Source organism: Arachis hypogaea, chromosome 20, assembly GCF_003086295.3.
Source record: "Arachis hypogaea cultivar Tifrunner chromosome 20, arahy.Tifrunner.gnm2.J5K5, whole genome shotgun sequence".
Taxonomy (NCBI): Eukaryota; Viridiplantae; Streptophyta; class Magnoliopsida; order Fabales; family Fabaceae; genus Arachis; species Arachis hypogaea.
Window position 1 is genome coordinate 9,966,619 of NC_092055.1, and position 71,331 is coordinate 10,037,949.

Here is a 71,331-nt window from a genome sequence, read left to right on the forward strand (position 1 = left end):
CAATTGCCTCATTTTCCGGCATGACCTTCCGAATCCAAAATTCCAAAAGAGTACCTTCAAATGAATCAATAAGCAAAGGATCCAACATTTGCCAAATGCATCTTGATTTCACACAGTCCCTAAGACAATGCTCCATTGTTTCCAGATCTGCATTGCATCTCGAACATCTGCCTAAATTAGTTAAATGACGCTTGAACCAAAAGGCATTTGTTGGAAGCGCATTTTGTAAACCCAGCCACATCATCATCTTTATCTTCTCTGGCAAATTAGAGCGCCAAATCCATCCACAGTTGCTATTTTCAATCGAATTCACTTTCCTCATCAGGAGCCAATGATAACCTTCTCGAGAACTATAGGCTTTTAGCGATGCGGGCCACCAGATCCATCCGGGCTCCGATTCTGACATTAGAGGAGGCCCAAGGCTATGAAGAAACTGTTTGACCTCATGAGAAATTGGCATTGCAATCTTATCCCCCTCCCAAGTACTATTGCTCCACAAATCAGCAAGAGAAAAATTTGCTTCAGATATGTGAATATAAGACGTAAGCTCACAAAGTTTGCCAAGAGGACTCCACTCATCATACCAAATCGATTGTTGCATATTTTCCACATTCCATCGAAATTCTTCTTTTAAGATATCATAAGCCTTTAGAATATTCCTCTAAGTAGTTGAGGCATTGTGACAACGAATGCTACCCATGTCCTTGGAGTTTCAGAGGTATTTGTGAGTGAGAACCTGCACCCACAATTTGTTCCTATTATTCAGACAATCCCAAACCAGCTTGCCAAGCAAAGCCATGTTCGCATAGAGAGTATCTCTATCACCCAAGCCACCTGCCTTTTTAGGAGTTATAGCAATGTCCCACTTGACCAAAGGCAACCCTCTCCCATTCGCTTGACCCTTCCATAAGAACTGACGCATCAAAGAATCAATCTTGTCGCACGCATACTTCAGAAGAAGGGAAACTTGCATATTGTAAACCGGAATAGAAGCCATCACCGCATTCACAAGACAAAGTCTGCCCGCCCTATTAAGCAAGCATCCCTTCCAACTAGCAAGCTTTCTCTGAATCTTGTCAATGACCTCCTGCACCATCTTCCTAGAAGCCCTATCATGACCAATATTAACTCCTAAATATCTTTCCAAATCATGGCAAAATCGGATACTAGAGACCCCTGAAAGCACCTCTTTTCTTCTCGCTGAAACATTCTTGGAACATTGAGCCTTCGATTTATGGATATTTACCTTCAGCCCCGATGCTTGAGTAAACATATCCAGAGTCTTCATAACCTCTGTCACCTGAGTTTTTGTGGCTTTACAGAAAAGTAATAGATCATCAGCAAACATCAAGTGAGAGATTTTTAAGCCATGTCTAGAAATAGATACTGGGATCCATGATCCTTGAGAGACTTTATACGATATAAGATAAGAAAGATTCTCCATACAAAGCACAAAAAGATAAGGGGACATGTGATCCCCCTGTCTCATCCCCCTTATGGGTTTAAAGCTTTGAAGCATATTACCATTCCAAAGAATAGACAAAGAGGCAAAGTCACACAAGCCATGATAAGATTAATAGTAGCCACAGGAAAACCAAATTTGATCAAGAAAGTTTCAAGGAATCGCCAGTCTACCCTGTCATAAGCTTTTTCAAGATCAATCTTAAATGCCATAGAACCCTTCTTCGACTTGGTGTTCCTCATGAAATGCATTATTTCTTGCACAATTATTATATTTTATGTTGTTCCTCTCCCTGGAATAAAACCATCCTGAAACGGTCCAATGATCTCAGAAAGGAAAGGACGAAACCTATTAACAAGCACTTTTGTAATAATTTTGTAAAGAACATTGCATAAACTAATAGGACGAAAATCTTTCAGGTAAGACGGAGCTTCAACTTTGGGGGTCAGAACAATGAATGTGTCAAAAACCGCCGCACTGATGTTCTCACTTGCAAAGACTCTCTTCACTAAGCCCCACACATAACTGCAAAGAGAGTCCCAAAATTTTTTATAAAAGAGAGCTTGAAATTTGTCTGGACCCGGAGCTTTGAAAGAATTCATGCCGAACACAGCTCTTTTCACCTCTTCGAGAGCTACTGGTTCAACAAGCTTTTGGCAGGCCTCTCTACTAAAAGAAGGACAAGGAAATTCTCCCATGGCATCCAGATTAACTGCCTCCCTTGTAGAGAAAAGTTTTTGAAAGAAAGAGTTTGTTTCTGATTCCAAAATCGTCTCTTCAGAAGACCAAGTACCACCTTCAAGAAACAATCCATGAATCTTGTTCCTTTTTTGCCTGATTATCGTTTGAAGATGAAAAAATTTAGTATTTCGGTCTCTGCATCTAACCCACTGCTCTCTAGATTTTTGGTACCGCATTAGCTCTTCTTGGAGGAGGATAGAGTTCAGCTCCTCATGCAAACCTTGCTATTTAATCCGCTGCTCTGGGTCTTCCCACTTTTTCAGAGACACTTGAATATCATTTAGTTGTCTTTCAAGCTCCCTCTTTTTAACAAACACATTTCCGAAAATCTCTTTATTGAAATTAAGCGCATTCTTTTGGACTTCAAGCAAACTCTTAATAACATCTGGGGCTCTTTTACTCCAAGCTGTATGAACAACATCCCGAAAAAGGGGGTGGGTTAACCAAGCAGCCTGGAATCGAAAAGGACGCTTACCCTTCTTAGTAGTCCCCTCCTTCTTGCATCGAATGAGCAAAGGGCAATGATCATAATGAAGACGCGCTAACACCTCATTATATGCCTCCGGGAATAAGAGGCGCCACTCTTGATTGATCACCGCTCTATCCAATTTTTTTGCCACCTGCAGCCCACCTTTCACCTTTCGAAACCAAGTAAAATTTCTCCCAATAGCCCCCATATCAAACAAATTACATTCAGCCAAGGTTTTAGCAAACTTCTTCGATCTTGCATTATAAAAGGAACCTCCTTTCACCTCGTTTTGCATCAGAATATCATTAAAATCACCTAACACAATCCAAGGGCCTTGAATCATATTAGAGACCTTGATCAAATCACTCCACAACCTCATACGTCGATGAACATGAGGATTAGCGTACACAACACTACAAAAACTAGAAACAGCACCCATCTGAATCTCAAGGCTAATACACTGATCAACTGCATCTAAAACTCTCACCGATATTGAAGAATTAGAACATAAAATCCAAATTCCTCCACTGTGACCACTTGCCTCTACAACACCAATATCCCGATAACCAAGCTTGCTCCAGAAATATTTCAAAAGCTCAAAGGGAACATGAGTTTCCAAAATAATAAAAAAAAGTTGGATGATATTTGTTAACTAACTCTTTGCAGTGAACTCGGGCCAATTTGTTAGAAGTCCCTCTAATATTTCAAGAAAGAAAATTGATATCTATATTATCCATAAAACTAAAATTATCAAAAAAGGCACCAACCTCAGGCGAGGAGCTTTATGAAGAGGTAGACGGGCCACCAGGATTTTTTTGAGAGTCCTGCTTCTCCATTCCCAACACTTGTTCTGGAGCACTCCTCATCGAACTAGGTGACATAGAGGGTGGAATCCGCTGCTGCTGACTTGCTCTGCCATCATTGCTCAGTAGCACCGGCGAGCTTTGGAGAGATGCCGGTCTCAGCCTCTTATGGCCGTTCTTGATTATAGGAGTGAAGGTCAATACAACGGGTATTAGATTGGCATCCTAATTTTTTTCTTAGCCAAGCATTGGAGTGTGATGCTTCCTGAACTTAGAAGACCTATTACCCGCCCCGTGGCCCGTCAAAGCCTTCTCTCCTTTCTTTATGACTGGGCCTTTACCTGGACTTAACCCAATCTTCTTTGTAGAAATCAAGTGCTTCTTTTCCAATGAATCATTTTGGGCTATTTTTGAAAAGACCAATTTTCCTTTTCACTTAGCTATCACTTTAGTCCACCTTTCCTCCTCCATCATGTGCCCATTTTTAGTCTCCTTACCATGCAATGTAACCTCTTCTTTCTCCACATAATCCATAACTGATGCGGACAAATTGGGATTATTTCCAAATTCAAAATCTTTCTCCATTTGGTTTCCTAGGTGTTGGCCACTCGGTTTCGCTGCCTTCCTCACCGCCCCATCACTGAGAGTCTCATCCCCGGACTTAACATCCACTGCCTCTCCTTTGCATGTGACTGTGGTATGACCGAAAGTCCGAAACAGTTGCACTTCTCACATAGCAACTACAGGCATTCGTACTCCACATCATATTCATAGCCATCAACAATAATCTTCCGAACAATCGGTAGTCCAAGATTCACTTGAACACAGGCACGAGCAAATTTGCCTCTTTCTGCCGATTTGGTCGCTAAATCAATCTTTATGGGTTACCAATAGCAAAAGCAATTCTCATTATAGCTCTCTCATGATAGTACCATATGCTTAATCCAGCAATTCTTATCCAGACCATCATATCCCCAAAAGAGTCTTCGCATGGTCTAAAATCTGATGACCACAGCTTAACTGCAATGTAGTGGTCTAATATCAACCATGGACCTCCTAACAGGACCTTCTCCCTATCTTCGTTGTGCTCAAACTTGACTAGGAAATAATCAAAGTCCACATCAAGAACCTCATAGCCACCCTTGAGTCTCCATATCCCCTTCAGTTTATGAACTAGGGCCATATAACTGAAGTGTTTTCCCAGAACTTTAATCACAATAGCTTCGTTGTAAGGCTCTGAAAGAAAAATCCTAGCTTCGTTAATGAAAGTTACCGTTTGTAGCTTGGGGTCACCTTGCTTCCCCGTTACCATTGCTAAGGCATCCCCTTCTAACCCATCTACTCTGCGTTGTCCTGCTGCTTGTGAAGAACCAATAACTTTATCGCGAAAAGATATCCTCTAAATCCCACTATGACTACCCTCACATAAATCCTCCATAACACTTGGCACAATCCTCCCCACACTTTCCCCCTTATTCTCCTTGAAATGCTCATTCTTATTGTGTGCTGCCCTCAAACCTTTCTCCTGCTCTCATCGGATCCTCCTCCCTTACCCATTCTTCGAATCCTTTTTCTCATAAGAATTGACTTTTAATTATATGAGAATTGAAAAGTAAATTTTTAAATAATTATTTATTGATATATAAAAAAAATATTTATAATAATAATAATAATAATAATAATAATAATAATAATAATAATAATAATGTCATATGTACATAAAAAATAATCACATATATAAAATATACATTAAAATTAAATTAAACAATATTTATATACAAATATATAATAATTAATAAATAATTTAATAACTAATTTTTATATATACATAATATTTTTATTATAAAAAATCTCGGGATTAATTTGGGTAATTATATAAAATTTTATTATTTATAGTTAAAAAAAGTTTAAATGGGGGTTATAAAAGGAGCTGAGGTGAAGTAGTAGGCTGAGAGTAGAGAGCGGTGAAAGAGAATAGCTTTAGTTGCAGGCTACGTCGAGAATCAGTGAATCAGAATCAGTCGCAGAAATGGGAGTGGAGAAGCAATTGGTGAGGCCCGGCACCGGTCCCAAGCCTGTTCCCGGTCAGAACGTCACCGTTCACTGCACTGGCTATGGTCACTTTCTTGCCCCCTTTCTCAAACCCTAACTACATATTTTTTCCTCATTTCTTATTTTCGATGTCGGTTTTCTGTAATGATTTACATTTCACTTTCAATTCCGCTCTCCGATGATTATTTCTACTAAATTTAAATTACTTATACATATTTTGCGGTGAGCAGGGAAAAATGGTGACCTCTCCCAGAAATTTTGGAGGTTAGCTTATCTTACCTGACATAGCACTATTGAGATGTAATTAAGTATAATAAAGTGATTAATTATGGTTGGTTTTGTTATAGCACAAAGGATCCAGAGCAGCAACCTTTTAGTTTCAAGATAGGGCAGGGATCTGTTATTAAGGGATGGGATGAAGGTGTTCTTGGCATGCAAGTCGGTGAAGTGGCTCGTCTCCGGGTACGCCATGCTTTCAAATTACTTGTATGTTTGTTGAGTTTGGATGATTGAATTTGAAGATAGTGTTTTGGTTTTGCAGTGCTCCCCTGATTATGCTTACGGTTCTGGTGGCTTCCCTGCCTGGGGGATACAGCCCAACTCTGTTTTGGAGTTCGAAATTGAAGTCCTCAGTGCCCAGTGAAGTGAACACAATACACATACTGTTGCTCTTTTCATTTTAATAAATAAGGACTGGTATTGGTATTAGTTTTAGTGTTAGTGTCATATCATGTATTGTGTATGCTTTTGAGTACTTCGGCTGAATCATGAATAACTTCCGAATGATCTTTGATGATATAACATACTACTTTAGTTGCTAGTTATGCATTTTTTTTGTTCCTTGGTTTTTTCTGTGTGCGTAACCAAAAAGAAGAAGAAGAACAAATTAAACTTAGAAGGCCCACTTCATGTCCAAAAAAACCCCACTTCTAAGAACTCAAAAAGTCTAAAGAAAAGAAAAAGCAAACTCAATTTATATTCATGTACCAAGAAAAGCTAGTAAGTCCTCAATTGTTTTTTTGGGTCTTCGGCTGTGACCAAAGTAAGGCCAACCCAGAAACCGAATCCTAACCCACATCCGACCCGGTTTCCAAACAACAGCGCCACATTTTGAACGTGTTGTTTTTTGCCTCTCCTTTGCTGATTGCTGCTGCGTTCTTCAGGGTGGAGGCAAGAGTTCAGCGTTAAAGCCATCGACTCGTCACTATCATCTTCTCCACGATCAATGGTGCTGCTCCAATTATCGTGGCAGAGGATTCTGAACAAAAACAAAAAAAAGGAAACGCAAACTCACGCGAGCATTGACAAAGCTATATTAGTTACGCATGCCTAAAGTGTAAGCCTGTAAGGTCCAAACCCCGAATTAATAGTTGACTCCAAAAACACACCACACCTCGAATCTAAATGTTAGGAGGCATAAATTTATCAAATTTGAGAATTGTTAAATGATTTGATAAATTTGATTAAATTATTATTTAACAGTTATCAACTATTAACTTTATACGAAAATAATGTTAAGAATTAATTTAAACTTCAAAGTTTAAATAATTATTTAAGTAGATGAATGAGTTAATACTCGATAAATTCTAGTTGGTTATAAATATATATCCCAAGTTATAATGTTATATGTAACTTACATCTTATGTACAGTGTGTGCGGTTAGGGTAAATGTTGCTTTTTTTAAAACAAAATAGAAGTAAACCAATTTAGGTTGGTCGAGTTTCAGTTCACTCGTCTAACCCTTAAAAGGAATTTAGATCTGTCACGAATTAGTCTTTGATTTATTGGGCTGGAAGATGCCGTAGACAACAAAAAGAAAAAAATAGAAGTAAAACATTATTTTATATTTAGATGTAATTATAAAAGTTCTTTTAATAAAATTATAATAAAGGTTACACAAAGGTTAATTATATATTTACTTTTAAATTACTAATTATTTCATATTCTTTGTATTCTAATATTATATAATAAAATAATTTAGTTATCCAAATGATATTAATAATTTTATATTCCAAATATTTTAATTAAAAATTATTAATTATATTTTTAAAGGAAAAAATTTGTACTGAAGTAGCTAATTTCGTAACGCAAAGCTTTACTTCTTCCTAGCTTCTCAGTTATCTATTACCATTTAATCTTCCCACTACAAGTAGTACTGCTGAGTTCTGATAAAGCTCACTGAAAAAACATTTGTAGAGGGAAAAAAAAATGCCGTGGAGCCCAAAAAAGGAATGTATTTCAGCATTTGCAATGAATTCAATTGAAGTGAATGTTGATAAAGGTTAAAGGGAATCCCTGAATTCAAGCATTTTAGTCTCTGAAATCCAACAACACTTTGGTATATATGTAACTTAAAGTGTGGACCTCATCATAGACATTAGGCATCTGGTGCTTGTACCCTCCACTCTAAGCAAAATGGTGTACCACCACCAAGCACATAATTCACACTATTATACATAAATTATTGGGTGCTATTGCCATCTTTTAAACATTTGGTTCTTCTTCTTCTTCTTCTTTTTGGCTTTTCATCAAATGCACGGGTGTAATATATTACATTGGATGATTGCACTTAGTGGACGAATAAAATGTGCATTGCACTTGATGGTTGGTTCTTGTATTTGCATAATTCCCATTTTTCTTTATTTCACTATTATTTATTTATTTGTTTTATTCTTTTGTTTGGGTATCATGCTCTTGCATGATTAGTACAATGCACCTTGCAAAATGTACAAACTTTTGGTGGGGGCAATTGGGCCCTTGAGATTAGTTGCATTTAAATGGCTAATTAAGAAACAAATTAGGTTGCTAAATGAGTATATTAGATTTTTGATGAGTGAATTGCACATGTTTATGTCTCTGCAAAGTGCAAGACTTTAACATCAACTAGACTAAGACCTGCGCACCGTGTGACAAACTAAATTAATTATACTATATAGTATAAATTTAAAAGTATTATATTATTTAAGAATTAATTAAATAATATATAAATTAATATTAAACTTAAATATCTGTTTGTAAAAAATATTTGTAATTTGTATATAATTTAATATAATTATTCAAAAAAGATAAATAAAAAAATACAACAACAAAAGTACAAAATCATATGAAGTTGACCTCTTTCTTTAATATTATTTGTGTGTATTTTCTAATATCTTTATATAATAGAAATTTTTTTTATATATTTTATCATGTAATATAATCAATTCTAAGAAGATAAACTCTTCTTTATTTATTGGTGTGAATGTTTTTTATAAACAAATGATACCGACTTTAAAAAACAAATTGTTTTTTAATATTTTTCAATGGATGGCGTTCCATAGTTTAATTTTGAGATTTTTTTTAGTGTATTTGGAGATAATTAAAAAAAATAATTGAGAATGAAAATATAAAAAATGTAGTATAAAATTATAAATAAACTTTACTAATTATGATACATTAGAATCTATACATAATACATACTAAGTCGATGTTGTTGTGTCAAAGCCAATGTATTTGGAAATGATTTGGATAATTGATTTGAGAAATTATGAAATAGGATAATAATAGTAGCAAGAGCCAGAGTTATAGAAAATATTTAAGTAGACTAAATACTTTACACTTTAAATATATGTAACAGAAAATTATTGTTATCATCGTTTTAATGTAGATATTAATTATATTTAATCGTTATTTTTTAATTTAATTGAATAATAATAGATATTAAATTTAGTTGATTAAGAGGATTAAAGTTTTGTATCAATACTATATAAAAATATATTATCTCTTAATTTATAATATAAAGTTGTAAAATTTAACCTATGAAAAATTATTGATGTGATACACTTATAAAATCTAATATGGTATAAGTTTATTTTATATAATAAATCAGTAATATTAAGAAGAAGTCTAAACTTGTCTTATTTATTGATTCTAACAATAATTAATATATTAAATAATATAAGTTTTAATTATTTTTTATTATCAAATATTTTTAATAATAAATTAATATTTATTTTTATATAACAAAAAAAGTAGATAATAGATAGAACTGTTATTGTCATCATAATTAATTATTACTATTATTATTACGACTATTCAATCGTATGATAGGAAGGTTCATGCTCTTGATAATCATCAATCACGGCCAAGCATCTATCATTCATTATTTAAGCAAACTTCCCAAATAATTAGTGCTTGCACATCTATAATCTATTGAGACGGAATTATAGACTTTATCGAAGTTTGGATAATAAGATCACAAGTTTATTCTTCCCCTTTTTTTTCCCTCCATCTTCATTATAAATAAATCCAAATACAACTTATTCTTTATATAATCATTTATTAAATAATTTTAGGGTGCATTTATTTATGATTATTTTAGCAAAAATTTTATTTTCTCTCAAAATTATTCATTTCAGCTTTAACAAACAAGTTAATAATAATCATTATAAGTTAATAGAAAAGCATATAGTTGGTTGGAATATATAGTAGATACTAGATATGTTAGTGTTGCAAGTGTGAGGAGTGTTGAAGTTAGTCCCACATCAAAGAAAGCATGGAAGAGTGAGGAATTTATAAGATGAGAGACCCATTAACTTGACACCTTAAGGTTTTGAGTTGGATGTGGTGTCTTCTCATCTTATGTTCTCTCGCTTGATTTCTCTGTATTGGTGTAAGAATGAGTTATATAATTAGAGATATAAAGTACTTTTATAATATAGTATTAGAAGTTTAGAATTTTATGTTCAAAAGATTTAGAGTTCAATTTCTAGTGAATCTCAAAAGTAAAAAACAGTATAAAAAAAATTATACTAAAATCAAACAAACAAACAAAAAAAACTCTTAATTAAAAAAAAAAATATTAGAGATAGTGTATTAGTAGGCTGCACACAGATCGGATCGGATCGGATACGATATCCGCATTTTTTAGGTCAGATCGGATATCAGGTATATCCGCATAATTAAAAAAAATTATTTTAGGATTCTGTTTGACTGTACTACAAAAAAATATCCAAAAAATTCATTTTTTATCTGTTTAAGCCTATTTACTCCTAAAATATTATCAACAATAGTTCTCTTGAATAACAAAAACAAAATAATAACACAAGATTTAAGTTTAATTATTTTAAGTTGAAGTACAACATAAAAAATTAAAAACAAAATATTATAAAATTCATAAAATAACACACTAAAATTCATATCACATTAAGATTTACTTTCTTAAACTATGCTATTTATATATGATGTGCGGATATGTGGATTTGCGGATCGGATCCGCGGATATCACGGCCGAATCCGCAATCTGATCCTATCATTGTGTGGATCGGATAATATCCACAAAATTCAGATCAGATGCAGATAATTACCACAGATATGCAGATATTATTCGATCTATGTGCAACCCTATGTATTAGTATGATTTATATGCTTTTTGAGACTTTCAAGGAGAAAAAAAATTAACAATGCGAAATAGTGTATTAGTATGTAATAAAAGAATAGTAAAAATGTAAAATATTCCAACAAAAAAGAATAGTAAAATAAGAAATAGTGGGAAAAGGTTAAATTTGAATTATAATGTGGAAATGAAGGGCAAAAGTGAGATTAAGTTGTGTATATAGGTGTGAGCATGCATAAAGCATAATAAACACATCCACCTCTTTCTACATTTTCTCCTTCTACCTGCTTCTCTGCCACCGCTCTAAGAACTTTCTTTCCTTCCTTTCTTTTTTCTCTGAACTCTTCACATTTGGAAGCCAATCTTATCAATCTCAATCTATTTGTAAGTATCTAAAATTCTGATACTCTCTGACCCTCTGTTCTTTTTGCTTCCTAAGTTTCTGTTAAGGGGAAAAAAAGGTAGCTGGCCCATGATAGATAAAATATTAAAGTTGAAGCCTTTGTGAAATGGGGATATGATCTTCATGAAATTCAGTCTTATGGGGCTATTTTGTTTTTTGGGATCATTTTGCTACTGAATTAACGGAGAGTTAGGTGGTGGGAACTTTGAGGATTGTAGAGTAGTTTAATGGTTTACTTGTGTTTTACTTGTTCTTATTGAGATGGGGAAAAATGGTAAATTCATGCCCTTTTTTTTTTCTGTTTCACCTAGAGAACAGCATGGTGGTTTTTACCTCTATTTTCTCTTTGTATCTCTGCCTGGTTTCTAAAACAAGCTTTTTTATTTTTTATTTTTAATTATCTATGGAAAAGGAAATTGTGATTTTTATTCTGATATATCTCTTTTCAGGGGCATTGGTTCTTGAGGGCCTAACATCTGTATGAAACTCTAAGGAGTTCTGGGTGTTAAGAAGAAACCAGAATGCGGTGGTTTGGTCTTTCTGTTGATGTGTTTCGCAAAGTTGTACGCCTGAACTTGTATTGTAAAGTTATTCTGTAGATCATCATTCCCTTAAGTTCTCCATATTGTTACTTTTGTTGCATTATAGTTAGTTGCACCCATGGAAGTCAACCATTGTTTGATAATTTCTTCAGATAAGTATAGAATCAGCTGAAATCTCAGTAGTGAAGTGCAAGCCTGGTATTTTTTTGCAGTAGTGTTGTTCTTGTCTCCAATAGTTCTCTAGTTGTAGCTGATTTTTACTTTGTAGTTAGTTTAGTGTCTTCATTGCCATACTCTATTGTGGCATATTTTTTGGGGTGCATTAGGATCAGATTGATTGAGTAGCGTGGTAACGATTAAAAGTAGTTATGGTGTGCCAAGCGGCAAGCCAAACAAGATTTCGGGCATTAAAACATGAGAATGGAATTGAAGGCGAATCGACAATTGTTGTTAGAGTGATAGCATGCTTTCAACCCTTGCATGATTGTCAGGTTGGTACCATATGACTTACAGACATGATTTTGAAGCTTGATTTGTGATGAAAAAACTTATATCCATTTTGTGTTATCTTTATTAATTATTGGATTGTTTTATGAGCTCATGGGTGATGAATGCTATCTTCTAACTCTTTGCAGGCTGAGTACTTTCGTCATTTGCTTAAGCCTGTCACGTAGATAGATCAACTTTTTTTCTCATTTAGCTGAAGCTTGAGGTTTGTAGTTTTCTTTTACTATTATTTGTGCACAAGAGAAATCAAGCTATTGAAGCAGCTTCCATATCAAAGCACCATAGCATCTACTGGTAAATATTTTTATTTTGTACTTTTTCATTGGAAAGGGTTTGTTTTGTCATCTTTATCATTGATTGATCGACTATTGTTCTTTAGGTTATTTTTGTCGTTGGATGGTTAAGGATCATATGCCTTGGCCTTGCTCACAGCATATGGCTGGGTCATCACCTTGTTTGAATGTGCCGGAGCCAAACTTGTATGGTTCTTCAGCATATCTGAATCCTAGTACATTCATCTTGCCTGCGGTGAGTGTATTTCCTGGATTTGCGGCTCCTGCTGCCCCATATCTGAAGGCTGAGCCCACCAATGAAGTAGTGCAGGGGTTCCATCAGTATCTTCAGTCATTGCCAACTTTGAAAGAAATGCATACTGAAGAGGCTATGCAACTGCAAAATGCAAATTCTGTATCTTTGCAGAAGAAGTTACTTATTTTCGACCAATCTGGTAATAAGACAAGGTTGTTTTATAGTTCTGTCTTGCCTCAGTTCCAGAGTCAAGTTGTTAATGCTACGCCATATGTATACAAGGACGAAAAGGCAGCTAATTTGGGTCAAAAGCATCTACCGAACAGTTCAACAGAAGAGTCTGATAATGATCATATAGTTAATGAAGAAAGTGAAATGCATGAAGACACAGAAGAAATCAATGCCTTGCTTTATTCTGATGATTCTGATTTCAGTGGCGATGATGATGATGAGGTAACAAGTACAGGCCACTCTCCATTGGTTACTAAAAGGACTTATGTGATGCAAGAGCAGTATGAGGATTCAAAGGAGGAGGTTGCGAGCTCTGGTTTGCCAAACAAAAGGCGGAAGTCAATTAATGGCGAGTACTATAGATCACCAATGCCTGCAGGTACTGCGGGTTTAGCAAGACTAAATGATACCTATGAGCATGCCAGCGACGCTGAATCAAAATATTCCAGTGGCCGTGTGTATTCTGGAGGTGCTGAGCAAACTAAAGACAATAGTTCAATGGTGGATGATATTCAACTGAAAAGGGATAAAATCCGGGAATCATTGAGAGTACTTGAGAACTTAGTTCCTGGTGCAAAGGGAAAGAATCCACTGTTAGTCATTGATGAAACAATTGAGTACTTGAATTCTTTGATGACTGGTACTTCCGGAGAAGATAATATCACCAAAGGCTCATCGCCGCCATAGCATACTTTGATATAAGGACACATCAATAGCGAAAAAGGTCATAGTCGACGAATTCTTAGCTCTGTTTCATGAGAAGTTTGAACTTAGCAATTAGCATGCTTGGTTCTTTTCTTACTTTCTTCCATTCTGCTTTCTCAAGGTTTATATTTAGTTGTGTGCAATAAGGGAGTAAAAGCAGCAATTGGAGGGAAAAAAAAATGGGGCTTGGGATATCAATTTGTTGACCAGAATTTGTATCTTTTGGCTTTCTTGGAGTGTAGATGGTAGTGGAGGATGACTGTGCTGCAAAAGTGGATATTTATTTTCCACCCTCAAAATGTTGAAGTCTGTAGGTGAATGGTGATTGAATGCATGCGCGTTAGGTAACTTGGGTCCCACTCTGCACCTTCCTCTTGATTCCTGGTTTGATGCTTTTGGCCTCTCTTTCAAACTTGTACGCATATCATATCACATTGGCATGGGACTCTCTAAAAAAGTGTCAAGAAAAGTTTAAGTTTTGGATGTTGGGTTATGCTTCAAATTGAATGAGGAGAGTGGTTGTTACATCATGAGTTGCTTGCTGGGACCCTTTTTGTTGGATGTGTCATTTGTGGTAAAGGTTACTTTGTTTTACATCCTAGAGGGTGGAATCAACATCAAAGACATTTTTTTTCTTTCTTTTTTCTATTTTCTACGTTGTAATTGAGAGGTTGGTTGAGCATTCGAGGTTTCCTTTTCATGATGCTACTAGCCTACTACTATTTATGTGTCGGTTGAGTGATTGTGTTAATAATTTGTTTGGGGGGGTGAATCTATCATCTATATATTCTGGTTTTTGTAGCTGTTCTTCACTGATTTGTCTATGTTGGTTGTCTTTTCTTGTGTTTTATTGTTTATACCTATTGAGCCATTCAATATTCAGTGATTCAGTATGATTATTTTCTCTTCCCGGATTTTTTTAATCCTATACTAGTTCATGAAAATGGAAAGAATTTTACAAAAAGTTTGTAAAGTGATACAGTGAATCATAATCATTATTGAATTTGTAATTTTTATCATATATGAATTTTATTATCTTGTTTTAAGAATAATTAGATGTTTCTTTTTTTACTTTTATTAACTTTTTCACTTTAAAAGAACTTGATCCGAATGAAGTTGATGGTGTATTGATTAAATCCTGGCCCCCAAAGAAAAATATGTAACAACAATTCAATCTTTTTGAATTAAGTTGCAAAATTGAGTTGTTTGGTTTAAATGTTTTTTGAACTACAATACCTTTGCCACCTGGATAATTGATTATCTTGCCATTATCAAGGATTTGACACTGAAGTTGACTAAAATGCCACCTGGACTGTACATAAAAAACAACACTATAATCAAATCAATTAGAGAAGATGACTATTACCATAATAAAGATAATCATTAGCAGATTAACTTTTGCTCCCTAGTTTTTCCCCCGGATGGTACCTTCAAAATCTGATGGTGATGAATGATGATATTTGGTGTTTCACCTGAAGCATCTGCAATGCCATGATTATTGATATTGTCCCTTGTCATGTGTTGTGGTATACACTATTTTGGTGATTTGATTTGATCCCATGCCATCAACATATTTACTTATTGCCCACCTTGGAAGGCTTTTGCATCACATGACAAGCCCATCACTATTTTCATGCAGGGTGGCATAATTTATGTTGGAATATCTAATTATGTTTCTTCCTTTTATAGTTTGTGATTAAATTAATTTTGCCTTAGCTTAGGTCTGTCTCCCTTAATATTTTGATATCATTATTTATTCCCCTTTTTCACTGGTTCAATTTCTTCTATAGTCAAGGGTAAAAAAAAGAAGAAAACAAGAGGATTCAAATATGCTTTTACACTGGAAATATATTATTGAATTTGGTAACAAATTATAATTTAGCTAGAATCTTGCTATAAGATACAATAGGAACTGAAAGAAGAGAAGCCTCATTTACTGTTCAAATGAAGAAAAGTAATGAAATATGACCAAAAAGAAAAAAGGTGGGGACTCAGAAGAAATGGTTCCAAGTAAAACTAGGCCTTTAGGAAATCGAATTCCTCCACCTTCTAGTAGTCTTTCTGTTATGTTCTTCAGAAGCTGTTGGAAGCTGATGTGGTGGAACATCATGGTTTTCAACATTTGTTGTCTTTGTAAATTTGGTCAGCTTCTTCCATCCACTGCTCCATGCTGATGTATGCTTCTGCTTCAACATCATCTTATCAAATTGTTTCTGTAAAGTCTCCATGTCATTTTGGAGCTCTAAGTACTTGGCTTTCACACTCTCAAGCTCAAACTTGAGTGTGTTGATGTCTTTCTTTGCAGTTGACCAACCTTCTTGGAATGATTGTGGTGTTCCTTCAAGGAGTGTTTTTCGGTTCACAACCATTGGATGGTTAAGAGATTCATCATCACCTTTCAGAGAACTGCTGGCTAATGCATTGCTGATCTTCACCTGTTCAGAGAATAGAACTTGCACCACTACCCTTAATGGAAGCCTTTCATTTTGTGCAGCATGCAGGCATGCATCAATGGAGAGTTTCTGACAATCCATTACACGGCAGAGTCGCTTCCTTTCATGTTCAGACAGCGTTGGATGCGCCTGTTTATTTGTTTCGCAGAGAAGATAATTCAGAAGTAGAAATCATTTAGACTATGAAAGAACTAACTAAACACATTTTTACTGTTAATTCTTTGGTAATTCTGAATTGAATCAATTCAATCTTTTATTTTAACTCTAACCAATGAAACTGTAGTTAGTTAATTACCTTAAGGTATGAATCAATTGCTCTGTAAAGTCCATCATCACAGGTCCTAGCTGACTCCGGCAAAGCTTCGGCAAGCACCTGAAACTTTGTCAAGGACAGGTTTCTATCTCTGGACACTTCTGTAAGATAACTATCGACAAGCCTTGCAACTCTTGCCTTGGCATTCAAGTTACTACTTCCCATATGTTTGTCCGAAAAAGATTGTCTACCTGGACTTGAAGTTTCAGTCTGTTCTTGCACAAGAAAATGCTCTAATAGCCTCTGAACAAGGTCCACATCATACATAGTCTCACTCTTATTATAACATGGAATCAGAAGATCAGCAAGTGTAGCCTGCTCAAACTGCATTCCCACCCTTTTCTCCAATTCAGTAACAAGTGCAGGAGCAACTTTTAACATGTTAGCCATTCTCAAAAGTCTAAGAAGGAAGCTGCATGTGACACTATCCTTCTGTGGTGGAATGATGCTGATGAGGCTCTCAATGATGAGTCTATGATCCTTAGCTTGAAGACTTGAAGAGGCATCATCTCTAGGTGCAGCCACAACCATGTGGAGCCCACCTTTCCAGCTATTGCCACTAGTATTACTACTACTGTTACTGATGCTGCAGCTACTTGCTTCATCATTTTGGAGTGCTGTGTCATTGATCAATCCTGGTAGCCACTTAGTTGCATAATGCATTATTGAAGCACCAATCAATTCAAATCTCATACCCTTAACCTTGATTGCAGTTACCACTCTAACAAAGTGATCGATCCTGAGGATCGAAACATCCTCAAACCACCAATCAGGAGGAACCTGCTGATTCCTACTTGGGCTTGAATCTTTCATGCTCATGCTATTCCATCTTGGGCTGGAAATTTTAGCTGTTCTTCCGGTGTAAGACCACCTTATTCCTTTAGGATTAGCACAAGCTTTCCAAGCTATGGACTCGCTGCACCGGCGAACAATTTGGAGGTTCTCGGCCCAAGGCGAGAGCTTTTCGCAGCTTTTCAACACCACTATGGAGTCTCTCCAAGAAGACAGAACAACATAGCTGAGGAATGCTTCTGTCTTGAATATGAGATTCCCTTCCTCTAAGTCTTCTGTCATTTCAAGATACTCAGCAGCACATCTTAGGCCAGAGATGTTGCCTGCTGTTAAATCAACAGCAATTCCATAGCAGAATTTGGCTGCAAGCTCAAAAGCTTCAGGCCCACCAGGGATATCATCCATAACTATCTTATTTATATCCGGGTCTCTGGATTCATATATGATCCTATTCAGCTTTCCACTTCTAGATAGCAAGGGGTACTTTTTCACAAAAGAGAAAGGAAACAAAAGGTTTACAAAATTCAACAGTACAAAGATTAGTACCTTATCTCCTTGTATATATGACTATACATACTATAAGGTTACAAAAATTGCATACCTTATGCAAATGGAAGCTAGATTCTCCAATTTGTACTAGAAAGTCACTTGGAATATCAGTTGCAACATACCTGCAATGGAAGGGACTAAACTTATTAAGATTGTTCAAAGATTATGAAATGGACAAATTAACAGTATAAAAAAACAAACTTTTCAGTCCCATCTTCTGCCATGTGTCTTAAGACTTTCAAAGTTACTAGAATTAGTAAAGGAGATTAGTAACTGTTAACACCCTTAAAAAGGGTACTAATTAATCATACGCATTAAGTATAATTAAACATACCAAGAGTGGCCTCTTTGAACAAATCCTTCTGTCTTGACACCATGCTTGGTTGATGTGAGTACTCCACCCCCATATTGTTGTCCTACTGCTGCTGATTCACTTTCTGATTCCCACATGCTGCAAAAGCCAGATTCACAATGCAGAGCTCTTGAATTTTTCTCAGAAAAGTAGCTTTTACACACACAAGGCCAAGAGATAAAAAAAAAAAAAAAGCTATGTGAATGAGTAGAGAGACTAGAGTAGTAGACAAGAGACTTCAGTGAAAGGAGGAAACCACATGGGATGGTTGGAGTAATGAGTTATCACAAAAATTGTCGGCTTCTTGAAATAAAAAAGTTGAAGGACTGGTTTACAGGCTGTGCTGAAATGGGCATAGTCAATAGACAGTGGTGGTGTTAGTGTTGTTGTTTTTGAAATCTTAATGATGAATCTCAGCTTGTGTTTTTATTCAAGCCTTTGGATTTTAGGTAACCCTTTCTTATGAGTCAATGTATTAAGACAGAAAGCTTCAGTTTTGTTTTGTAAACTGAACTGTGAGGTTGTGAGTTGTGACCACACAATCATACATGTCTCTTCCTTTTCAGCTTATTTTCTTTATTCTTTAGATGTTACTGAATTTATTACATTCCAAAACATTCCTTTGACATTGGGAAAAATAAACAAATATAAAAAATAAACGCACTCCCATGCAGAATTTTTGGCATGTAAAAACTAAAAAACTTCAATCAATTATTACAATAATGCCAATTGATTACTACTAGGATTAATCATATCATAGCCAAAGGTAAAAGAGAAATAACTCTTGGCAGAGCAAAATTACAAAAGAGTAAACATGTCTCCTTTTATCCTATGAACAAGAACAGGTTTTGAAAATTGATGAGAGGTAAAAATGAACAAGTGGTAGTGGATTTTTGAGGGCAAAAATGACTATGACTTGTGGTTATATGTTTTGTCCTAGTGGTACCAACTACCAACATATCTGCATTTGACTGTTTCATAGTCCCTGTGTGAATCCAAACTATACATGTTTTTACAATTTGCTTAAGGAAAAAAAGTTACAGTTTTGTTTTTATAAGTTTAGTGTATTTGGAGTCATCAACAAGAGTGTTGGTGTAGTAATAAAAGACAAATTAAAATATAATAATATACTTCAAAGTTCAGAGGAGCTTAAAGCAAAACAGAAAGGAATAAAAAAGGTATATTCTGCATCATCAGCAGAATTTTGTACTTCTTGTACATATCTGATAAAAAGGAAAAACGTTTTATGGAAGAACTTACTAAAAAAAAATTGTACTTTACAAAGAATTATGCAATCTCTTTTTTTTTTTCCCAAAAGAATCATACAAATTCTCAATCAGTGCCATACTAGGCTAACTAAAATATGGTTAAATGTCAACAAGAAAACAACATTTAAATCTTGTCCTTTTGATAATTGAAACCATTAGACACACACTGAAGTCTGAATTGAATAAGGTAAGGGTAAACTTTTTGGGTCTAGTACTATAATCTTAGGAGATTATTCAACACTGGCAGAGTAGTTTCAGTTTGTCTCATTAGGTTGTACTTTTACCCTTAGACTTAGAGTGTGTCCCCTCAAAATAAATGTGTGGTTTTGGTTTCATCATATGAGATTAAATCCAAATAATCTGAACTACCAATCAATGAAACCTATCTGAATTTATTTCCTACATCATTTAAATTAATTATATAAAACTCAAGGATAGGATTATGATTCTGCTACATCATGATTTTGGTTCTTAATCTTCAAATCCGGGACATATCATATTCATGTCTTCCTACTTATCTGTCTGACCTTATCAATTATTAGAAGTCATTTTTTTTTGTCAAATTTTCTTTTTCAAAAAAAAAAATTAATTCTTGCATGAGATTACCTTTTGGCATGCCCAGTTGAGTGATATGCAACATGCAAATCTTTATTAAATTACTTGATTTTAAAAAAATAACTTATTTAACTCCTGAAATTAGACAAGAGTGTATATACAATTTTTTTTTACATCTCTATATCAGATAAATTACTTTAAAAAATAATTTAATTTTGATGTACTACCAGTGTAAAATAGTTTTATACGAGTATCCAATTATGTAACGATACGTCTACAAAAATAACTATATTTTATATTGATAGCGTAAATAACCATCCAAAAGAACAGATGTAATTAAATGACTCTGTAAAATGTTTAGATGTATCAAAATTAAACTCTTAAAAAATTGACAAAAATAAACAGACACAGTTGTGGCTAGCTCAGTAGTGATTAGTGAACAGTATAAATTGGTAATAATATTTTGTAACATGAATTGATGGTCATGCATGATGCATAGTGTGTGAAAATACGGGAAAGGGATATTGTTTCCAAAGTGCATGGTGGGAGTTGTGCCGCGTAAGCTCACAACTATTTGCCTCACATGCTTCTGCCATTGGCTGTTGGCTCTTGACCAAGCATACTACCTGTATTCAACCCCCTTCACTTCAACCTTCTCTTTCCATTGATTCATTCAAGGACCATACCATACCATACCATACCAATAATGCATTTTCATATGGTACTATCATGCATCTTGTTTAATGCGGATGTTAATGAATTGTTCTGTGAGATTTGTACCATGTTAGTTGCTAGCAGAAGCAGTCAGTCCCATCATCCATTATTGTTTGGCTTTTAGGTCTATTTCAATTCAATGTTTGTTGTTTGTTCTTTCATTAGGATTTGGAAGTTAGATAGATCTATGCTTGGAGGCTACAGCATTGCTTAGTTACTTGTCAAATGGTTGTTGCCATTTATGGGAAAACCTCCCTGTTTCTGCAAGAAACCAAAAAAGGTGCTTACTTAAACACTTGCATGTAGTATTAGCTTCTATTCTTCATTAAAGGAGAAGAAGAAAACTTAGCATTTCCATATTAAGTTATTAACTAACCATTGTCAAGACATGTTGCCAAAAAGAAGGAAAAGATAGCATACATAAAAATTTGTAGGAATAAATCTAGCCACCACAGCAGCATTACAACTAATCTAATGAGGAAATGAGGAAAATACAAGGCTCTCACATAGAACCACTGGAGTGTTACAAATCCACAAAAACAGTTCAAAACTGTCATCCTGCAGGTTATTTATTGAGTCATCCATCAGCGAAATGCGAATAAGATACATAATTCCTTTCAAAACCCTGTAAAGTACACTACATGATAGATTCACCGCCAAAGAACTGCTGATTAATTGTTTCCGGGATTGAGATTCTTGTCAATGAGAACCATGTTCAAATTGTTGGCAATTTCACCTAACCCAATATCTGTAAATGCAGCCATAATCCTTTCACATGCAAGCATATCAAAATCTGAGGCAGTTGATTGCTTCCATTGATCAATAACTTCACCCACTTCTTTTGTATGCCCAAGCATCAAATATGAAGAAACAACACAAATATAATTCCTGCTAATCATTTTCTGGTTAGTCATTCTCAAGGATTTCCATATCTGATCTATTTTATCCTTATTTCCCAACCCGGCATAGAGAATGATTAAGAAGTCATATGTTATCCACTGCCTTTGGGAGATTCTTTTTTCAGCCTCAACAAGGGTGTTTGAAGCAGCATTGTCAAGATGACCTACTTTAACATATATATTTGCCAGGTTCAAATATCTTGTCCAACTTTCATCAGAACCAGCACCATGACTCATTTCACCAAGAATCCTTCTAACTTCATCAACATTAAAAGTAGCAGCACAGGAACTAATCCAGAGGTTGTAGGTGAAGATATCTGGAGCAACCTTTTGTTGTTTCAGTTCTTCAACAACTAAGGGAACCTTTTCAAGCTGTCCGACTGACACGTAAAGTGTCATCAACTCGTTGTAAGTGAGGGCATCAAAGGAGAGATTGGAATCCTTAATCCTTTGATAAAGTTCTTCAGCCTTTTCAATCAGTTTTGCTCCTGCATAGGAATGGAGGAGGGCTGTGTAAGTTTCAGTTGTCTTTGCAGCAAGAGGTAGACCCTCGAAGTAACGCTCTGCAGCATCAATGCCGAAAACTTTAGTCATCAAATCTATGCGGACTGCATAATCAGAGTCTGATAATTGGTATTCATCATGGGCAACCATCCATTCTGATATCTGCAATCATCAATAGTCACAAACTGCAGAGCCGTAGATCCAACAGAAAATAAGAGAACAATATTCATACTAGAGCCTTCCATGCTCAATGTGCTCTTATAAATTTTAAACTTTTTGTTCCATTACAGTCAAAATTCAAATGCCAATGGGACTATTTATCAAAGTCCATACTTAGTGTATTACCAACCACTATAGGATTCTTCATTTCAGCCATTATAAGCATAACACAACTATAATACTTGAAACCTTACAGACCTAATAAAACTCCAAATCTCAAACTGTATTATTCTAAGCTGAAACCGGGTGCAGGATCAAGTTTCTTGGTGAGAAAATAAGAGAAAATGAGAGACAATTTTGAGGGGCTGGGAAAGCTCCCTTTTCTTATTGAATGCAGCAATTAGAGTGACAGAATCTAACTATATTACAACAGTTTTCTATTTATAGACATAGCTAACTAACTAAGTGCCCGCTGTATGCTGAGTCATCATCACAACTAATTAACAAGTAACAACCTAACACTCTAACTTATTAGCTAAGCTAACTGAGCAGGGAATAGCTGAAGCATTTCCAACTTGCTCAGTATCACTCTCATCACTATTTTGCTAAATTTCAAGAGATGCTAAGAGATATGAACTTAATGACCAATGTAGAGAACCTAGCTCTCTAGACAAAAGGATCCCTGACCTTAATTCACAAAATGATTATTTGTCCTCCATTATTTGAGGCTCTAAGCCTTGGTTTTTATACAAAAAACGAACAACTAACTCCATAAAAACTATCTAATAATACTAGCAAGTTAACCATCTAAATCATTAAAATTCCAATCACCATGAGAAAGGAAAAGATCAAATAGAAACCTCAAGAGCATGTTTGAAGCGCTGAGATCTTCTAAGGTCTTTGGATATATCCCGAAGCTCGGAAGCTGTAATTGTATTCCCTTCAAGGACCCATTTTTGAATAATATTTGTGGCGCTTCGCTTTGGGAGCCTTAACCTCATGATTCTGCTCCTTAGGTCATCACCGTCTTCAGCCACAGAGCTATGAGTCTCTTCTTCAATCGCCACGTCACTGTTCACAGCACCCGAGGACGAAAATCTTGATAGGTTTGATGCTCCCTTCAGGAAACAAGGCTGCGGCTGATAGATATAGCTGCTGTTTCTGCATGATATGACCAATTTGCAATAATCGTGGGTGAGTTGAGAACTACCAATACCCTAAACAACTTCAATCTGATTGCTTAGTGAGAAAATGCAAGAAAATCAAAGAAATTTTCGAACTTTCACATGTTCCCAATCTGGGGGTTTTAGAGGGTTCAATCAGTGGGATGTATATACATTGATTGGAAAAGAGGGTCAGCATGACATGAACATCAAATCACAGTTGCAAAGTGTGATTTTGGAACATCGAGTGAGAGAGTAGTTAGGCTTACCGTCTGAGAGCGAAGAACAGCGAACGACACGCCATTGGAGGCGTTTGCTTCCTTCACCTTGAATCTGTTTGCTCTCAACTATTCCAGTTTTACATTATAGCTTTAATATTTTTTGGTTACTTTTTTTTTTGGGTGACTACATTATAGCTTTAATATATCTAATTTTTATAAGAAGGAGTATAGTTCAAATGACATAATTTATTCATATTTATTTAAAAGTCGTAGATTTAAGTTTCATTTCTAATTTTGAAAAAAAAAGTTCAAATTCTAAAATATTTAAAATACAATTTGATAGTTTATTTTTTAAAGATGCTTGAAAAATATATAAAATATATTTGTTAAGATTTTAAGTGTGATAATACATCTTTTGATTTGTAACAAAAAAAAAAATTTATGTAAAATATTAGATTTGACACAATATTCTTTATGTATTTTTTTTTTTAAATTTGATTAGACATTAATATAACAAAAAGATTAATTATTTAATAATATATAAAGTATTAAGTAGATAAATTTTTTAAGAACAGCCCTTTTAAAAAATAAATAAAACATCGGTAACTATGATATTTAAACTATAGTTTATTGGCATATATAAATTTCTTTATGCGATTAAAAAGCTAAAAGATAAAATAGATTTTCAAAATGGCTCATGTAAAACGTGAAAATATACTAATTAAAGTAAAATTGTCGCTAGCTACTCAAATTAAGATTGATTATTATCACTAAAAGTCTAAAAGATTATGATACTACTAAAAAGATACATGTAATGAAGGAAGTCAATTAAAAATCTAATGAGCAAAGATTGCATGGAAATCTAAAGCAAGAGAGTTGTCGTATATGATTACACATGATATGAATACAACCTTCAATTTGTAACACTATCAAATATTCTTGAACAACTTATTCAACACTTGCTAGATGCCTAATAGAACACATCTTTAAGGACTCCACCAAAACATTTATAGAGGCAATCCTCAATAAAATAAAACCATTTTCTCCTCCAATAAGGATTGATCCAAAGAATTGCAATGAACACCAAGACTACCATCACATAGGATGCTGCAAAAGTCCAACAAAATGAAGTGAAATCAATGACAGAATTGTCCTCTCCATTATTGAAGGTAGCAAGTGCTGGTAATGGTGCCATTGCAGTGCCTCTATTACTGATTCTCCAAGAGAGATATGGATTTCCTATGTAGCTGTTCCCACCAAAAGTTGCAAATTGTCCTTCATCAGGTGCTCTGCCAGAAAAATTGTTGTAGGACACATTGAAAACAGCCAGAGAGTTCAAGCCTTGCAGTTGAAGAGGGATTTGCCCACTCAATCTATTAAAAGATAGGTCCAAGCTTTCAATCATCTTTAACTTTTGGAAGCTATCTGGAATTGACCCAACTAAATGGTTGTGTGATAAGTTAAGGGCATGAAGTGCAACCAAATCTCCTATGGTTTGTGAAATCTTTCCCTCTAACTGATTACAAGACAAATCCAAACCTGACATATTATTGAGAATATTGCCTTTGTATGATAGACTTGAACCTTTTGTAGTAATTCTCATTTCTTCTGGGGCAAAATAAGAGGCAACTTTGTCATGCATTTCAACATCAAAGTTATGGTACTGAAAGTTGATGTACAACAGTTGACTGTATATAAATCCAAAGTAAGAAGATCTGAAGTAGTTTGCTAAAAAATCATAATAATTCCCTTGGTTACCAAAGGAGATATTGTTGAAGCATGTGGGTATAGTCCCAGAGAAGTTATTGCGAGAAAGATCCAAGAAATTGAGTTGTTTTAACTCACAAATCTGCTTGGGAAGTTGACCTTGCAATCTATTCCCAGCCAATGAAAGGTACTTCAAATTTGTGAGCCCATTGACACTATTGGGAACACTTCCTGAAATGTTGTTGTCTCCCAAATCAAGAGAAAATAATTCAGAGTTGTTTAGTATTGATTCAGGAATGGTACCGGCAAGACTATTGTTCCTTAAGTGAATGAACTTCAACCATGATGATGAGTTGCCCAAACAAGAAGGCAATGCACCAGAAAATCTGTTATGAGATAGGCTTACAAATGTGATGAATTCAAGTTCACATAATTCTCTTGGTATTGCACCTTCAAAGTTATTCCCTGACACACTCAAGAATACAAGATTCAAATTTCCAACCACCCAACCTGGAAGCTCACCTGATAAATCATTGTTAGAGAGATCAAGCAGACCCAAATGCTGCATATTCCGGAGTCCGTCTTGTAGTTTTCCATGGAAGTTGTTATTGTCCAGCATCAGCACACTTAAGAACGTCATGCTCAAAGGTGCAGCAAGTATTTGTCCTTGGAACTTGTTATGTGATAAGCTCAAAATTTGCAAAGAGATGCATCCCTTAAACATTTCATTTGGTAACTCCCCAGATAAATTATTGTATGCCAAATCCAAAGTTCTCAAGGTTGACATCTCTCCAACTGAAGCCGGAATATCGCCGTCGAGGACATTAAAAGAAGCATTAAGATATTCAAGGTATGGAAAAGAGAATCCCAAGGATGTTGGTAGTTTACCTTGGATCATATTATTCGATACATCCAATGTGTAGAGATGAATATTCATTTTTTGATCTTCAAAATAACCATTGAACAAGTTATTGTTGAGGAATAAAGCTTCCAACTTTGGATTGTTCATCAATAACCAATTGGGAAACCTACCAAGAAGATTATTGTTTGATAGATCAATGAATATCAAGCTACTTTGGTTGGAAAGGAAGGTAGGAATTGTTCCTGTGGCAGAGTTCAGTTGACAACTGGACATGTCTAGATACTGCAATTGAAACGATGGAATCCAAGGAGGATTCTCAGTTTCCACTTGAAACTTCTTGTTCTGCTGTCTTCCAAGTCTTAATACTTTGAGGTCTGAATAATTAGCCAATGTGCTTAATGGGAATGTTCCCTCAAAATTGTTGTCTGCCAGGGATAGGTACTCAAGAGGTGCATTATTGTGAGCAAGAAAGGATAATGATATGTTTCCACTTAAAAAATTCCTTGAGAGATCAAGAGCTCTAAGTGATGTCAAGTTTTTTAGGCAGGAGAATGAAGACAGAGATCCAGTAAGATGATTATCACTCACATCTAGCTCTTGAAGATTCTTCATTTTGCATAAACCTAGAGACAACCAAGTAAGGTTAACACAATCACTAATTAATCCAGCAAGAAAAATAATGATGAAAATGTGTGTTCACCTTGGATTGGTACAGTGGTTCCGGAAACAGACCTTAGGATAAGTACTTCCAAGTTGGGTAAGTCAGTAAAAACTTCACAGAAAAATGGATCTATCAATTTAATAGGTTTGATTAACATCTCCAAATTAATAGTATAAGCTTTATAATATGCTAGCACTTACCTTCATTATCTTGTTCTCCAAACAAGATCCCACTCTCATGCAGGATGAGAGATCTAAGATTTGGTAGGTGCGACAAAAATTTAAATGTTGTGTTGGCATTTACAATATGAGTACCACTTAAATCAAGGGTTTCTAACATTAACCTCGACAAAGTCTTGGAATACTCTGAAATTTTTAGACTCAATAGTCAATACATATATATAAATAATAAATTTATTAATGAAATCAATAGCTAAATTCAGTGAAACATCTGATTTCATGACACAAGTGGAGTCACGTACCTAGAGTTGTCGAGGAGCTTGATGTGATTGTAAGTGAAGTTTTACTCAAATCCAGTGTTTCCAGATTTTGTAAAACTGACAACTCTGTAAGGAAAAAATAAAGTAGTTTTATATGTACATCAAATTACGTCACATTAACAAAAATAACTGTTAACAATATAAATAATTGTCCAAAAAAATAGATATAATGATCAAAATTAAACTCATAATAATAATGCATGTAGACGTATACATATGTATGCATATGTATAAAATACCATCAATAGCTAGGGGTCCAAGAGTGCCCATGCTGTATTCGCTAAGAAGCAGGTTCTTGAGGAATTTGAGGGGACTCAAGCTTCTGAATATGCTAGTAACGTTTATCGTTAAGTAATTCTGACTCAGATCCAATGTTTCTAAGTTCTTCAATTCTGACATCCTCTTGAAATCTTCGACAACAATACATTATTGAAATGAATCACGTGAGGATAGTTACTACTTTAGTAATCAAAATAATTATGCTCGATTTTTACTAGACAGTAACGCATACAAGCACATACCGTCAATTTCTGAGGGGCTTTGAAGTCGATTACCGCTTAAATCCAAATGCTCCAAGTTTCGTAAAGCTAACAACTCTGATACACAAATATTACTTCTTAACTATTCATTTTTTTCAATTGCCAATCTGCCCAATCACTATAGGTTTTTATTTGTTAGATAAATGTTGAGCCACATAAATTAATAATAAGCTTATATCATTATTAGCTATAATAATATAATAACTAGGAAGCATTTCAAATGTTATAGCATTTTAGGTGTTTCAATAGTTTTATAATGGAAAGTTGTGGACACTTTGTTTTTATATGAAATAATGAATAGTTAAAATTATTACATAATTTCTCATATTTGATTGAATTGTTATTTAATTATTTTTAGTTAAATTATTAATCTAATAATTTTTAAATATATATTAATTTTACATAACAATAATTGTATATAAATTTTTATTTAATTTTAATCATTAATAACAATCATAAATTTATATATTATTAGAATGATCATTAAAATCGCTAATGAGATTTTTTTCATTCTCATTTAGAAATTGCGAGTTCAAATAAACAGAGCGCGCTGAGTACCTCGAACAGGAAAGGGTCCATCTAAGAAGTTATTACGAAGCAGCAAAGTCTTGAGAGAAGTGAAAGAAGTCAACGTATCTATGACACTGATGTTAAAGGAACAGTAACTAAGATCTATTGCTTCTAACGTCTTCAACGTTGACATGCCTCCGTGATCTTATCAAAACAGAAAAACAAAAATCATATTTGTGAAATTAACAAACGTAACGGAGAGATAGACGTTAGCGAAGTTGATTATTTAATTACCTTGAGTGAAAATGGAGTTATTGAAACAGTTAAAGGAGAAATCAATGGTGGTTAAGTTCTTGAAGGGTATGAAGAAGGAAAAATCCAGCGTCAAGAAGTTGAGGCACTGGTGGTTGTACGGATCAAAGTCATCCGGGTGAGGATAAACCCCGTTCAAGAACTGAAGGGAGAGATGGGTCACGTGACCGGAATCAGGATCGCACGTGACACGCTCCCACCCACAGCAATCACTGTTTGAGTCGTTGATCCATGAAGACAGAGAAGCCGGCCTCTTCAGAAAAGCCTTGTATTTTAGCAGTGCTTCTCTCTCTACTTCCAAACATGCTTTAGCTTTGCTTCCATGGCCTATAATTACTATTATTGTTGCTGCATACAACACCACCACCCTTGAGTTCAACATAGTATCAAATTTGTTGCAAGATTTTTAGATATGATACATAGTTTTTCCATTAATTAGCAACTATATCTTTGGAGTAGTCAAAGTCATGCTTGCTTGCAGCATTCATGAGAAATTCTTACTTAATACTTAATACTTAATACACCATGAAATAAACTATTTATTTCGGTCATATATAATATTATTTACAGAACCCGCATCCGGTTATTTTTATACTTTAATTTCTTTGAGTTATATTACGTGTACACCAAAATTAACCACCAATATAAAATATATATTAGAATATAAATATATATTAAAAATAAATTAAATCACACATATATTTATACATAAATACATTAATAACTAATTTTAATAGTTAATTTTAGTATATAAATAGCATTTTTCAACTTGTTAATCTCGTCGACATAAACGCGCCAATAATTTAGGATAGCGCCTTTTTTTTGTTGATTGCCTCGTCACAACTGCCAACAATTTATAATAAAAGAGTTGTTGAATGTGAAATTGTGAATGACTGAATGCTTCATGATCAGTATGAAGCGGGACCCACGCGGTTATATACTTATATATATACACCTAAGGGAAATGATAAATAAATAATTAAATATAGTTGCTCACTGATCTCCAATGCTAGTGTTTTTTTTTTTTTTGACCTGAACTCTAATGTTGAACTGTTATAGTCTAATTTGTAGAATCTAAAGCCCAAATTTAAAGAACCAAAAATGGATGAAATCTGAAAACCTTAAAGTGCCATAACCGGTTGAAATACCAATTAGTACGAATAATTCTTCCTCATAATATGATAGATTATTGAAAACTCATGAAAAAGTTAGATAAATTATACAACATATGCAAGTTAATAATAAAGTAATGTTTTCAAATCAGGTTTGTTATTAATTTATATTTTGACATTATGGCAGCATTAATGAGCATTTTTGGCTAACTGGCTGCTTGAGTTCCTCATAATATGCTAGTTGCAAGTTGGATTCATTTGTTGTCACAACTTTATTCTCTGATAGTTTACCAAGTTCATTGAGTCTTTGAGCTTTGAACTTGTCAAAAGTATTGCTATGAGTGTGATTGTGGGTTATCATTTTCCCATCTATGCCATCATCAAACTTGAACGAGGTAAAGGCCTAATTGCAGTTTGGGTATAAACCTTAGAAGAGCAGAATATAACAAATTCAAGTGAAAAATCAATCATAAATGACAGCTTTGGTTTCTCAGCAAAATTAAGCAAATATATTTATTTGCAACTTATTGATTCTCTCTATTACACAATTGAGCATCACATAACTTGTTTGATGCCAACATCAAGAACAAAAGGAAAACATTGAAACTCTCAGCTTGTTGAGAGCAGCATACATACATTTTTAAAAGCTTCTCAGATTATTAGCATTTTGCTTCCTCTGAGTTTGGCTGCGGCTATACAAAGAAGACACAAGGTATTTACCATTGTAGGAACGTGACCTCTTCATTGAACTAGGAACAACACTATGCAGATACCTTATCCTGAAAGAAGAGCTTCTCCCTCTCCCTCCTCCTCTCCCTTTTGAACTACTTGCCCCATTCTCATTCTCATTTCCATTAACATTAACCCTCTTTGAACCAATTCGTTCACTCTCAGTCTCATCCCCAATAACTCTATTCGAATCGGAATCCGAATCCGCAGATAGAACAAATGCAGATGCAGCAAGAGCAATATCTGCAACAGAAGAAGAATCCAGAGAAACAGATCTCCTTGGCCTAATCATGCTTAGTACTCTTTCACCTCCCAATTGGCCTTGTTCTTCTCCTTCTTCATCCTCTTCCCTGTTCCTCAATTCAAAGCCAATATTTTGAGTATTTTCCATTCCTCTAAGGCTTCTTCCATTGTTAATATTTTCCACAGATCTCATCTCCAAGGAACCTGAACCTGAACCTGAACTTGAACTTGAACTTGAAGTTGAATCAAGAACATTAAGATTATGATTATGATGCTGCATAGATGGAACCCTAAGAGTGTTCTTGGAAACAATTGGAGCTCTACACATAGGACAATTGGTGTGTGACCTAAGCCATGTATCAATACAAGGCAAATGAAAAGCGTGGTTACACTTTGGCAATAATCTAACATTCTCATCTTCTTGAAACTCGCTCAAACAAACAGAGCACTCTGTTCCTTCAATCAAACCCTCACCTCTCTTATACCTACAAACAGCGATTGCGTTGATGATCGATTCTTGAAGACCGGGTGTACGGATGTACCAGATCGGGTGGTCCACCACAGGACCGTGCTCCTCATCAACGAAGAAATCATCACGCGTATTATCCTGTGTTCGAAGACTCAACGGTGGCGATAAGGATCTTCTCCTCCTTCTGAAGATCCTCGCGAAGATTGCACAGCAAATAACAACGAAGAAAGCAGCTCCGATAACGGAGAGAGCAAGGACCAAGTAGGGCGACAGCGCGTGGCTTTTTCCATGGTCTGATGTATCGTCTAAGGGGAGAGGAGGAATCGGTGGCGGTGGTTGGGAATAATAGTAGTATTGGGGGTTGGTGATGCAGATTTTGAGGCACTCATCACAGTTTGAAGAACAATTCTGCTCCACGTGGCAGAAGGACTCGCAGAATTCTGGCATGAGTTTTCTGCGATGGTGAAACACCATTTCTGAGAGAAACTGTGGTTAGTTAGGGTTTTAGGGTGTGAAAGAAGAGAGAGAGAAAGAGAGAAGGAAGGAAGAAAAAGAAGAAATATGAACATCAGCATTCAAAGAGAGAACAGAGAAGGTGGTGGTGGATGGTGAAGTTTGGTCTCCTAGTTTGACTTTCTAACTTTACATACACACAAACACTTACTTACTTCATAATTCATATGTAATCACCCCTATCCACATGGATTATAATAAATTACAGATTTGTTTTACTTCTATATCTACGGAATTTATTGCATATCAGATTTCATTTATTTTTTTTTGTATTTTATGTGGGAGTAAGTTACTATTTCGAGAAAATATTATATACAAATTTGTTAACTTCTTCATCAATTCATTCGTTGCTACCTACGTGAGACTAATTTTGTCGTTATAACACCATTTTGGATCTTTATTTATTTATTTATTTATTGTTTTCGTGTGTAGTTCTTTTCCATTTAGGGGGAAGGGGTCGGTTCGTCGGTGGGCTTGGACCCGGTACTTTATCCGATAAGAGCGCAATTTGCTGCAACCACAAAATTAAGGTGACAATGTTCACTAAAATTACTACGAAAATTATATGGCTAGCATAATTTATATATTTTATTTCCTAGCAAAATTTGTATAGGCTATATAGTACTCTTATTGATATTGACATCGTCAAATAATATAACTTTAGTTGTCATTAACAAATTAATTCACCTAACATTGCATAGTGGCTTACATGGGCCACCATATTAACTATTAAGCTTCAGAAATTTGTTAGCAATCAAGGACGGTAGAGAGATATTTTATTTTAGTCGTCCCTTTTCCGGTTTTCCCTTACTTTCTATTTTCAAACGAAAGAGCAGGTAATAACTTATGAATAATATTATTTAGCTAAATTTTTTTATAAATTAAATTCAATTAAGTTAAACAATAAAATTTGAAATAATATTAGTCATAATTAATTTTAATTATATTAGACTAATTTAATTAAATTTAGTTAATAAAAATACTTAGATGTATAACATTATTCATAATTATTAATTTGAAATGCAAACCCAACTAACCTTCAAGAATAATAGCGTACTAACTCTAAAATGGGTGAAATTTTAGTACAAGTATGTCAAAAAAGTGAAAAACACGAGCGTTGAATGAAACCAATAATATTCACTAAGAAAAGGGTTATTCGATTTCTTTCTTTTCGGTCAACAGTATTGCTAGATTTGATGAAACATGTAAGAACCAGCCATATTGCTCAATATGATCTATGGAATCCTATGTCCTATCTTTAGGATCCAAAAAGGGAGAAAAAATCTATAATTCCGTTGCCGGGAATCGAACCCGGGTCTCCTGGGTGAAAGCCAGATATCCTAACCGCTGGACGACAACGGATGTTGATGTCAATGTTTTGCAAACTAGTTTTATATAAAAATAATTACCAAAGTTTTACACATGCATGCTCTCGCCACCTTTTAATATAAATCAACTTGCGAATTATGTTAACCAAAATAAATTTGTAACAAACAACAAGATCAAGATCAGAAGCTTTTTTTGGGGGGGGGGAGGGAAGGGGGATTAAGTAAAAGAAAATGATGAGATTTGCCTTCAAAGGTTGAAGCGGAAATGAATTCTCTCCAATTTTTTTAACACTTGACAGAATACAATGTAATCTCTTATCTTTAATTTTATAAGTGAGACAAGAAATAAATAAGAGAAAAAAAATAATAAATAATTAAATTAAACACTACACACCATCTAATTTTTTTTGTACAGGAGAGAGTCCACTCCCGGTTGAAGCCTATTATTAGAAGTGAATTCATCAAATACTTAACGTGCGGTTCCCTTTTGTCTTTGGGACAAACCTTTGCTTGGAGTTTACCAACAACTATCATGGGATGCAACATTTTGACATAGTGCCTGATTTCATTACTTTAGTTTTGTTTACCTTAAACTATAATTTAGAAAGCAACTTTTAAAATGGTCAATCAATTCATTTTTCTACCTCACATAAAATATGTTCTATATCTCCATAAAAGTATAAACATATTCAATTAGACGTTGACTAAATGTATTTACGAAAATCTATCAATTTAGTCAATAGTTATTAGGCACATTGGGAATAAAATTTTTGTAATTAAAAAAAATGATTAAATTAATAAATTTTCATAAACATATTTAATCAACATCTAATTAGACATATTAGGTATTATATATGTTGTCAATTAACAATTTACGATATCAATCTTTGAAGAAAATTATTAATTGAGTGATTGTAAACAAAATATGATTAATTCGTAATATTTAAAAGACTAATTTAATTAAAAAAAATTTCAAAAATAAATTTAAAAAATATTAAAACTTTTTTTGCGAGGACGATGGTATCATTTGCCATTCTTTCATCATGAAATAAACAAAAAATATTTCTTTATATACTAAGAACATGTACATAATCATTATTGTTGCAACAATTAAATAATATATTTAGATATATTAAAAAATTAAAAATATTTTTGTATATAATTTTTAACTAAAATAACTATTATTAACAATATTTATCTATAAAAATATTTTTGATTATTTGTAAAAATTTATTTTAAATTATTTAATTAAAATATAAAATATTTATTATTTTAACTTTTTTTTTAAAGAAAGAGCTCAACACAATAAGGTGAAGCAACTAAACAAAATAAATAAACAAATGCTAATCAAACAAAGAGACATCTCTTCATAGTCATATCTAATAATACCGTCAACAATTAAAAGATCAAACTCAGTCCACTCTTGTAACTCCTAATTGATTTGTTGAAAAAAATTGCAACACCTGAGATATCCCCTAGCCCCCACCAGTCCTCTTTTACCATTTTGAGAAACCCACATGAGTGATCCAATAATTTAAACTCCGAAACAGCCTCAGACTCCCTAACAATCTACTATTTTTCACAATCAAAGGACAATGGTCAGATAAACCTCTTTACCCGCTTTTCAGCATCGTCTCAGAAAACTCTTCAATCCATCCCACACTAATTAATACCCGATCAAAGCGATTGCACAATTGACCCCGGAACTACGTATATTTTCGATCATTCAGCTCTAGAACCACCAGCTCCATATCTTGTATCCATGTTTTAAAAACTAATGCTGATCCTGTAAACATACTAGCTCATTTCTTTTCTTCCACTTGCACAACCTCATTAAAGTCACCCATGTAGCAAATAGGGACTTGACACAAACCATAGATAAAACTCAACCAGCAGAACGCAAAATTAAAATTCTTGTTCGTCAACACCCCTTCCACACACAACCATCTCTCCCCTTTACAGCAGTTACGCAAGTCAAATATTAGTACGTCCCACCACAAAAAAAAAGACCTCTAAAAGCACCGTCCGGAACTCACAAGAACCCAACCCACTGCATCATTTTCCAAAATTACACTGCATCAACTTTGTATCCACCTGCTTTTTCGTTTCTATTAATCCTAACATGTTCAAACTATATTTTGTCTTAAATTTTTCATCATACCCAAGCTTCCAACACCCCCTAAGGCCTCACATTCAAAAACTAAAATCATTTAAAAACTGTATTATACACCTTATTCCGATTTTTAGGACGACTCCTTGCTTTTCCTTTTTGTTTTGCTTGCTTCCTTTTCTGTTCAATAAGTTCATTCTGAGTTTGAAGAGCAGCCATAATATCATCTTCTTCATCATAAGGAACAACTCCTGATTCTATCGCCAAATCCCAAGCTATTCTATTTTTCTCCAAGTCTGCAACCCAACTACCACCTTGCTCTACCTGGTATGGCTCACTGTCAACGTCATTATCTGATCATCCTGACCTCTCCAAGTCCCTTAGAGCCCCTTCCTCTTGGACACAAATTTCCTCTAACAAAATAGTTTCACCCCTTGAATCTAATTCCTCCGCTTCACCATCCCTCATCGAGCTAGCTCCAGTATTCCATTTGTCAGTCGCATTCACCCTATTTGCTCTGGCACATGATCTATTTAACCCCCCAGCTCATTCCTAGCTACTGTTTTCCTTACCTCTCCTGCGCTTACAGCGTCACCCTCTGCACCAGCCTCATATCTCTTCTTTGTCAGTTTCTCATCAGAATATGCCATTAACCCAATACCATTTACTTTGTTGGCTAAGCAGTTTTCTGCCAGACTCGCCTTTTGCCTTGCACCTCTGATCAACTCTTTCCCGGCGCCGGTCAGCTCAGTAGTGGCTCGACAAACTCCTTGCGGTTTACTACTATCCATGTCATCGTCCTCTACCCAACGGTCATCATAGCCGCTGCCACCAACAACCAGCCGTCCTGCTTCCAGCCCTCCCGTTCCCCCCACCATTCTCCTCGTCGCTGTTATGCCTCACAAACTCCACAGCCGCTGCATGAAGGGCAGAACCTTTCACCCTCTTCTCTCCCAAGATCGCGCAGTCCCCTTCACTGGCGCCCACGACCTCCGCCAAAGCAGACTTAGGAATACGCAGAACAATGTACGCACCATCGCACCCCACCTCAAACTCTCCTACGGCGCAACCGAAGCCATGGCCATCCCCAACAAGAAGCTTTTGGCCTCTTCTATCCGTGTAAAGTGCCGCTGGATTGCTTCTGGTTGTAAGTACCCGACCTGCTAGGGCTCCAGGCCCTGTTCCATCAGATGAACCTGTTTGGTATTAGCCCATATCATACCATTTATCTTTGTCATGCTGAGCACTTCTATTGGGCCCCTTGTAATTTAAACAACCCATATTAGAGTTCAATTTTACTAAAGTAACCTCCCCAAATCTTACTCCCATAGTCCCAGGATACCGTTTTTTCAGACATGGCTCCATTGCTGCTTAATGGGGATCCCAAAGAATCCGCAGATACCATAACTGCCTTCCTAATCATAGAATTTGCTGTTTTTTGTTTGAATTTTCCTGCTGCCATTCATCCAACTCCTCGATTGCAAAGACCTTTCTACCCTTATCATGATCTTCTCCTCGTGGCACCTATGTCAACATCTCTGCCGCCATGTACCAACCTAGTTTCGAAAATTCCTCCCTTCCTTCATCAGCTTTGTTGTATCCTTCTTCAAAGGCAACTCCCTCTTTTGTTACCGGTCCTGTCTTCTGCAAAATATTCACCTCGGCTACACGACTTTTTCCACGGTCGATGTACTCCTTCTCCAATGGACTGTTACTATCTTCATCCTCCTTATCCTTTCTTGCCTTAACGTCAATGTGCCTTCTGTACTTAGCCTCTCCCACAAAAATCTCTTTTTCCCGTAATCGCATTCGGTTCATCTCTTTTGTTACTTTCAAAGCCCCTCCTTTTGTCGTGTACTCTTTCTCAAATCTAGAAGCTATGCCTGGTTGACAGAGGAGACAACTCGTCGACGTAGAAGCTTGATAGCAGAGGCGAAGAGATGAATGGTGGCAGACGCAACGCCAAGCTCTGAAGTCAAGTGGATGGGAAGGAAGAAAAGTACTGGAAGAGGGCCAACCGGGGAAGGTGCTGGGGTTGAACTGATGATCGTGGCCAGAATCCAAAAACGCTGCTAGTTCGTGGCGTCTCACTGGCGTGGTGCTCTGCCCTGTTGAGTCCGTAGATGGTGGCGTGTTGGCCTAAAGAGAAAGGCTTCACGGTGGTGGGACTTGGGAGGATCTCTGTTATGTTCGCAAAGAGGAAGGCTTTGGCGTTAGAATTCGAAGGAAGACTTAACTAATTTTTTATATTAATTAAAATACAAAATACATGAATATATATAAAAATAAAAAAATACCTTAGCTTTTAAAATGCGGGTCAGAACTTTGAGCGGACATTCTTCAAGTTTCATTAGTTTTTGAAATTTTAATTCTTGAAGCTCTTCTCTATTTAACTGCCTGATAATAACAATTAATTATACTAACTGCCTGATAATAACAATTCATGATAGGTTGATATATATCAATTATTATGTACTCTTTTTTACTAATTTTATATCAATCATTATATACTTTTTTTTTGTACTAATTTAATTTCTTTCTCTTTGAGGTGGACTTAAATGCATTGTTAAAATTATTATTTTTTATCCATATATACTGTTTTGTTTTAATTAAACAGAATTCATTAAAAAGTATTCGTTCTCTTTCACCGCAAGAAAAAAATTTTTGCTCTTTTTTCTTTCTTCTCTCTTACAGTTTACTCAAGAAACCAAGTTCGAAGAACTTCAATCTTGCATTCAATGGATTTCATTAAGCAGAGGAAAGAAGATGCATTTTTGGCATCACATTCATTTTCAAAGTACAACCAAAAAAAGGACAGGTAACTTTTCTTATATTTTAATCTTTTTTTCTCATATATTTATATCTATTCCTAACTATTTAGGTTGAATAGAGGGAGTTTTCATTTCAAAGAACAATTTTTAATTTGGGTATCCGTGAAACACCACAATACTGATCAATAGCACCAATATCAAAGGCTACGTTTGTTGTTAGAGATGAGACAGAACATGACACAGAGATAATAGAATGGAGACATTAAAAATTATTCTTTGTGTATTTTGTTTGGATACGATGTACAAGATTCTAATATAACGTACAGTATTATGTTTGGATACACATGGACAAGACTAAAATATTATATGAAATGACTAAAATAGCCATGTGATTCTAAATTTTCTACATCAAATACAAACTAATTTAATAGAAGATGAGAGTACGTAGGAGTACAGACAGAACTTGAAAAAATTATTTAAAAAGGCAAAAAAATTTAATAAAATAATATATATAATAGTATTTATATTAAAATAAAATTTATAAATATAATTATTTTATTTTTAAATTTATTATTAATATGTAGGAATACATATGGTTAAGATTAACAAAAAAAATAAATCTGAGTTTGATTAATAAAAAATTTTGTTTAGGTTAATAAGCCAAATTAATTTTAAATAAAAAATTAATTTTAAAAAAGAATCCGTTTTTACATGAAAAAAAAATTAGTTTTTGCATATAAAAATCTATTAATGTTTAATTTTTAGAAATTAACGTTTAGTTATCTGTTGTACCTATTGCATATGATTATCTGAATTTTGTCGTGCATTTGTGTTCTGTTACCAGGTTGAGTGGACGACCCGCAGTTGTTTGGACTTGTTCCACTGGCGATAGCAGAGACGGATGCCTTGGTAGCAGTTGTTTGTCCACTGCTGTGCTTCACTATCGTCGAGTGGCATCGAATGGACCGGGTGGTTCGGTCTGCAGCACATTCCCACTAGGCCACTGAATATTAACGAGATGCACAGGCTGGATGGGAGATTCGGTCGCGGCGAGTGGTTCCCGCATCTGCTTGGCAGCTGGCATGAGATGTGGGATGTTCGGGCCGATCATCGTCTGCTGATATATCATCATATAGACCTGCGTCCGTCCCTCTCGTATATGACATGGTACCTACAGTGGACGCACACAGAGTTATTCGGATTGAGTGACCAACACTTAGTGCCTGCTGGGGGTGGTGTCTGAAGACCTGCCCATACATCATCCACTTGCTCCAGACCTGCATCGTCCAGAGGACGGTCACCTGTCGGAGCTCAGGCCAGCTGCCAGAGGAGGGAGAGGTAGGAGACGGGGGCGAAGCAGGGGGAGAGGCAGACGCGGCGGAGGCCGTGGGAGGGAGGATCCCGAGGAGGTACCCCGCCAGAGAGACCCTGTTAGCCCGCCAGCTCACCGTTCTGACGATGCAGGCCAGACGGTTGGATCATTGTCAGGTCCTGTGCTAGGTGACTACTTGTCTTTGAGGCCGCCTAGGTCACATCATTTGGAGGTCGGGACCAGTCACCAGGGGATGCGGCCAGACGCGAACCTTGGGTTTGACATCGGCACGTAGTTTCAGATACCTTTCAGCCCATCAGAGCTCGGCACACAACCAGACTACTAGCCCATTTTGGACACCCAGGATATGATTGATGTCACGATGATGGTGCCGGACTAGGTGACGGGCGCCCTACAGGGAGGTGAGAGCGGATTTGGAGACATGTTGACGATGCCACATGATACCCAGCCATTCTCACATATGCAAACGACACCACCTCAGTCTGCATACCTGCCATACCACATCGATACTAAAAATATAATTCCTTTATAAGTAGTTCATTTTGAATTAATTCGGATAACGTACGAATAAAATACATGTAAGTTAAAATACGTGCGAATAAAATACTTAATCTTAGTAAAATTATCTATGTTTTTATTTGTTCATAGATTATTTTAATTTGTTTATTTTATTTATTTATACATTTTTTTATATTTAAAAACCCACCAAATCAAGAAATTTATATTTTATATTCAAATTAAATTAAATTTATATTTTAAGTTATTTGCTTAGGTTATTTTATTTAGGTAGTTATTTTTTAAATTTTAAGTTATTTGCTTAAGTTGTTTTATTTAGGTTATTATTTTTTAAATTTAGAGTTTTTTTTGCTGACGTGTTGCTCATACATTAAATTTGAAAATTATTTTCTTAGATGTCGTCATTAGAAATTTTTAAAATTTTATTTATAAATTATAAATTATTTGCTTAAGTGGTTATTTTTTAAATTTTAAATTATTTACTTAAGTTGTTTTGCTTAGCTTGTTATTTTTTAAATTTTAAGTTATTTGTTTAGGTTGTTAGTTTTTAAATTTTTAAATGCACTTTTTTAAGTTGTTAGATATTTGATTTTTAATATTGTTGAGCTAATTTAAAAAATAATTTATAAATTATTTGTTTAAAAAGTTACTTTTAAATTTTTAAATTATAGTTATAGTTTACTTTAATTATAATAATATTACTCTTTTATTTAAAGAAAAAGATAATAAATTATTATTTTTAAAAAATTAAGTTCACTTAATAACTAATAGCAATAAATAAGTTTACATAATTATTGTGGTTACCTTATATTCCTTTTTATTCTCTTTGATTTTCGAAAAAACTATAGTGTTAAATTAGTTAGTTATTAGAGTTTATAATTTAAATTTATTTATTTTATCTATAAATTTAAGTCAAATTGAAATCAAACACAATTATGTTTCAGAAAATTCTAACTATGAGTCAACTATAAAAGTACGAATTAGAAATATATAATACAATATCTCAATCAATTACTTTCAGTTAATATGCTTAACTGAAAAAATTTAAGAAAAAGATAATTTTAATTCGTTATACATAGATTATTTTTATTTATTCATCTTATTTATTTATTTTTTTAAATTTAAAAACTCACTGAATTAAGAAGTTTGTTTGTTTTTTTATATTAAAGTCAAACTTAAATTTGTTTTTTTAAATTTAAATTATACTTAAATTAAATGTTGATAAGTTAATAAAATTTAAATATAAAATATCTTTTAAAACCATAACAAATTGTAATTTCAATATCTATTTTCTCCAAAAATAATTAATTAATTAATATTTTAAAATTTTAAAATTTAAAATAAAAAAAATTGATATCAACACATCATTATGAAATAATTAAGTAACTATAATATTTTAAAAAATGTTAATTATTGACATGGAGCTAATTTTTTAATTTTATTTGTTATAATAAAATTTAAATTTTAAATTCTACCTATATTTTTACAAAAAATTTTAAGTGTTCAAGTTGTGGTTATCTCCTTCAAAATATTTTTTTGTTTGTTTTCTTAAAGTTGAAGTTTAATTTTATTTAAAAAACATGATTGAGTTAAAATAAAATTTGAGAATGATGTCTTTTATTTAATGTAATATTTTGTACAGAATTTTTTACTTGAATTATCCAGTGAGATTGCAAATGATGGTAGATCGGAAGTGTTGGAAAATGTTATTACACCAGTTAAGTGACTATTCTCGGAGTCCGAAGATTCGGGGGCGAAAGGAGATACTTCAACTTGCAAAATAATTAAGATTGAGAATAAAAATTGAGAATTTGAATGGACATATTTTAGAATCCCCTTTTTAAGTTTACCTAATAGAATAATGTCAGACATATATTTGTTTTAGTGATAATATTATTTGTTCTTAAGTTGTTATTTTTTTGTTTTTTGTTTTATTTTTATGTTTGGAATTTAGAATTTTTTAATATAAATTAATATTATTTAGTTATTACTTGTGATTTTTTTTTCAATTCATATCGTTGATATTTTGTTAATTTCTAATTTAGTATTTGATATCATAAAATTTTATATTTCTAATATGAAATATTGTTGATATAATTAAGTTAGTTATTAATTTTTAATATGTAATTATTTAAAATAACCTAATTCTAATTTCTAATGGCTAATTTAAACATTTTGTTTAGACTTTTTAATTTAAAAAATATTTTTTTTTTAATTCTTAAATAAGTAAATATCTTTAAAAATATCTTTTTTATTTATATAATTTATAATAAGCAAATTTGCTAACTACGAAATATTAGATTAAATTGAATGAAATTACTTATTTTTTTAAAATATGAGATTATTTATATTATTTTAAAAAAATTAATATATATTTTTCTATACCTAATTTTTTTTCTATTGTTCCTAAAAAATTGAACTAATTTAGTAGTTCAAAAAAAATAGAAAATTTTTTGCTGGTGTGACGCTAATACATTGAGCTTGAAAATTATTTACTTAGGTGTCGTTATTAGAAATTTTTAAGACTTTATTTATAAATTATAAGTTATTTGTTTAAGTGATTATCTTTTAAATTTTAAGTTATTTGCTTAAGTTATTTTACTTAGATTGTTATTTTTTAAAATTTAAGTTATTTACTTAGGTTGTTAGTTTTAAATTTTTAAATACGCTTTCTTAAATTGTTATTTTTATATATTTACATAATTTATAAGGTTATTAATTTTTAAATTATAATTAATTTTTATTTTCTGACTATATTAAAAGAGTTTTATATTTTAAAATAATATTGAATTTTAATTTTTCTCATACCATTATTTTAAAAGGAGCGTAAAATAAAATTTTAATTATTTATTTAATTAATAAATTAATTTAATGATAAGATCAGGAGTGATATATACAGGGAATTATGATTCAAGATGTAGTTATTATGGATGAAATTTGTGCTTCCAAATCAGATAAATGTGTTATTCTAGTTATCCGCGTCTTTCACAGGTAGCATGAGATACATGTTTCATAATTATCAAGATACTCTAGCAATTTATAAAAAATATATGGATATCCTGATCTCTTCATCACAATGACATGTAACTCAAGTTGGTAAAAGATTGATAGAGTTAATAATCTAAAGAACTTAAAGGTTGAAGACTGACCAGATATATTATGTAGAGTGTTTAAAATTAAGCTTGACATGATAACATCCTATTTTAAGCAAGGAATTCCATTCGAAGTGCAAGATACATGTATTTCTCATCATTTAACCTTATTTTTAGAAAAATTTTTTGTTAAATTATTTGCACAGTTATATATTTATCAAAGTATATATATAAAATAGATAGTTTATTTATAATATATTATTTTTTTATCTTTTTATTATAATGATGTATATGGTAGAATTCTAAAAGAGAAGTCCACTACATATTCATATTCTTTTGTGGTTGAGTGGAGACCACATAATAACAAACACAACTTAAATTGACCGATTAATATTGTTAAGATTGTTCGATCGTGTTCGACACCTAAAATTGTTTAGAGCTATGTCTACATATCTAATTTATGGACCATTTGCTCAAAATCTCCTTACATGAAAGATAGGTACTACACCAAATATTATCTTAAAACATTCAATAACACCACAGTTATTAATGATAGTGGATACCATCATGTAGAAGATAAGACACAAGAGTACTCACTCAAAGGAAGAGATTCCATATGGATAATAGGAATGTAATTTATTACAACGCATATCTACTAATGTCTTATCAAGCGCATGTTAACGTAGAGTACTACAATAAGCCAAATACTATTCAATATTTGTTCAAGTATATGAATAAAATTTTAGATAAGGTAGCAATTGAAGTTTCAAAAGAAATTTTTAGTGGAGAGGATGCTCAGATTATTATGAGATCAAACAATTTTTTAATTGCGGTTATTTGTCTGCATGTGAGGCTGTGTGAAGAACTTTGACATATGATATATTGATATTCATCGGAGATGGCTTTCAGTGATGAGATTAACCTTTTATTTGTCTGAAAAGCAAAATATCATCTTTAAAGACAATAACAATCTTAAAAAAATCATGGAATAAGAGAAAGAAAAAGGTACGATGTTCTTAGCATAGATGGAGGCCAACAAAGAATCTAAAGCAAGTCAAACTTTAACGTATGCTGAGTTTCCAAATCAATTTGTTTATGATAGAAAAAAAAGAGAATGACATTCACGCAAGAGAGGGTATTCTATTGTGAGGTTAAACTATGTTCTACCGGGTATAGGTGATATCTATTATATGAGAATTTTGTTAACTGTTCAGAAATATTGCACAATATATGAGTCTATTAGGACAATTAATAGGATTATATATCCTACCTTCTAAGATGTTTTTTATTCATTGGGACTACTGGATGACGATAAAAAATTTATTACAGCTATTAATGAGGTTTGGTCATCAATTGAGAAAACTATTTGTGATGTTATTGATATCTAATAGTGTTAGCAAACTAAATTGTATTTAGAATGCAACTTGGGCATTATTAACTGATGGGATACTATATAAGAAGAGAAAAATATTGAAAAACTAAGGTATTTCATTGTAGTAAATCATTATCATAAGTAAGACTTTACTTGCCAAAATCAATATTCACCTAGCTTTATGTTGCTTTGTCAAGAGTTAAGAGTCGCAATGGCTTGAACATTCTAATTCTAGGCTAAGATAGCAATCCAAAGTCATCAACAACAAATATCATGTTCAAAAAAAGTTTTTAATAATATTTAGGTAAGAAAAATAGTATTTTCATTTTAGTAACGTTATGATTTATACTTTTGTACGAATATTTGCCATAAATTTAACTAATTTATCTATAACTATACTTTTAGATTTAAAATGAAATGTGTAACATAGAGCACAACATCATATGACAATTGTTTATCTAATGATGTTAGTAAAATATTATATTGTCGATAAACTTTTGTTAGTTTTTTGGTATAAAGTTTAGTGCAAAATTGATATGCTACCAATACATTTATATATATATATTCTTATCTTTTTAGGTCTCTTTTCTTATTGTTCAAGAATATTATAAATTTTAAATTTTTATTTTCATTTTATTTTAAATAAATATACATATTCAATACACTTATTATATAATAATGATAATAGTATTATACTAAAGTCAAAAAATTTATGATTATAAAATTATAAGTCCGTACATCGCACGGGTTTAACACTAGTAATAATATAATTCAAATCATGTTAAAACATAAACAAGTTTGTTTAGTCCATATATAAACTTTACATAAATAAATAAGTTTAGTCAATGTGATAGGTAAATTTTGTGCAAACTTTATAAAAATATAATAAAAAAATTAAATCCTAAAAAAGAATATAATTTTTTTAGAATTAAATTTTTTTATATTTTATCATTAAAAAAATTGATTAACATTGAATTGATCCAATATATTAGATAATTTTATTTTTTAATAATTTTTAATTATAATTTTGATTAAAAAATTATATAATAAATAATTAACTATAATTTCTCAATTTAAATTAATATATTTATTTTTAAAATTAAATATAATAAAAAAATCTAACATCATTGTTATATTAATTTATTTTTAATTAAATTATTTATATAAAATAAATTAATTTTTTTTAAAATAATAATACGTCTCATCCATCTAAAAACAACTTTATGATCGAAAGAATCCACTATTAAGCAATTATTACTATTAAGCAAACGGCAAATAGAAAGAATCCACTACTTATTACCAATTACCATTTCACTATACATAAATATGCTGCAAAATAACACGGCGGAGCGAAAGCTTCTTGCACAGTACAAGATATTAAAAGAAAAAAAAAAAAAAGCCTAATTAATATACCAACAAACACAAAAATCAATAAATAAATAGTAAAATAATTTATTATTATTATTATAAATATAAAATTATCGATATGTGCATGCCGTCAGGTGTAGAGAGCGAGCCACAATAATCCAAATGGCGGCGACACTTTACATAATCAATACAACAGCGACGAGAACAACGGCCAGAGATCCTGCGGCGGAGAAACCAATCGACGCGGCGCCACTACCGGACGGTCCAGGAGCAGGAGCAGGAGCAGGAGCGTGAGCTGGCGGCGAAGAGGTTGATGAGGGAGATGCTGCATGCGACGGAGTGGGGGCTTTACTAGTGTTCGGAGACGCCGCATGAGATACTGAAACGGTGGCTGAGAGCACGCACATTACCACCATTATCGTGATCAGGGTTCCAGAGCGAGCCATGTTCAGAGAGAGAGAGAGAGTGTGTGTGTTTTCTGAACTGCGCAGCAACAGAAGAATATTTTTTAGTGCGGAAAGATAGAGGCTTAGTATTTATAGTAAAGGAGAGGAATTAGGGCCGCTCGATGGTGATCCCAGGGTAGAGATTCTTTTATTATTTTGATGATAAGATTATTATAATAAGGTAAAAACTCACTTCCAGAGGTTGAAGTTGTTAATTAAAATTGGTTATATGACTTCACATGTTTAATTAAATTATTATTTAATAATTTCAATTAATAATTTTATATTAAAACAAGTATATATGAATTTTTATTTTATTATAATATATTGATTAATACTTAAAAAATAATTAAAGATGTTCATATTAAATTAGATATGACTAAATTTTTTATACACTCCATATTAAACTCTTTAGATGGAACATGATCAAATATTCATTCTTTTTATATTTGAATTCGATATATTTGATTTGCTAATTTAGAACGAATCGAATATTTTCAATATTCGCAAAATATAAAATATATTAAAAAAAATTTATTTTTATAAAAAAATAATAATTTTTTTTATTTTTTTATTTTTTATTTTTTTAAAATTATTTATTTTTAAAATTTTATTAACTCAATTTTTTATAAATAATAAAATTAAAAATATAAAATATATGAATAATAATTATTAATTAAAACAAAATATAAGTATACCATATATACTATTTATCTATCAATTTATTCATTATATGGATCGAATTTACATATATATATATATATATATATATATATATATATATGTGATATTCTTAAGTCAATATCTTAGAGTGTGAATTTAATCTTATTTGATCTGATTATTTTATAGATCAGATCATATATACAAATTATAAATTGGATGCGAATAAATACTAGATATGATATGATCCATGGATACTTTTAAACATGATAATTAACATATATAATAAATTGGTATTTAACTATTTATATCTCAATTGGTATTTAGTGTTTGAGGGTTTTGAAAATAACCGTTGATTGTATCGAATAACGATCTTCTCTAGTCTTGGTGTTGATTGGGACCACAATTCTTTAAGGTTGTTTGGAATTTAAAGAATTAAAATTCATTGAAAAATAATATTTTTTATTTTAAAATATATAAAAATAAATCATTTTAATTTTTATATTTTTATTATTTATAAATAAAAAATAAAAAATATATTTTTCAAATTAATGCTCACAACATTCTAATTTAATATTTAAAATATAAAAGATATTCCTATTTATAAGTGAGTGAAGAGAATTTTACTTATTTAAAAATTATTGTTGATAAAAAAATTGAATTCAATTCCACAAACATATTAAAATCATTCTAAATTATAAAATTAAATTTTAAATTAAAAATAAATTCTTTTTTCAAATAGATTAGAATTCTTTATTCTTATTAAAAAACTTTCCAAAAATTACTCTTGTTTCTATGTTTGAGTAGGTCGAAAATTACCATTATTGTTATTGATTAGCTTTTAACACGTTAATCAGTGGTACACAACTACACATACTTGTGGGTAGCTTCAATTGGTAAAGTTTCTCTTTTTCACCGTTGATATTTTATAGCAAGCAGTGGGGATTCTCGGTAACTCAACATTGGATTGGAATGTGTGGATTCAGCTGGATTTGATTCAGCAAGGAGTTATTGTTGTCACTAATTCTTTTATCTAGGGTCAATATGTAATTATGTATTTTCTCCGTATCCAGGAAGACTTTGGAATATTATTTATTCGTTTAGCACCTTATTTATTTTAGGAGAATTTTATTGTACCCTCTCTAAAAAGACATTGTTGTTGATGGTATCAAATACAAATTTTAAAGGATGGTAGATTCGAATTTTCATAAGATTAAAGATATTGTTGTCAATGAGGTAGAGATTAAGTCGAATTCAATTATAGATAATACGATTTGCAAGATGAGGTGACAATTATGCACAAAAATTTAATCACTTTTATGAGACAAAAGTTTTGCGGATAGTAAACTTTGAGGATATTATCAACATACAAAAGAGGATAGAAGAGACACAGTAGATGTATTCTGAGGTTGGGAAGGAATGGCGCCTATGTAGCAGAGATTCTCGGTACCTCGATAACACAAATGTTGCCACATGTAACGAACTGAATACGTACTTGCACCTTGTCATGGGTTTGTGAGTTCATCATAAAGAGATTTTTTTTGGCGGTGACAGCCACCACCACCACCATAAACGGACGGTACTAAACTAAATTTAAATAATTACAAAAGAAAAAAAAAAAGTAGAAATATACCTAATTATTATGATTAACATTCAACTTAATTATAATTATAAATACTATACACGGGGATGGACCCACGCTTTAATATAGAGGGGCATTTGCCCCCACAAATTTTTTTAAAAAAATTAATACTTATATATATATATATATATATATATATATATATATATATATATATATATATATATACCACTTATTATATTTTATTTGTCTCAAAATAAAATATAAATAGTTCTTTTGTATTTTATATTAAAAAATATTTTGTTAAATTTAACACATAATAATAATTATATTGTTAAATTTGATTTAGTATAAAAAATAAATAAATAAACTAAAAAAATAGTGATAATTAATTTTATTATATTAGTTAATTAATTAATAATTAAATTAAAACTTAATTTTCTAATTAAATATAACTTAAATTATTAGTGATTTTTTAAAAATTGTTTAAGATAAAAAAAAACATATTATCTATATATTAATATATTATAATTATTTTGGTTAAAAATTTATTTATATTATAAAGACTATAATAAATAAATTTGACAATTAAATATAACATAATAAAAAATAAAATAATTATTTAAGTCATGTTAAAAATAAAAAGAAAGTAATTATAAATATTTTTTGTTATTTTAAATATTATATTGTGTGTATGAAATTATATTTTTATTATTTTAAATATTATAATAATGATTGTGTGTATATTTTTAGTTCTTATATGTACATATAGTTCTAATTTTAAATTTTGAATATATCTAAACTAATTTAAATGGCTCAAGTGATCGCTTAGTAGTCCGCTTAAGTAAGTATTGAGAGTTTGAATTTCGTCTCGTATGTATAGCAACTCATTGCCGGTCAATTGTAAATTCTTAAATGAAACTCAAAGTCATGACGGATTAGTCCTTAACTTGTTGGGTATCGTGGAAGAAAAAAATATCTATACCTAATTTTTTTTATATTTTTACCCGATTACTAAATTTTTCTAGGTTCGTCAATGACTATATATATCACAAAAGATAATTTACTCTTTATTTTAAAGCTAACATAGTGACATTCACCTTTAGTATTGTTTGTCTTCATATTTTAATGGCACATTATTGTTCTTATACTTACTATTTATTCCAATATAATATGTCATAGTTTTGAATTACACTTAATTATTATTGAATTTCCTAACTATTATAGTATAATTGAGTTCCATTTTCGTGAACTGTGTTCACTTCCGCCGATTGCTACTTAGAACTTAGTATATCATTCTTTGTAGAATCCAACCAAGTTTTGAAAATTTTGTCGTTGATGACTCCGTCCGTAATCAGAGGGGAGTTGCTTTTAAGGGTGGGACTGTAATACTAATTATTACTAGCTGCACTTTAAAGTTTGTGTCCCTCCTTAATAAACGCTTAGTTAACTTTGGGAAGCTTGACCCATTTAATTTTTGTGAAGCAATCAGAAGTTTACAGCACACGCCCCATTGTTTGTTTAATTGTTAGGTTGGAATATTTGACCGTGAAATGATGATAGGAGGTGTTTGTTTTGTGCCACAGGCAGAGATTGCTTCTGGCCTTTTCTTTACCCCCACTCCTCACTTCTCACTCAAAACTCTAGACATGTGACCCTAGACCACACCACACGTCAAATAATGCACAAATTGTCCTATATGCAATGAATATGAAAGTAAAAGCCAAATTCACACAAGAACAGAAATCTTTAATGTATGTAAAACATGTTTTATGTTTCTAATCTCTAATATTTGTTAAAGAATTTTTATGCATTTGGGTCCTTTCATTTGAATCTGTCCAACGTTTGGTTTCGAATTCAAATTTCCAAGTACTTCACATTTAAGGTTCATTAAACGTTAAATTGGATTTCAGTACAATTGAAAATTACTCCATGTTTTATATGGATCCAACGTCATATTACTCCGCCCTAACGTTACATTAATTTTAATTTGAATTACAGATTGTAAGATAACATCTAACAAAAAGTAACACTCCGCATTTTCCTGTAGACTAAAATTTACACTCCCTTGAATCCAGTCTTCATAACTCGAAAAGGCAACGTTATTTAATTGGATTTAGCTAAACAATGTTAACTGATAAGGTTTATATTAGTAAAAAGTATTTTTATTTTGATAGATACATTATAAAATTTAGTTTAGTAGTTTAACTTACTACTTCAAGGCAGCCATTAGTTATGTATAGTAACAGATGGAGCTGCAAATCTTACATTGTTAAATTAAAATCATCTGCAACGAAGAATAATTTTGAATCAATCTATACCGCAATAAAATCAGGTATCATTCATAGCAAAATATATAATATATAATATATTAATTAATAGAATACACAAAATAATCAAATAAATGGTGAATACTCAGTAACACAACCTATAACACACCAAAAAAAAAAAAAGGAAACGACAGTACACGAATCAAAAAAGCAAGATCCATGAAACTAGATCTACAATAGTAGAGCAGCAGAGAAGACAACAACGGCAGCAGAAGAAACGACGGTGAATCTGTTCAAAACGGCAGCGCTTTGAGCCGGTCCTGGTGCTCCGGAAGGTGAAGTAGAAATGGAGGAGGGAGAGACGGCACCCTCGGAAGAGAGTGGAGAACCTCCGGCGGAGGGTGAAACGGCTGGAGAGGGAGAAAGAGCGTGAGATGAGTGATGCTTAGCTTTCTTGTGAGGAGTAGCCACCGGCGAGGTAGCCGGAGTTTGAGCCATTGTGGTGCTCAACAACAACGCAGCCACCACCATGAAAACAAAGAGAGAGCGAAGAGCCATTGTAGAGAGAGAGAGAGAGTGAATGCGCTGCGAGTTGGTTTTGTTAAGAGTGAGAGAGAAGAAAAGGCCGTGTGTTGCAGGTTGTGTGCAAAAGAAGAAAGGAGTGGGGATGGTATTTATAGAAGGTTGGGGTGTGGTAAGCGCGTGCAGAAGTGGCGCGTGGGAGAAGTGCTGAATAGGGAAAAGTGAGAAGAGATGGTGAGAGGTGAGACTAAGCTGGAACAGCTGTATCAGAAGAAGCTGTACCGTTGGATGCCTAGGGTTAAACTGCCAACGGTCGGAAACTGAATTAAATAGAGAAGTGTTAGGGGCTAGCACTTTTGTTGAATTCTGATCAACACTTAGTCATCAAAAAGAAATTAAATGATTCTATACTATTAAATGCAATCTCACACTATTAAAAACATTATTGATGATTAATTGATAGCTAAAAAACACAAAATCTGCTGGTCCCTAGACTTTTTCTTATTAATTTATTTGAATTACTCCATAAACATTATGCTTAATCTTCACTTAAAATTGATTATGCTTCTTTTTTTTAAATAATAATTGAAGGACTAATCCTTTTGTTTATTTAAGAAAATGAATGACAGCTATGAGTTTTAAAATTATTCCGTGTCTAAAAGGAGGTTGGAACTTTTCTAACTTTAACTACACTTTTTAGTTGATTAGAATAATAGTGTGAATGAGTATCATGTTCTATATTCTATTTCATTTCACTTTTTTTAAACATAAATATTATCGGTACCTAAAACATGAATATGATTGTTGATATTTGATAATTAATTATGGATTTAAAATGTTTTATAAATATTGGTAGTAAAATATTGGGTTAGTTGCGGCGGATTGAGCTGGTGCCAACACAAAAGAGGCGCATGTAACGGAGAAGGGGACAGTGAGGTGGAGAGAGCATCAGAGCACGTGGTTGGTGCCAGGTAAAGACTCTCTCTCTCTTCTCTCTCTTGTCTTGTAGTGCATACAATTATGCCTACTAGAACCCTCTAGTTTCTTCTTTATACAAATGTACACTCCCATACACTTGTAGTTAACCTGGAACTAGCCGTTGAATGCAGTCATAAATGAATCAAGACTTGTTTATTTTGTAGTCAGAAATTAATTCAGGGTTCTTAGACCTACACATGATTATGATTGAGTCAACTCAGATTCAATTGCACTCAGACTCCATCCCATTTTCTATCCATCTTGTCTTGTCTTTCTGAATTCAGCCCACACACAACACAATGATCGGTACTTATTGGTGGATTAGCAAGTGATTTGTTTTATACTTTTATTAGAGTTTCAATATCATTTTTTTTATATACAAACGGGGCTATAAAGCCCAAAGGATTACATCAATCACAACTTTCACGACGGATTAGTTCTTTCTTAATTTGTCAGACTAAAAAATACCGTACATAAAACAAATAAAATAATAATACCCTAAATTTTATACCAGAGATATCAACAAAATGAAAACCAAACTCCATATTAACACTCTTTTTGGTGAGGAAATCAGCTCTCCTATTTCCTTCATGAATCATGATACGTGTGACTAAACACTAATCTCCAATCTTTCCGTAACATGAGTAAGATTTTTCTAACTAACTGGTTGGGATGCTGTTTATTCTTCCCAGGGTCAGCTAGTAGAGAAAAGACAAATTTAAAAAGTGGATACTACAATAAAGATTTTATAATTATCTTCACGTGAAAATATATTTTTTAACCTTTGGATGATGGATTGTATGGTTAGATTTTGATATTTATAAAAGTGTTGTCTTTATTGAAAGTGTAACTAAATAAATAAGTCACACTTTTAAACAAAACATCTTTATGAAAAGATGTTTTTGCTATCTTCGTTTAAGTAGTTGCCAATTTGAAATCCATCTCTACCACCATTTTCCTTAGTAAGAGTTTCAATATCATTTATCAGAGATTTGATCAAGATTCTAGAATTCAAATATCAGCTTGTTTTATGGTATAGTTATGTTTGGATGTGATACATTTGGATCAACCAAAAACAAAAAGGCTAAACATGTTTGTTACCTTCATTCCTAATTTTAATATTGAAATGAAGAAAAAGGAATCTTACTTAAAATTGATATCGTTCAAAGGGATGTAGGATGTGATTCTCAAAACCAATAATAGCAGATGCATCATACATTGATTTCATATCAGATCATATCATAGAGTTCCTATTGTACAGATTATTTTACTTAACCACCACTCTAGCATGAGATCAAATCAAAAGATGTAATATGAATGAATAGCTTCCCTTGAATTTATATATAAATTAGCAATAAATGTCAATGTGGTTACTCATTTGTGAGCAGAGTGTAGAAATATAAATTCCTTCAGAAACAAAGGCAATATAATATTTTAATGTATAATGAAGCTCTCTATAAAAGGCATAGGCAATGCTCCCTAATATTATACACAGCACCAAGTTTCAGAGAAGGATCTTTTCTAGGCCTATATAAATCTTTTTGACCTTGCCCTGAGGAAAATTGGGCAAATGAATTTGAAATCAATCAATCACCACCAGAACCTTAGTTATTTCTCACTTTTTGGGATCCATTTACAGCATGCAGATTATTTTCCCCAAAACAAAGAATCCAGGTTTATAAGCTAGTAACAGCATTGGAATCATCTACACTGTTGGCTTCACCATTGACACTGCCATTACTGTTCAATTGGCTCTTAAACTCCAAGCCATACATGTGTCCCATTTTCACGCACTTGGTCTCTAAATACCTCTTATTCTCTGGTGTGATGAGAGTTACCAGTGGGATTCTCCCTGTAACTGTCAAACCATATCCTTTGAGTCCAACATACTTTGCTGGATTGTTTGTCATCAACTTCATAGAATGAACACCCAAGTCTCTCAATATCTGCAGGTAGTTTAAAATTCAAACTCATTTCAGTGAAACTTTCAATGATCATGAATATTCTAGCCAGAGTATTACAAATATATTACCTGCGCACCAATACCGTACTCCCTAGAGTCAACGGGCAATCCCAACTCCTCGTTGGCTTCAACCGTATCACGTCCATCGTCCTGTAGGTTGTAAGCACGAAGCTTATGTCCCAACCCGATACCCCTCCCTTCGTGTCCACGGAGGTATATCAGTACACCCCTGCCTGCAGCCTCGATCTGTTGCATTGCCAGTGCAAGTTGATTCCCACAATCGCATCTGGCAGACCCGAATATGTCTCCTGTCAGGCACTCCGAGTGTACCCTGACAAGAACATCTTGTCCATCACCAATGTCACCCTGTTAAAATAAGCAGCATTAAGAACCATAATGCTTAAAGTAGATAATGGCTAAGAAGTATAAACATCTCATTGTTCTGAAATTTTAAGCCTTCAAATCTCAAATTAATGTATACAACTATTTGAACTGTACTCTTGAAGGGGGGATTTTATGATATTTAAACTGCTACTTGTAGCCAATAATTTTCTAATTGCATTTGGAGAAATCACATTTAACCTAAACCACACGTAAATAAGCTGTGCTATACTCTAGGGTCTAGATGCAATATGTTATTATACATATTCACACTATCCAGAATGTTCATAAGCAATGCAATGTATATGTAGTGCATTATAAAACACAAACACAAGCACTCCTCACCTTAACCATTGCAATATGCTCAATCCCATCTAGGAGTGATCTATAACAGTAAGCTGTGAACGGTCCCCACATTGTAGGTATCCGGGCAGCAGCAGCATGAACAACGAGTTTATCTCTCTTTCTTCTATATCTGCCACAATTTCAGCATAACTCTTAGTCTTATAATATAAGCAAAAGATGTATGGAAGGCAAGGCAGCAGAAACCATGACAAAGGAAGTTAATTGAGGAACATATTTTGCCAGTTTTAGTTTCTAAAAATATTTAAACCACAATCTTTATAATTGACCGATGGTATCCTCAATGACAAAGTATGTACCATCCAAGTTATTTAAGAAAGCACAAGGGATTAAACTTATGATATCCACTATCTGCGATTGAAAGCAAAATCAACATAATATGAATAAACTTGTTTAAATATTCCATGAAATGTATAGCCACAAACCTTATCAAGTCAGCAATAGACACGATTTTCAAATTTTCACGCTCTGCAAACTCGCGAAGCTTTGGCAACCGAGCCATCGAACCGTCATCATCAACAACCTCACATAGAACTGCCACTGGATCCAAACCAGCAAGTACAGTAAGATCCACCGAAGCTTCTGTGTGTCCGGCTCTCTTCAAAACACCACCTTCCCTGTACTTTAGTGGGAAAATATGGCCTGGGCGGTTGAAGTCACCAGGTGTAGAATCCTTTGATGCAAGGGCCAATACGGTCGTTGCTCTATCTTGAGCTGATACCCCTGTGGAGGTACCATGTTTGGCATCCTACAAGTGGATAATGTTGAAATGTATTGAATTTCATGAATAAATGCCTAAACTAAACAGAAAAGTGAACTCCTGCATGCTATACTAATACAACAGAAGATAAATTTTCAATAATCTTTTAGATGAAATCATTTTTAAGTGTTAATCAATGTCCTGAAGAATACTAGACCTAAAAGCTATGCAGAATCCAAATAAAATGGAACTATTTATGTTTAGTTTCTAGTTGATGAAAACAAAGGAAAACCCAATGTAAAGATGCTTGTAAGAGTTAGTCCATACCACTGTCACAGTGAATGCTGTTCGGAGTTTCTCATCATTGTCTTTGCTGTTTACCATCAAAGGAAGTTCCAACCTTTCGAGATCTTCCTCCTTCATGCTCACACATACTATACCAGTTCCATGCTTCACAATAAAAGCCATGGCCTCTGGTGTTGCCAACTGCGCTGCCATTATCAAGTCCCCTTCATTTTCACGATCTTCGTCATCTACAACAACTACCATCTGCATCATAATCATCAATTAATTACAGTCACCTCCAATGTTCATATACCAAAAAGAATTGAATTGTTTTTCCTATAGAGAAAGAGTCTACCTTTCCCTGGCGAATATCTTCAATAGCCTCAGGGATGGAAGCAAAACCTTTGGTGGGTGCGTCCAAATCAAATTCATCATTCTCAATGCTAAATCCAATGCTCGATAGCGTGGTATCCGTGGGCAGGGATCCAAATGCTATTGCATCAGGTTGAACCTCAATTCCAACAGATTTATCTTTGTCTAAATTCTCAACAGCACTGCCATTTGGATAAGAAAGTAGGTCACCTCCTCCAGAGATCAATGTAGCTTTGATCTTGGTAACAGCATTTTCTGTTGACGAAAATTTAGAGCTCAGCCGGACAAAGGGAAAATCAGATCCCTGTCCATTCACAATTGCTGAATTCAGTCCATTGAACAATTTGAACTGTTTGATTGCCCTATAATCAATAGAAGGTCAAATTAATAATTATAACATCTAAACATAACACCAAATGAGAAAAAACCATAGTTAGAATTCAAAATTCATGTGGCACAATGAGCAGATAGCTATTCAGCTGAAACATCCAACTACATATTAACTTTTGCAGACAAGGTTTGGTGAGATATAGAGCCCAAAAGATTTTATTTTTCCGAACAGCTTGGTTTTTGTAAAGTGAAAACCCCACCACACGTTCTATGAAAGAGGGGGAAAAACGGTCAACAGAAAAAGATGATCTTGAGGATAAGAAAATACTGGGCGGCCAAAATGGTTTGGTGATAACTGATCCCAAGAAATGAAAAAAAAAATTAGAAATTAAAATAAAAAGCATGAAGAGTTGAGGTGAAGAAGAAATCTAATTAAGATATAGAATGATAAATTCATTAGAGATGTGGTTGTTTGAGAGGGGGAACTTACCTTGTGTGTGAGAGTGCCGGTGAAGAAGAAGAATAGGAGAGATTCAAAGAAGCCATTGACGATTGAGAATGGCGAAGATGGAAGGTTTGGTTTGAGCAAATAAAAGAATTGAAAATAAAAAAAAACCGGTGGGGTTGTTAATTGTTGTCGCGGTTGTTGTTTAATATATATATAATACAGAGAGTCAGAAGAGAGTTGTCAACTTGGAGATGAAGGACGCAACAACACTTCTTCTGAAACGAACCAACCTGGAAAACCTTAACTATATAATAAAGAGTTTAATTTTGATGTATGGAAAACGTTTTATACAGTTAATTTTGTAGATCATTCAGGCGATAATAAATATAAAAAATAGTTATTTTTAATGATGTGTAGTTATGTAATTGAATGTATGTATAAAATTATTTTATTTTGATATTATATTAAAATTAAATTTTATAATAAATGGGTAAACTATGGTTCTAGTTCAAATTTTTGGACTAAATTTTAATTTAATTTTTAACCTAATATTTTATTTTTGTGTTAAAACATTTTAAATAAATTTAATATTATTATATCGTTAAATTTGACAAAAATAATTAAATAAATTGAAAACATACCACCTTTAAATCTTTTTACAATATTTTTTTAATCTATCTTTTAATGTAAAATTTCAAGTTCTAGCAATTAATTATCAACCTTCTAAAATTATAAGAAAAATGTTTACATTATGATCATTAGTAGGTCAATTTTAGTTATAAATTAAAATCAAACATGGTTAGTTCTTAAATATATTAATTATTTGCGTTAAATTTAACTGTGAATACTGTTGAGTCCATCTTAAAATTTTTTAGAATTAAAATAAAATATTTAAAATATTTTAAAACTAAAACAGAACATTTAAAAAATTAATAATCAAATTAAAATTTAACTTAAATATTAAAAATTAAAATAATATTTTATTTTATAATATTTGATAATGATTCCAAGAACAAGTTACATATTTAGATAGTGAATGAGTTATAGTTCAAACTCTTCATATTTATTTAAAAGGTCGGGTTCGAATTTTTTTTATAAAAAAAGAATTACATATTTAAATAAATTAAAAACATCTAATTATAACATTTTCAAAATAGTGACATCTTGATCTTGATTCTATACTATTTAAGACAATCTAAATGGATCCCGCATTAACTCTTTTCCTTTCTTTTGATTTCTCTCTCTACTTTTATGACTGATTTTCATTTCCTCCCGCATTAACTCTCTCCACCAACTTTCTCTCTCTCAAATTTAATTAAGGTTTAAAACTTTTTAAAAGATTAATTAAGGTTTAAAAATATAATAACTCTTAAAAAATTTGATTTTGATGTATTTATTCATATAAAAATTTTCATACAATATTTTAATTATAATCATTCATTTAGATAATATTTTAAGTAATAATTTTAAAATTTATTAATTATTTTTAAAATTATATGATATAAAATTATATTTGACAATTTTATTTAAAAAATAAAAATAATAAAAAATTTTCCCATGTCCCATGATGCTAAAGGTGTGTTGATGAATAGATTTTTTTTTTAATTATTTAGTAAAGTGTAATTTTTTATTTTATATTTTTTAAATGGAACAAAGAAAAAATATGTAAAAAAAAAATATTAAATGATGAAATTTCATACTTTACCAAATAATTGAGGAAAAAAAATTTGAGAGATTCACTCTGGAGAGAATTTTTTGTGTTTCTTAAAGTATCTTTTAGTCTATCAGATCATGGACTAATTTATCATAAATTTAAATTTTATTTAAAAATTTGTGGCTTGTTATATTGACCAATAAATTATTACATGTAATACTATACATCAAAATCTTTTTGTAAATAAAATTTAATTAAATTAAATAATAAGAGTTGAAATAATACTAATTATAACTGATTTTTATTATATTAAATTAATTTGATTAATAAAAAAACTTGAATATATAGCATTGTTATACATGCATAAGTATAAGATGAGATTTTAACTTTTAATACTTACTTATTAAATGGATTAGTAAACTATTTATTAAACTAATCCAAATTGATTAGACCGAGAGTTAATGAAGGATGAAATAAAAATCAACCATTAAAAAAGAGAGAGAAATCAAAAGAAAAAAAAATAAATATTTGTACATAAATAGTGGGGTTGTCAATTTTTTTATTTATTTATGTGTAAATTGCTACATTTTTTAGTAATTTATATTGGCTTCTTTTTGTTTGCAAATCGTGCTTAGATTCACGGTTTATGAGTGTAGTCAATTTTTATCTCATGTAGCAATTTATACAAAATAAATATAGAATCAAAGTATAATAATTTTTAAAATATTGTAATTGAATAATTTTGCTTTCTAATTTTATTTAAATGTATAATTTGTCTTAAATCTAACATATGGATTTTATTAAAAAAAAAATATATACGATTGCCCTAAATCTAACATATGGATTTAATTAAAGAAACAAAATATAATACATGTACAATGTTTTCATACTAAAATAATAATTAAAGTATTTAAAATTTATGTTAAAGATTAGAAAAAATATATTAAATTATTTAGTAATTTATTTACCTTGCTCTTAACCACCATGTCTCTTTTATGAATTATTATAAAAATATTAAAATAACAAAGTTAAAATAAATAATGTTCATAATATAATTTATAATAAGCGAATATTTTTATGATGATATTTTTATAAAAGAAAATAATATTATAAATTATTAAATAATTTAATATGTTTAACTAAATATATTCAATTGAATTATCTAACTATTTACAATGTCATTTTCAGATGAAAATATTTTTACGAATTTATTGTTGTGTTTGATTAAAAGATTCTTAGAAAAGTAATTTATAATAAGCGAATATTTTTATGATGATATTTTTATAAAAAAAATAATATTATAAATTATTAAATAATTTAATATATTTAACTAAATATATTCAATTGAATTATCTAACTATTTACAATGTCATTTTCAAATGAAAATATTTTTACGAGTTTATTGTTGTGTTTGATTAAAAGATTCTTAGGAAAGTCATAAAAAAAAAGATTCTTAGGAAATGATTTAAGATATTATTACTTTTTTAAATAATTAAGAAGGTGAATATTGGAGAATATTTCTTGGTGGCAAATTTCTTCTGACTTCTGGTATGGGGCGAATTGAGTTGGTGCATGGTGGGGTGAGCAATTACGTTTAGGCAACGAAAACGCCAAGAATGTTCGTGGATGGAGAAATAAAGTGCACTTTGACTATGAATATTAATATTAATTATTAAAATAAAATAATATAGTGGCCGGTATTGATTAAGGGTTACATCCAATGAATGAGGATGGCGGCTAAATATTTCTTTTTTTTATAGTTTTATTCTTGTCTACAAAATTGTGGTTTTATTTTGACCATCACTTATTTGACTGTTATCCTCTCAGACCTCTCTAGTATTCATATTCATCAATCATTATCATCATAAACTCATTTTTCTTTTGCCTTGACTGCTCAAACTCATAAGGACGATGGGAAGCTTAGACATAAGCATGTCATGCTTGGAATTTATCCAAAAATGAAAAGTTGTTTAAAAAAATGACTTGCAAAAGTTAATTATTTTAGAATTATATGATTTTGCCAAATTGATCAAAAATATAAAATGTTATGCAATATAAATTTTTATTTCATAACTTTTTAATAATTTTATCACACAAAAGGAAACATTTTCATAAAATACAAACACAACAAAATATTTCATAACTACTTCTTAATAAAATGGAAGAAGGGACAAAAATACACTTGAAAGTTCATACGTTGGACAGTAATACACTTGAATCGTTTAATGAGTCACGCGTGTCCATTAATTATACACTTCGGCGGACAGAATCACCATTCCCGCCATCAGCGTGTGGCGTGGTTAGTGAGAGTGGACAGGTGACTCTATTTTATCCTTACTGGCACGTTAAGAGTTAGTGAGCTGACCAATTAGTGCCAACTCAGATAAAATGTTTTATTTTAATGTTTAATTAGGCAAAATTAACCCTGAAACGCTTCGTTATCTTTAATCGAATTATGAACTTTAAGATTTTGTTGGTGGTAACATAGTTTGCACCCTGAGACAATTAGACAGCCCTAGCAGAGAAGCAATGGCATTGCTCTGAAGTGGTGAGTCAGTTCATCATTGGAGGAGTACTCGAAGAAGTGAAGTCAACCCACACGACCACAGCGACGATCACGCACTGGAGGCAGGGACGATCTAAAGGTAACATCTTTTGAACTTCCCATTGTACCTATTATGATTGAACATGCTATTTGATGTTTGTTTAGTAACTAGTTTGTGGTTGTCCGAAAAAAGTTAGAGTTTTCTGGGTTTAGTTGTGGTTGTGAGGGTTTTGTTTTTCTTCGTAGATGTCAACTCACATCACACTTGTGTATCATCATGGGGGGAGGTTGGAGAGAAATTCTAAAAAAGTTACATACAACGGTGGTCAAATGTCCTTAATTCCTAGAGTCAATGTGGATACGCTGAACCTGTTTTTCATGGAGGGGTTGTTCAAGGATTTGGGTTATATTCAGTGGAAGGAATTTTACTGGGAAAAGCCTGATGCCAGAGGTGGTGTTGCTCTTAAGCTACTTAGGCTAGATAGGGATGTGATGAACATGTATGAGGATGCAATTAAAAATGATGATAGGGTGGCACATGTGTATTGGGAGCATATAGTAGACATTCCAACTGAGGTTGAGGTGGTTGACGTAGATGCGGAAGAGGTTCCTACCCCTGAAACAGCCAATGTAAATGCAGAGAGTGTGAAATCACCTAGGGGAGGATAAAGAAGAGGGCACAAAAGAGTCAAAAACCAGCCAGAATTCTGAGGCCAAGAAAACTAACAACAACACTAGGCCAGAAGTCATCCCAGAGTTCATTACCTTCAATGAAGAAAACCAACCCAAGGGAAAGACAACAAAAAACCACACAATCTGAACCAGCAAAACAATCTCACCCACAACCCAAACCGAAAACAATGTCACCCACATCCTAAGTTAAGCCAGCATATGTGGCCCAAGCCCAACACACACCACATGTGGGCCAAGCCCAACATACAACTCCTGTGGCCCAAATCCAAACCACTCAAACTGGACCACCAACAACTTCTGAACCTGGAACTCAATCACAACCCAACCTTCAACAAGATGAGGTCCCTACCTAGGAATCAAGAGCAAAACAAAGAAACAGAAGAAATTCTTATAAGAGGCCAGCTCCTAGTGGACAGACCTTTGTGCAAGGAGGCATAGGTGAAGCTCCAAAAATATTTGTCCCTCGTGCAATCAGTGAGTCATCAGAGAGTGATGATGATGACTCTGATCCAGATTACCATCAGTGTGAGTCTGAGGAGCTGCACAGCCCTTATTCGTCAGACTGTGATAGTGAGTATGAGGCAGAGCGCAATGTTTGACCTCAAGGAAACCCGAATGCTGCTTTTGGCTTAGTACATTTAGAGCTGGGGATGGAATTTGAAACTATGGAGCAATTCAAAAGAGCTGTTAGGAAGTTCAATATACAAATTAGAAGGAGTATCATGTTTAGCCGAGTGGAACCATTGAAGTGTAAGGCAATTTGTTGTGAGGCCAACTGTCCTTGGAGTATCTACTGTTCCAGGTCTAATGAACCAAAGAGTTTTCAAGTTAAGACGTTTGTCAACCAACATGTTTTTGCAAGAAGCCACACCAACAAGTCAGCTGATAGAAAATGGGTTATTGAACAGCTGGAGGAGAAGTTGAGGGACCAAAGGGTTATGGCGAGGAACAAAAAGTCTCTAAGTGGCTATGTTGGTTCTGTTGCACCAAGACAACTTAGCAGGCTTGAGAGAGAGAAGAAAGAAAGTAATAAATGGACTCCCACATGGGTAGGGGATGATAGTGGAGAAATTTATGAGGTTGAGAAGTATCCTACTAAGGTTACTGTTGACTTGGAAAATCAAAAGTGCACCTGTCGATTTTGGCAGCTCACAGGCTTGCCTTGCAAACACGCTTGTGCAGCACTTGCTCTGAGGGGTCGTAGGCCAGAAGACCAGATCCATAACTGGCTGAAAATGGCTGCATATAACTCAGCATACCAACATAACATCAACCTCGTACCAAGCAAAGAATTTTGGGATAAAGCTTAAGGCTATCCTCCACTGCCCCCTCACTATAAGACACCCATTGGAAGACCAACCAAAAAAGAAAAGAAAGGAGAAAAATGAGGCACGGCCAAATTCCAACCCACATAAGCTTAAAAGGAGATATGGAACAATTATTTGCAAATACTGTGGAGAGGTATGAATATCATGTTTTATGAGTTTGTTCTAGAGATCACTGATACTGTTATATTTACATTTTCTCATGTTTATATGTTGTAGAGTGGCCACAATAGTAGGGGTTGTGAAAAAAAGCATGCTGATATGAATGATGAGGTTGCAGCTATGGAAGCAGAGGAAGCTGCTGCTACTAATAACCCTGCACAGCCACCACCACCCCAACAACAGAACCCTAGTGATGCTGCTACTGCTCCAAGACCCAAGTCTAAACCTATGGTCTCCACTGAAACCATGAATACTGCAAGCCCAGCAATAAGGCAGAGGTTTGAACAGTTTATGCCAACTCCAACTCTGAGGCACCAACCAAATCCGGGCCCAAGACCATCAAAACTAGTCCCAAGAGGAGTTCCTGGAAGAAGCAATGGCCCAGCTGCAGCAACTGATCAAGTTGGCCCAAGTGAAGATGGGACCATGCAAGGGGCTGCAACAGAGACATAGAACCTTTATTGAAGACTAATGTGCATGTCTTATTTTTTGTGGGGAAGGCTATTTTGTTTATCAGCATAAATCTTGGGACCTTTCTTTGCAATCTAGTAGTATGTGGTATGTTATGTTATATACATTGTGACTTTGCTTGTTAATCAGGTATTTCTGGCTTGTATGAAAACTCAATGATTATGGTAACTACTCTGCCTATTTTGTGATTACAATGAAGCAAAGACTTCTGATTTTACAAGATGTTGTTGGATATTGTATGAGTTAGCTTGTTTATGAATTGCTTATTTTCAACCAAATTCTCACAGGTTTACATTTTTCTCTTATGTCAATGGTTGATGTTACACCAATTACAAAATGTGATTCATAAAAAAGGAGACCTTTTTTTTTCTTCCATTTATTCAATGCAACTTTGAAAGTTTGAAAGTTATTACACAGGATCCTCACTTCTGAGAATATATCATCACAATCAACAATGCCCAAAAACCCAACCCTAAACAAACACCCATAACCATATTCTTAATACAAGTTATTTCACCCCTAATCATATCAACTGTCTTCTATAAAAGTTGCACATCTTCTTCCAACTTGCTGGAACACTCTGTAAATTCATTCATCTTCTTGTATGATTGTGTCAATGGCCTTTCTTCAGATACAATCTCTGCCCACACGTTTCTTATTTTTCCTTCTACTTCGTCCAGCCAAACAAAATACTCACAACGATGTTCAGCACTCTGAAGATTAGACACAACAATCCAAGGAGGGGTGAAGAACGAAACAAACGGATAACGCCAGTAACAAGAAGAAAGGCAATTTCGAAACCTACCTCCCACAGAGGACATCGCAGAAACAATCTGTCTGGATTCCACTGTGTTCCAGACTTGAGTACCACAGCTTCAAATCCGTGCAAACACTTGCCGTTGTTGTACTCAAACTTCTTCTTCTTCTTCTTGTTCCTCAACAACGAAGACCCGCCACCAACAGCGCTGTCACAATTTAGGGATAAAGAGCTTGATTTTTCCTTGAGTGAGGCCATGTTCTTAGTTATTGGTTAAGGTGTTAGGGTTTCAACACAGAGCTTCTTTCTTCTGAAGATAAAGGAGAACGAAGGTGTTAGGGTTTCAGGGTTAATTTTACCTAATTAAACATTAAAATAAAATATTTTATCTGAGTTGGCACTAATTGGCCAGCTCACTAACTCTTAACGTACCAGCAAGGATAAAATAGAGTCACATGTCCACTCTCACTAACCACGCCACACGCTGATGGCCGGAATGGTGATTCTGTCCGCCGGAGTATATAATTAATGTGCACGCGTGACTCATTAAACGATTCAAGTGTATTACTGTCCAGCGTATGAACTTTCAGGTGTACTTTTGTCCTTCTTCCTGATAAAATTGTTGAAACAGATTATTTCATAACTACTTTATTTTTCATTTGGTATTATTTTTGGTTGTATTCTTGATTTTTTTTTGGTAAGTTCTTGATGTTTTTTTATCTCCTATGTTTTTCGATCCAAGAGAGTCATGCTTTCAGATGAGGCCCAAGAGGAAAGTATTATAAATAGATATGGACATATGGCTAACAAAAAAGACAAAAATGGTAGCCCATACGGTGGTTAACCCACACAATAAAAAAAGGAAAAATAATAGACAAGTATAACTTTGTTCTTGTTGTTCGTTTGGGCTACGGCCCAGACATGACAAAAGATGAACCTTTTTCTGGAATATTCTATGGTGCCTGACCAAAAATATATTGAAATCGATACCATTTGTTGGGCCACGGAAAAAAAATCAAGTGAAAGAATATAAGATGAAATGACACTATATCCAACTCAAAACTTTAAAGTAGTAAATTAATGAATCTCTCACCTTATAAACTCCTCATTCTTCCTTACTTTCTTAAACGTGTGACTAATTTCATACACTCTTCATACTTGCAACATTAACATAATCAACTACTAGAGTTCTAGTAGGTAAGATGTGATTTAAGCAAGATGCAATATATCCATATTCAAGAATTTTATACATATGGTTCAGCATAAATGAGAGGTACTCCTCAACTTAATCACTGCATTAATCTCAAATCAGTCTCAAGTGACCAAAAGCATGACCAACTTTTGTATATTGTTAAGAATTTTGCTCATAGTTAGAACGACCCTCACAAATTGCAAACACTAATCTACTAAGAATTAATCTGATTGATGCTAGAGCATCATCATTAGCTGGAATCGAAATATCTGCAAGATCTGGATCACAATTTGTATCGACTAAACAGATGGTTGGAATTCCCAAAGTGATGCATTCTCTAAGTGCAGTATACTCCTTTTCCTGATCAACGATTATCACGATATCAGGTAACCTTGTCATGTATTTTATGCCACCCAGATATATTTCCAAGTGATTGAGTTTTCTCTTGAACTTGGCGATATCCTTTTTCGGAAGACTCTTGATTCTGCCTGTCTTCTGTGTTATCCTCAAGTCCCTGAACTCCCGAAGCCTTGTTTCTGTGGTGTACCAATTGGTTAACATGCCGCCGAGCCATTTCTTATTAACATAATGACACCGAGCTCCTATTGCCGCTTGTGCTATTAAATCAGCTATTGTCTTCCTAGTGCCAACAATTAGGAATTGTTTCCCCTTGCTTGCTGCATCGAAAACTAAATCACAAGCTTCTGATAAAAAGCGAGCTGTTTTAGTAAGATTTATGATGTTGATACCCTTGCGTTTTGTGGATATGTAAGGCGCCATTTTCGGATTCCATTTTCTAGTACCGTGGCCAAAATGAACTCCTGCTTTCATCATCTCTTCCAAAGTTATGTTCCAATATCTTTTTGCCTGCTTTGTAGGCACTGAGGCAGAGGCGGCTACAGCAGCATGAACTACTAAGTTATCTCTCTTTCTTCGATATCTGCCACCACAGTAAGCAAACTCACTATGTGAAATAACCAAAAAAGAAACAAGATTTGAACAGAAGATACTCCACAATCAATCATCACAAGGTAAGTACAACAAATATCAGGTGTATAAATTTTGATATAAGGCTCTTTTCAAATATTTAAGACAGCATAAGTGATTTAAGCTATGGTATTTGCATTTTAAAGCAAAATCTAGACAGAGGACATAAATATGCATAAATGAAACTTCAATGGCCACAGACCTTAGCAAGTCAGCAATGGATGCAACTTTATCACTTTCATGCGCTACAAACTGACGAATATTTGGCAATCGAGCCATCAAACCGTCATCAACAATCATCAAACCAGCAGGTGCAGCATGATCCACAGTCGTTGCTGTATCGTCAACCGATACCACTGTGGTGGTACCAAGTTTAGCATCCTGCAAATGCGTAGTGTTGACATGTATCAAATTCAATCAATAAATGCTTAAACTAAATTTAAATTAAAAGAGAGGAATCTTGAATACTATAATAAACATTAGATGGCAGATTTTCAGTAATCTTTCTCAAGTTGAAGACACTTTGTTAAAGATTATCAATGTTATGTAAATTACTTAGGCACAAAAGCTACCATATCCAACAAACTAAATTAATCATACATGTAAAAATTAGATAAAAGCTTTTCTGTTAATCTTCTCCATCAAAGGAAGTTCCATTTCTTTTAGATCTTCCTCTTTCATGCTCACACAGATTATCTCAGTTCTATGCATAACAAACACCAACCAATAACAGTGACCTCCACTGTGCTAACAAAATAAGTTATAGGAAAAAGAAAAAGACTTTTTTACCCTCATAAATGTACCTTTCCCTGGAGAATATCTTCTGTGGCCTCAGGAATGAAAACAAAACCCTTGGTGGGTTCGGCCAAATCAAATTCATTGTTGTCAACAGAAGAATCAGTTCTTGTTAGCACAACTTCTGGTGACACTGATCCAAATGGTACTGCATCATCAGGCTGTAACTCAATCCCAACAGATTCATAATTTTCATTTATATCAAATCCTCCTCCTCCTCCTACTCCAGATATCAGTGTAGCTTTGATTCTTTGTCTACAAACAGCAATGTCACTTGGAAAAAATTTGGAACTGAGATGGATAAATGGTAAATCATATCCATTTATCATGCAAGTATTTATGGCGGTTAGTGTTGGTCCATTCTGCAATTTGTAGTGTCTGCATGCCCTATACTCAGAACAAGATAATCATGAAATTATAATCATTATAACATGCAAATATCAAATAGAAGGAAATCATAAAAAATAACAAATATAAGAAATTTATTGATAGAGACTTCATGAGCTGATATATATTCCACTCCAAAAAAAAAAAAAAGATTTTTGTGGCGGTTTCTCTGTGTGTGTGTGTGTGTGAGAGAGAGAGAGAGAGAGAGAGAGAGAGAGACCTTGAGTGGGAAAGAAATGACAAAGAAGAATAATAGGAGAGATCGGAAGAAGCCATTGGGTGCATAGTGAAAAACGCAGACTTTGAATGAAGAAGGTAGGAACTAAGCAGGGTTTTGTTTGACAAAGCAGGTTTTGGGCTTATAATCATCATTATCAATATAATATGCTTTTTTTGCGGTAACAATTCAATTAGGTATCCTTTAAAAGTTGTACAATATTCAATATTCAGTCTTTTATTACAATAATTTAAAAACAAATAAAATAAATACATCTAAAAATTATAAATAGATTTAGTGTCTTTTTAAAATTAAATACACATTCAAAATATAAACTAAATAAAACTAAAATTTAAAATTTCAATTTCAATTTTAAATTCCTGTTTTAGATTTAATATATTTAATTATTAATATATTATAATTTAAATACACATCCAAAAATCAAATTAAGTAGAATTCAAAATTTCGAATTTAAAATTCTAAAATAAAAGCTAACTTTTAAAAGATGGCTTTTTAAAAGTTATAACATTTATGTTTGGTAAATCAAATTAAAAATTACTTTTAATAATCACAAGCAACAACAATTGTATTTGGTAAAATAGCTTTTAAAATTTAAAAATACTATAATAGACATAAATGCAAGCATTAAATTTGAAAATTAGTTAACATATGAGGTTATATTAAACTTTTAAATTTTGAAAAGCACAAGCCAACTTTAAAAAGCTCTATTTTAGGTGCTTTCAAAAGTACCCCCATCTTTTAAAAGCTGCAAGCACAAGCACATTATCTTTTTTATTTACCAAACACAAAATAAGGAGTTTGAGCTTTTAAAAAGCACAAGCACCTCTTGAAAAGCTTTACCAAACCAAGCCTAAATCACTAGTAAAATCTTCACTCCGTAAAGATCCAGAGCGCAGCGCCTCCCCCTCCTCATCTGTGGCCACTTTCGTCTTCTCCCGCGTTGCGCACTCCTCTGCGACTCCTCATTCGACGACGCGCTCCTTCCCGCGACGCATACTTCCCCTGCGCACACCCCGCACCTCCTCCATCGATGGGCTCCTCTCTGTCCCTGGTCTCTTCCCTCGTGCCACGTACAACCGCCCCCTTCTCCCGTGCCTCCCCCTGTCTCCTCCCTCACGTCGCACTCCTTTTGTCTCTCGTATTTCTACTTGCAAAATTCTAAAAAAATTTGGTTGAGTTATGTTATCCTTTTTTTTTCGCTTAATAAAAAGTTCTATTTTTTTAAATTTATGTATAATATTGGAAGTGTCTATGTTTTTTTTTCTTTTTTTTTTAAATGTATTTGTGATTATAATATTTTTTTTTGCACTCGTATGTTTGATTTGAGAGTTTTAATATTAACCTAATTTAAATGTGTCAATACTTAATTTTGGATGTGTTTATATTGTTCATTATGTTCTTATGTACATATATAAGTTTTTTTACATGAATTTTGGATGTGTTGATAAAATATTTAGAGTACATTCTTATACTTTTGAATGTGTATTTAAGTTTAATTTTTTCAGTGTTCAATATGTAATTTATAACTACAATGACAATAATTTAGATGTGTTAATACATAATTTTAAATGTGTTTTTTACATGAGTTTTGAATGTTTTAAATAAAAAAGTTAATTGAAGTGAGTTTAATTGATTTTGAAAACTTCACTGATTTTTTAAAAATTAGTACACAAAATGTTGTTTCGAGTTTTATGGTTTAGTTTACAAAAAATTAATGTATTGCAAGTGGTTACAAATTTTACGGTGATAAGTATTTAAATAAAAGTGGTTCCTTAAAAATAGGAAATATAATTAATTAAAAAATTAAAATAATAAAATATTAATTTAAAGGCTGAATAAATGCTAAATTTTATTGTACAAGTAGCATTTTCCTTGCAGTAATATATACCCCTTCTTTCCTTTTTTTTTTTCTTTTAAGTAAATACCAAATCGGTACCCAAAAGATTTTGATGTTGACAAGATGGTACGTGACTTTTGTTATTGATAAAATAGACCTTAAATAATTTTGAAATTTGACAAGCGTGTCCCCAATCTTGCTGGAGCAAATCTCTGGCAAGCACAATACTAACGTGGCCATTACGTTTTGATGACATGGCAAAAACCTTTCCCAACCCTAATTCTTCCCCTCCAACGCACTTCTCCTTCCCCCTCCTCAACGCACTTCTCCTTCCCCCTCCTCAACGCACTCTCCCTACCCCTTCCTGAATGTACTTTGCCCTCTCCCCAACCTTAATCCCTCCCTCCCCCTCCCTAACCCTACTCCCCCCCTCCTCAATCTAAAATTCCCCATTCTGAACTCTAATTCCTTTTCCTTACCCCTTTGAACCCTAATCCCTCATTGCCAACGCACTGTCTCACATTCTTAACTCATTCTCCCCCATAACGGCAGTGGAACTCAACATTCTCAATCTTACAGAGCCAATGTCACTGACACCGCATGGTCGCCATCTCGTCGTCGGATCTTCTGCATCCTCCAGCGTTGTTTGTCACTTCCGTCGGTATTGCATCGTTTGTGCGCCTTCACTGTTGTCGTCTTGCCTAAACCCACTGTGCGCCTTCACTGTTATGCTTCGCGGTGGCTCGCTTCCTTCCTTGTGGTCCAACATAAAAACAGACACATAACAGCAGCGTCTCACTCATCGGCCTCGTCTCCGTCACCTCTGCTTGCTGCTCACCACTAGTTGCCGCTTGTATCTGTTTGCTGCTCGCCACCAGTCGCTGCACTGCCTCCTCTGTCTGTGTTCCATCTTGGCTCCGTCGTGTCCTGCCTCTTCTGTCTCTGTTGTTCTTCTTCTGACCTTGTCTAAATCTGCTTCTTACTTCGGTGATATCTGTATTAAGTTTTTTTTATTTTATTTTGATTATTGTATATGAATTTGTTTGTTTTCTCTTAGTTTTATTGTTATTAATCTTTTTGAATTGTAAATTAATCTAAAAATTTGGGACAATTCATGATTGAAAGAGTGAGAGAGTGTGATGGAGAAGGGAGATCTTTTGCTAGATTAGCGTTCAGGAAGATT

At 33.2% G+C, this 71,331-nt stretch overlaps 8 protein-coding genes and 1 non-coding gene across 9 annotated transcripts; 2 read left to right on the plus strand and 7 right to left on the minus strand.

Moving 5' to 3' along the window:
* Nucleotides 1–5,379: 5,379 nt before the first annotated feature.
* On the plus strand, nt 5,380–6,347 carry LOC112786715 (peptidyl-prolyl cis-trans isomerase FKBP12). The gene is made up of 4 exons (XM_025830086.3): nt 5,380–5,592; nt 5,758–5,791; nt 5,875–5,989; nt 6,069–6,347. Exons 1-4 carry the CDS (start codon nt 5,505–5,507, stop codon nt 6,168–6,170), a joined length of 339 nt encoding a protein of 112 aa, XP_025685871.1. The 5' UTR covers nt 5,380–5,504; the 3' UTR covers nt 6,171–6,347.
* A 4,793-nt stretch (nt 6,348–11,140) lies between these two features.
* LOC112786717 (transcription factor bHLH143) lies at nt 11,141–14,629 on the plus strand. Its single transcript, XM_025830089.3, has 4 exons — nt 11,141–11,285; nt 11,754–12,337; nt 12,482–12,647; nt 12,733–14,629. The coding sequence occupies exon 4, from the start codon at nt 12,750–12,752 to the stop codon at nt 13,797–13,799; it is 1,050 nt and encodes a 349-aa protein (XP_025685874.1). The 5' UTR covers nt 11,141–11,285; nt 11,754–12,337; nt 12,482–12,647; nt 12,733–12,749; the 3' UTR covers nt 13,800–14,629.
* A 1,007-nt stretch (nt 14,630–15,636) lies between these two features.
* On the minus strand, nt 15,637–19,070 carry LOC112786716 (root phototropism protein 3). The gene is made up of 4 exons (XM_072230820.1): nt 18,259–19,070; nt 17,977–18,046; nt 16,566–17,858; nt 15,637–16,399 (listed from the first exon to the last, which is right to left on the minus strand). The coding sequence occupies exons 1-4, from the start codon at nt 18,372–18,374 to the stop codon at nt 15,842–15,844; spliced, it is 2,037 nt and encodes a 678-aa protein (XP_072086921.1). The 5' UTR covers nt 18,375–19,070; the 3' UTR covers nt 15,637–15,841.
* A 2,068-nt stretch (nt 19,071–21,138) lies between these two features.
* LOC112783004 (pentatricopeptide repeat-containing protein At5g09450, mitochondrial) lies at nt 21,139–23,953 on the minus strand. The gene is made up of 3 exons (XM_025825723.2): nt 23,808–23,953; nt 23,236–23,536; nt 21,139–22,378 (listed from the first exon to the last, which is right to left on the minus strand). The coding sequence occupies exons 1-3, from the start codon at nt 23,840–23,842 to the stop codon at nt 21,485–21,487; spliced, it is 1,230 nt and encodes a 409-aa protein (XP_025681508.1). The 5' UTR covers nt 23,843–23,953; the 3' UTR covers nt 21,139–21,484.
* Nucleotides 23,954–24,587: 634 nt separating this feature from the next.
* Nucleotides 24,588–29,432, minus strand: LOC112784927 (cuscuta receptor 1). The gene is made up of 8 exons (XM_025828293.3): nt 28,832–29,432; nt 28,586–28,741; nt 28,010–28,084; nt 27,728–27,898; nt 27,471–27,554; nt 27,190–27,354; nt 27,029–27,100; nt 24,588–26,951 (listed from the first exon to the last, which is right to left on the minus strand). The coding sequence occupies exons 1-8, from the start codon at nt 29,229–29,231 to the stop codon at nt 24,730–24,732; spliced, it is 3,345 nt and encodes a 1,114-aa protein (XP_025684078.1). The 5' UTR covers nt 29,232–29,432; the 3' UTR covers nt 24,588–24,729.
* A 1,015-nt stretch (nt 29,433–30,447) lies between these two features.
* LOC112783569 (uncharacterized) lies at nt 30,448–32,291 on the minus strand. The gene has a single exon (XM_025826567.3). It carries the CDS (start codon nt 31,874–31,876, stop codon nt 30,602–30,604), a length of 1,275 nt encoding a protein of 424 aa, XP_025682352.1. The 5' UTR covers nt 31,877–32,291; the 3' UTR covers nt 30,448–30,601.
* A 914-nt stretch (nt 32,292–33,205) lies between these two features.
* Nucleotides 33,206–33,277, minus strand: TRNAE-UUC (transfer RNA glutamic acid (anticodon UUC)). The gene has a single exon. It is a non-coding gene; the product is annotated as a tRNA-Glu (tRNA).
* Nucleotides 33,278–53,577: 20,300 nt separating this feature from the next.
* On the minus strand, nt 53,578–57,438 carry LOC112782818 (bifunctional riboflavin biosynthesis protein RIBA 1, chloroplastic). The gene is made up of 7 exons (XM_025825426.3): nt 57,148–57,438; nt 56,311–56,689; nt 55,998–56,219; nt 55,396–55,718; nt 54,953–55,082; nt 54,296–54,592; nt 53,578–54,209 (listed from the first exon to the last, which is right to left on the minus strand). The coding sequence occupies exons 1-7, from the start codon at nt 57,201–57,203 to the stop codon at nt 53,940–53,942; spliced, it is 1,677 nt and encodes a 558-aa protein (XP_025681211.1). The 5' UTR covers nt 57,204–57,438; the 3' UTR covers nt 53,578–53,939.
* Nucleotides 57,439–65,920: 8,482 nt separating this feature from the next.
* LOC112784581 (small ribosomal subunit protein uS2c) lies at nt 65,921–68,432 on the minus strand. Its single transcript, XM_025827845.3, has 4 exons — nt 68,294–68,432; nt 67,695–68,073; nt 67,094–67,272; nt 65,921–66,844 (listed from the first exon to the last, which is right to left on the minus strand). Exons 1-4 carry the CDS (start codon nt 68,356–68,358, stop codon nt 66,064–66,066), a joined length of 1,404 nt encoding a protein of 467 aa, XP_025683630.1. The 5' UTR covers nt 68,359–68,432; the 3' UTR covers nt 65,921–66,063.
* Nucleotides 68,433–71,331: the final 2,899 nt, after the last annotated feature.

Coding starts and splice junctions, on each gene's coding strand:
- LOC112783004 (XM_025825723.2), bottom strand. CDS start 23,842: ATGGCGTGTCGTTCGCTGTTCTTCGCTCTCAGACG. Junction 23,537..23,807: donor CTGTTCTTCGCTCTCAGACG/GTAAGCCTAACT, acceptor CATATCATGCAG/AAACAGCAGCTATATCTATC. Junction 22,379..23,235: donor GCTTCAAACATGCTCTTGAG/GTTTCTATTTGA, acceptor TGATGATTGCAG/ATATCAGAATGGATGGTTGC.
- LOC112784581 (XM_025827845.3), bottom strand. CDS start 68,358: ATGCACCCAATGGCTTCTTCCGATCTCTCCTATTATTCTTCTTTGTCA. Junction 68,074..68,293: donor TCATTTCTTTCCCACTCAAG/GTCTCTCTCTCT, acceptor TTCTGAGTATAG/GGCATGCAGACACTACAAAT. Junction 66,845..67,093: donor TCCATTGCTGACTTGCTAAG/GTCTGTGGCCAT, acceptor CTGTGGTGGCAG/ATATCGAAGAAAGAGAGATA.
- LOC112786715 (XM_025830086.3), top strand. CDS start 5,505: ATGGGAGTGGAGAAGCAATTGGTGAGGCCCGGCACCGGTCCCAAGCCT. Junction 5,593..5,757: donor CGTTCACTGCACTGGCTATG/GTCACTTTCTTG, acceptor TGCGGTGAGCAG/GGAAAAATGGTGACCTCTCC. Junction 5,792..5,874: donor CTCTCCCAGAAATTTTGGAG/GTTAGCTTATCT, acceptor GTTTTGTTATAG/CACAAAGGATCCAGAGCAGC.
- LOC112782818 (XM_025825426.3), bottom strand. CDS start 57,203: ATGGCTTCTTTGAATCTCTCCTATTCTTCTTCTTCACCGGCACTCTCA. Junction 56,220..56,310: donor AAGATATTCGCCAGGGAAAG/GTAGACTCTTTC, acceptor ATTATGATGCAG/ATGGTAGTTGTTGTAGATGA. Junction 54,593..54,952: donor AGCATATTGCAATGGTTAAG/GTGAGGAGTGCT, acceptor TTATTTTAACAG/GGTGACATTGGTGATGGACA.
- LOC112786717 (XM_025830089.3), top strand. CDS start 12,750: ATGGTTAAGGATCATATGCCTTGGCCTTGCTCACAGCATATGGCTGGG.
- LOC112783569 (XM_025826567.3), bottom strand. CDS start 31,876: ATGGTGTTTCACCATCGCAGAAAACTCATGCCAGAATTCTGCGAGTCC.
- LOC112786716 (XM_072230820.1), bottom strand. CDS start 18,374: ATGTGGGAATCAGAAAGTGAATCAGCAGCAGTAGGACAACAATATGGG. Junction 17,859..17,976: donor CTAGCTTCCATTTGCATAAG/GTATGCAATTTT, acceptor TTTGTGAAAAAG/TACCCCTTGCTATCTAGAAG. Junction 16,400..16,565: donor CAATTGATTCATACCTTAAG/GTAATTAACTAA, acceptor ACAAATAAACAG/GCGCATCCAACGCTGTCTGA.
- LOC112784927 (XM_025828293.3), bottom strand. CDS start 29,231: ATGTTGAACTCAAGGGTGGTGGTGTTGTATGCAGCAACAATAATAGTA. Junction 27,355..27,470: donor AAGCTCCTCGACAACTCTAG/GTACGTGACTCC, acceptor TAAAAATTTCAG/AGTATTCCAAGACTTTGTCG. Junction 27,101..27,189: donor TGGAGAACAAGATAATGAAG/GTAAGTGCTAGC, acceptor TTTTCTGTGAAG/TTTTTACTGACTTACCCAAC.